General features: G+C 54.4%; 4 protein-coding genes across 4 annotated transcripts; 1 reads left to right on the top strand and 3 right to left on the bottom strand.

The window, feature by feature from the left end:
• The first annotated feature begins 4,389 nt into the window (after positions 1–4,389).
• On the top strand, positions 4,390–8,346 carry DRC12 (dynein regulatory complex subunit 12 homolog). The gene is made up of 7 exons (XM_075547840.1): positions 4,390–4,455; positions 4,946–5,004; positions 5,371–5,441; positions 5,807–5,926; positions 6,330–6,422; positions 7,796–7,926; positions 8,218–8,346. Exons 1-7 carry the CDS (start codon positions 4,390–4,392, stop codon positions 8,344–8,346), a joined length of 669 nt encoding a protein of 222 aa, XP_075403955.1.
• Positions 8,347–8,630: 284 nt separating this feature from the next.
• On the bottom strand, positions 8,631–12,818 carry NHERF4 (NHERF family PDZ scaffold protein 4). Its single transcript, XM_075547839.1, has 10 exons — positions 12,803–12,818; positions 12,172–12,372; positions 11,655–11,866; positions 11,260–11,449; positions 11,005–11,141; positions 10,618–10,822; positions 10,214–10,410; positions 9,875–10,102; positions 9,554–9,754; positions 8,631–9,170 (listed from the first exon to the last, which is right to left on the bottom strand). The coding sequence occupies exons 1-10, from the start codon at positions 12,816–12,818 to the stop codon at positions 9,060–9,062; spliced, it is 1,698 nt and encodes a 565-aa protein (XP_075403954.1). The 3' UTR covers positions 8,631–9,059.
• On the bottom strand, positions 12,305–26,174 carry NLRX1 (NLR family member X1). The gene is made up of 10 exons (XM_075546706.1): positions 25,922–26,174; positions 24,421–24,542; positions 23,629–23,698; positions 23,097–23,185; positions 21,729–22,348; positions 20,551–21,372; positions 16,445–17,040; positions 16,083–16,169; positions 15,156–15,407; positions 12,305–14,720 (listed from the first exon to the last, which is right to left on the bottom strand). The coding sequence occupies exons 2-10, from the start codon at positions 24,488–24,490 to the stop codon at positions 14,399–14,401; spliced, it is 2,928 nt and encodes a 975-aa protein (XP_075402821.1). The 5' UTR covers positions 24,491–24,542; positions 25,922–26,174; the 3' UTR covers positions 12,305–14,398.
• A 16,241-nt stretch (positions 26,175–42,415) lies between these two features.
• On the bottom strand, positions 42,416–56,064 carry ABCG4 (ATP binding cassette subfamily G member 4). The gene is made up of 14 exons (XM_075548790.1): positions 55,827–56,064; positions 50,493–50,610; positions 50,244–50,376; positions 50,113–50,163; positions 49,780–49,925; positions 48,511–48,634; positions 48,270–48,384; positions 47,966–48,111; positions 46,165–46,263; positions 45,810–45,978; positions 45,629–45,729; positions 43,111–43,269; positions 42,830–42,948; positions 42,416–42,641 (listed from the first exon to the last, which is right to left on the bottom strand). The coding sequence occupies exons 1-14, from the start codon at positions 56,062–56,064 to the stop codon at positions 42,416–42,418; spliced, it is 1,944 nt and encodes a 647-aa protein (XP_075404905.1).
• Positions 56,065–60,948: the final 4,884 nt, after the last annotated feature.

The raw sequence follows: 60,948 nt of genomic DNA, 5'->3' as shown, positions 1-60,948 counted from the left end.
AATCACCACTTCTCAGAGCAGCCTCTCCACCAGAAGTAGATTCCTAAAATCCAATCCATGCTTCCAGACTCAGCTCAGATACTACCTTCCTTCCCAGACACCCATTTCTTCTCACATCTACCGAAACAGCCGTGGTCGACTTGATTCCAGCTCCTGGTGACCTTTATGCTCCAGAGTAGAACTGAGCTCTGCGCGATCTGCTCGGTTGTGCATGCGCCTTAAAGGAGTCCACCTGGTGAGCCTGTGGAGGCGCACACGCCTCGGCTCTGGGTTTCCATGTCTAGTCTGTGTCACTTTCCGACAGGCCTCCCTTGAATGGCGTTGTGTAAGGTTGTACTTGGCTTCTGCTGCAGGGGGGCATCTTTCTTTGACTGTACAAATGACCTAGCTCTCACGTAGAACACACGAGAGATGGCTCTTCCTTGTCTCCGTCTCTCTGGTAGCTTGATGGTGATGAGCGGGGCTGCCATCTGCGAGGTCAGCAGTTGGAAACCACCAGCCCCTCCGAGGGAGAAAGACTGGACTTTCTACTCCCATGAAAAGGTACCGCCTGGGAAACCCACAGGGGCAGTTCTACCCTGCCCTCCAGGGTCATTGTGAGTAGGCACTGACTGGGTGGCAAGGAGTTTGGGTTTTGAGCTTATCTTTCTTCAGAACTTCCAGATGGGATCATATTCAAAAGAAGATAAAATTCGGGTGCACTGGTGCTTCCGGTTGTCATTCTCAAATGAGTCTCATAAAAAAAGAAAGGTTGACTTTTGGGGGGGTGGGTAATGATTTTTTATTCAATTCGCATTTTTTTAAGTTCTGAGAGATGAGATTGAATTGTGGATAACAATTAATGCTAGAGCTGGCCTCGCTGCTGTCACATCATGGGACACGTGGCACTTTTCTCACTCCACTTCACCTTCACCCCAAACCACATCCTCAGTCTGCACCTGAAAGTCGGTTGACTGAGCAGGTTCATGAAGCATTGTGTGTGCTCTGTCATCTCTGTCCTCAACACGTCATCCCATGTGTCCGCATAATAGCAATGCTGTTCTGTGTTCAAAACTCAAGAAACGGGCCTCCAGATAAGACGTGCAGGGGAGAATCCTCCACTGCGTTCCTGAGCCCTGGGAGGGGGCTCCAGGGGGAGAACAAGTGAGAAACGTGCTCCAACAGGAAAGGGAGGCCTTCTCCAAACTTGGGAGAAAGCAAGCCCGGCCCTTCTCTTCACTCTGCGGCACGTCAGAAGGTTCCAGAACCCTGCCAGGCAGCCAAGATGACAAACAAACATGTAGGAGCTTCTGCCTGAATCTGCCTGCTCTGAGAGGAAGAGCCTGGCCTTTTCTCATCTGATGGTTATTTCTACAGATCTGCTTCCAGCAAGAGGCAACTGTCCAAAAATCTTTCAGGGGACAGGGATGGAGGGAGGTAACTAAAGAGAGAATCGGCAAGTCCCTTCACCTGTAAGGGGAAACACCCCGAAGTTTTCTGTATCCTCATTCTAGCCAACCGGGTGTGCTGAGATCTAGGTGGCAGAATGGTGGCGCCGGGACTGCACAGAGCTAGAAGGCGGGTGGGGGCTGCAGCCTGGCACGAACAAGCCACCCATCCTACTCCTTCCCCAAGTTTGCTTATCTAACCACTTATAATCCTAGCAAGGTGCACGCTGCCCTAGCCCCACAGCTCCTAAAAATCATCTTACATGAAAAAGAGAGAGAGAGATTGAGATAAGGTCCAGAACCCTGCTGGTACTGTCGGATAGATGTTGGAGTGCTAGACTAGACTGCTAGTCACAAGGTCAGTGGTTCATACCCATCACCTGCTCCAAGAGAGGAAGCTAAAGCTATCTACTCCCAAAAAGATTTACAGCCTCTGAAGTGGCCTATAAGGTTACTATGAGTTGGAATTCAGGAAAGGGAATGGAATGAAGGCTATCTTTGCTGACATCAGATGACTCGTGGCTCAACTCAGAAAACATCAGGAAGATGCTTACTTGTGTTTTCTTGACCATGGCAAGGCATTCGATTGTGTGGATCATCACAGATGCCGGAGAGCATGGAGAAGAATAGGGCTTCCCGAACACTTCATTGTGCTTATTTGGCACCTGAACATGGATCAAGAGGCAGTCCTTGGAAAAGGACAAGGGAGTACTGCATGGCTCAGAATCAGGAAATGTGGGGAAGAGAGGGGATAAAAGGAATATTAAGGAGTTCAAGAAGAAAGAAAATGTTTGGAAACTGATTGTGGTAGCATGCAATTATGCGTGACCTAGTTCGATTATGGGTTATGATATCAGTACGAGCTCCCTATAAAAGGGTTCATTAAAAAAAATCAGGAAAGGTATGCACGAGAATTGTATCCTTTCACTACACTATTCAACCTGAGCAGCCAATAGCCGTAATTAATCATATGCTGAGCAGCTAATACAAGAAGCCGGACTCTCTGAAGAAGAACAGGGCATCAAGAGGAAGGAAGGCTGCTTACCAACCTGCAATGTGCAGATGGCCCAACCTTGCTTGCTTAAAGCAAAGGGGCTTGGAAGCGTGTGCTGATCAAAATCAAGGACTGCCGTTTTCTACGTGAATTACAACTCAGTGTAAAGAAAAACTAAATCTAAAAAAATAAAAAATAAAGAAAAACTAAATCTTCACAACTGGATCAATAGATAACGTCATGAAAAAAGGAAAAAAGATTGAAATGGTCAAGGATTTCTTCTTGCTTGAATCCATAATCAATGCTTATAGTAGCAGTAACCAAGAGATCAAATGATATGTTGCATTAGGAAAATCTGCAGCGCAAGACCTTCTTAAAGTATCGGAAAGCGAGAATGTCCCTTTGAGGGACTAAGGGGCAGCTCCCCCAAGCCATGGTGGCATTTTCCATCACCTCATATGCATGTGAAAGTCGGACATCGATTAAGGCAGAGTGTAAAAAACAATACTTTCGGGGTCTTGGTGCTGTCAAAACCTGAAAGTGCCATGGACTTCCAAAAGAACCAACCAGTCTGTCTGGGAAGAAGTGCAGACCAAGTGCTCCTTGGGAGCGAAGGTGCTGAGACTCTGTCTTAGGTTCTTTGGACATGTCAGGAGAGACCAGGCCCTGGAGAAGGACATCCTGCTTGATAAAATGGAGGGGCAGCGACAAAGAGGAAGACCGTTGACAAGATGAGTTGGCACAGTGACTGCAACACTGGGCTCAAACATAAGGACAGTTGTGAAGATGGAGCAAGACTGGGTGGTGTTTGCGACTTGGTCACAGGAGTTGGAATCCACTGGCTAGCAACGGGCTTGGGTCTGCTTTGAGACCAGTCAAGCAAGTCCACTAGAGGGAGCCCAAGCCAACCCCAAGCTGCGGGGAGCCTTGCAAAAGTAGCTTCTGGGAACCTCCTGTCTGGAAATGATCAGGGGAAGAGACGAAGTCACAGAGAGAGAAGAAGGACAAACAAACACCAAGTCCGTGTGCTGACTCATATCGGCCCCTGCGTGGGTTTCTGAGACGGCCACTATATACAGGAGTGGAAAGCCCAGTCGCTCCCGCGAAGCTGCTGGTGGTTTCTAAACGGTTGACCATGCGAATCCCAGCCTAGCACACTACCAGGGCTCCTTTAAAAAGCAGAGAGGTAATAAATTACATAGTCAAAACCTAGCCCATCAGAAGTTACAAACCAAAGACTTCGAGCCCGGGCTGCACAAAGCTGAATGACACACAAGTTTCCATAATCCAGAGGATGGATCCATCAAGAGTCTCGTGTCTCTAACCAGTGCCCTTTCCTGGATGTCTGCGTCCCTCGAGGTCAGCACCCTAGGGGCCATGGCCAACTCTCCTCTGTTCCTAATTTCTCTGAAATAGAAACTCTCCCCTACTTGTACACCATGGAGAATGGTTTCCAAAACCCAAACCAAGCTCACTGCCATCGAGTCAATGCCAACCCACAGTGACCCAATAGGACAGGGTAGAACTGCCCTATGAGTTTCCAAAACTATCGCTTGATGGGAGCAGAAAGCCCTGTCTTTCTCCTTTGGAGCGGCTGGTGGTTTCAAACTGCCAACCTTCCCGTTAGGAGTTTAATGCAACTACCACACCACAAGGGCGCCACAGAACAGAATGGCCTTATTGAAGGGGATTTTGAGTTTTAAGCCTAATGATGACATTTTTCAGAAGGGACTTAGGTTATCTAAATTGCCCAAAATGCCTGTTGGTGGTTCTTTTTCTGTGCATCAGCACAGTGGTATTATTGTGGATGTGGGCATCTGAAATCTGTAAGTCATCAACTTACAGACAGTATCTACAAGGAAGTGAATCATAGTTAATTAGCCCCAAAGCCCTTTCTTCTCAAACTACACCTTGAATTTGGAACAGAGACGAGGACTTGCTGGAACGTTGGCGGTTTGTTTAAGCTCCATGAGCTGCTACCGCCCAGCCTACCTTCCTTCCAGCTCCATCATGTTTGCCAGTCACCTTGACAACGTGAAGTCCAGGAGCCCAGCCATGCCGTTCTGAGTCCTCCCCCTGACAGCAATTGGCCACTCTGGATTGGTCCCGAGCCCAGCCCTCCTCTGCCTCCTAGCTGGTTGGACCTTGTCTGTGCTCCTCCCAGTGAAGAAGGTCACTCCCCAGGGAGACCCACCAACAGAGGCAAGAGAGGATCTTACTGGTCTGAAGAGGCAGGGTAAGAGAAGAGGAAGGGGGCCAGGTGCCAAAGTTGATTTCCTCAAGAGGGTTGAGAGGGGTAACTTCTGTACACAGAGCCTGGTTGGGAGACCGAGACCGTTCCATCTTCTCCCAGTGACCCCAGGTGTCTGAGGTTCCCAAGAGACCAAGAACGGAAGCTTCTGCAAAGCGGAAGGCACGGACTCGGAGACTAGAGCTCTGACTTAGGACTCCTGGTCAAGTCTAGGGGTCAGGAAGGTATCCCCGTGTCCAGACCTGAGCCCCTGTCTCCTCCCTCTCTCGACAGCAAAGAAATGCCACCAAAGACCAGAGGAAAAGGGGCACAGAAGAAGCCGCCGAGTGCTGGTGAGTCAGGGTAGGAGGCTCACTAGAAGGAATTCAGCCCTCAGGATAACAAGAGGACTCTCTCCTGGCCCTCCCCACCTCCCCAGCCCCCATTCTTCACATCCCGGTTCCATGGATCAGGGATACTGGGGGATCTGACACCAGTACCCTCCCTGGAGCCCCCCCCCCAGTCTGTTGTCTCATATACTCATGTCTGAGTACCTGTTTGCGACTGGCTAGTGAGAACACACACGGGCAGGCTTGCTGCTGCTCTCAGGGACTCGTGTGTGCTGGTCCTCGGGCTTCATGTATGAAGGAAGCCCAGGGTCTTGGGTGAGGACTGGAGAAGCTGGAGTTCTCCAGCCCCACTCAGGGCCACCTTGCCAGGGCAGATGTGGAGGCGGAGTCCAAGCTCAGGCTGGCCGTACTGGAGAAGGAGTTGCTCCGAGACCAGTTGGGTAAGCCGGTGGAGGGTCTGGGGAGTGGCAGAGGCAGGGCAAGGGCCCGTGTCTGGCTCCACCACCCCCTTGGGTGGTTGGAGGGTTGGAGCTGTGGTGGCCGCAGGAAAAGACCTGCAGGAGTTGGGATGGTGGGAGAGGATGGACAGTGGGGATTGATGAGGGAACAAGGGAGCTGCTTCTTAATGCCAGATTGTAGAGGAGGCTTTGCTTCATAGTAATACAGAGAAAGTGAAACCCTGGAGGTTGGTTGGGGTGAGGGATGGACAGAGAGCACTAGAGCCTGGTGGGTGGTCAGAGCCCATCATGGCCCTGGGGGTGGATGGAGTGGCTCCTGTCAGTCCTGAGGGCGGCTCTGTTCGCAGCTCTGCAGAGGGACCAGACCCGCCGAGCCAAGGCCTCGGAAGACCAGCTGAAGCAGAGGCTGCACGGGTTGGAGGCAGAACTGGAGGGGGCCCGCAGTGAGGGGCAGGCCATATACACAGGTGCGTGGCCCAGGAGCAGATGGACAGGAGACAGAGACCAGAAGAGAGGGCAGAGGAAGTCAGGGAGGGACACACAGGAGAGTTTCCACCTGCATCAATGAGGCCCAGTCTCCCACTTTGGGGCTTGGCACAAATCACACCCCAAGGAGCCCCTCACCTCTGGGATCCTAGGCAGGAAACTGGATCTCTGCTGCCCGCCTGTGCTGATGGGTTATAGGTAAAAAGTGGGTTACTGAGCCCACAGCAGGGAGTGGAGACAGGCTAGACTCCCCATCCTGAACTGGGGTGGGGTAGGGGCCTGGTTTCCACCACAACATGCTGGCCACCAGACTAAGCCAAAGTCCCCTGACCCCTCTTCACCCACAACTTCATGCCCACTGCCATCCGGGTTTCCCCACCACAGAAATGAGTCGACGGCAGCGGGCCCTGCAGACGGAGGTGGACACGCGCTGCAGACAGCTGAGGGAAGAAGTGAGGGGCCTTCGGGAGCATCTAGGTGGGCTTCCTTCTTTCAGGCTGCCCTTCCTCCCCCAGGGTCACGGAGAAGAGCTGGCCTCTCAGCACTGCCCAGGGCCACTCCTGTCAGTTAGGACTGGGCCCGAGGGTGCAGGGTGGCAAGGTGCTCTAGATTAACAGGAGCAGGCAGATTATTCCAGAACGTTACATCTCTCCTGCTGTTTCCCTCGCTCACTTGGTCTCTCCAAACCCAGACCTGACTCTCCGCCTGCCACGTGTCTCGTGAGCAGACGCAGCCAGCCCCTTTCTGGTGCCCAGCGGTGGGGTTTCCGCCCTGCAATCCAGGGGGCACGTCAGCCCTCCAAGTGCCCCAGCAGGACGGGTGTTGCCACCGAATCGATTCCAGTTCAGGGTGACTCCCTGGGTGCACGGCAGGCCTGTCACAGCTGCGACTTTTCTCCGACAGATTGCCAGCCCTGTGCTCGGGGTAACTCTGGGTGGGGTCGAGCCACCAACCTTGGTGCCAGTCATGGAGCACTTGAGCACTGTGCCACCCAGGGACCCCTAGCACACATGTCCACAATAACTATTTGCTGAGTAAATGAACAGGAGCGCCCCAAATCAGCAGAGTTAAAACCAAAACAGGAAGTCTTCCCTCTTCCTTCTTGCTTACTGGATAAAGTGGAAACTCCTGAGCAGGCTGGCACGTACGATAGGTCACAATTTGAGCTTTCAATGCGTCTTAAGAAGAAATAGCTTTGCTTGGGTTCACTACAGATACCCAAACCCACTGCCATCCCGTGGATTCTGGCTCCTAGCGACCCCATAACCTAGGGCAGGACGATCCTCGTGCGCTTCCAAGGCTGTCGATCTCTATGGGAGCAGAAAGCCTCCTCATTCTCCCATGGGTGCTAACTGCCAAGCATGTAGTTAACAGCCCCGCGTGTAATGGCCACACTGCAAGGCTGCTGATCCGGCGACCCGGCCCGGGGCTCCTCTCTCAGCCTTTGCCATCTGTCAAGTTCAAATACATGCAACATCTGCTGAGTGCCTCCTGCAGATCATGCACTTTTTTCCGTTGATCGCTTTGGCCTCTGCTAGAAACCAGTGAGCTGAGCCTCATTCTCCCTCTCAAGATGACGAGGCCGAGGCTCAGAGGGAAGTACATCTAAGATTCCACAGGTCGTTAAGTGACACCAGGTTTCTGGCCCATGTCTCCTGTTCCAAGCCTACTGCCGTGTCTCGTGGACCTCTGTGGGCCTGCCTTCAGCCCTTTAAAGCAGGGGCCATGGGGACGCAGGTGGGCCTTGGCGGGTCTGGCCTGCTTCCACTGGAGTTCAGTTTCAGGTACGTTGGGAGGCAATGCAAGGGTGAAGGCTGTCTTCCTGTCCTCTTCCATCCTCCGTCCCCCAGAGACATGCCAGAGGGAGGCTGCGGCTGCCCGGGCAGCCGCCGAGCAGGCCCTCACAGAGCGGGACGGGGCTCTGGCCCAGCTTCGGGCTCACGTAGCAGACATGGAAGCCAAGTATGAGGAGCTCTTACACGTAAGCACCACCCCCTGGAGCCCAGTCAGACTGGTGCCCTGCACTCCACCCCACCCGCAGGCCCCAGCCAATGCAATGACTAACTGCCCACGGAGGGTGGGGGGGAAGAGCCCCTCCCCAGGAAACCTGGGCCCATTTTGAGGATCGAAGGGAAGGCAAGGAGATGCAGAGGTGCCTCCTCCTAGAACAAGAGCAGGAGGAAGACCTGGGCAGAGAGGGCTTCCAGGTTGGCCTGGGGCACCCCCACCGCAGACCTGTCCTCTCCTGGGGGCTGAGGCTTGGTATCTGCAGGACAGCTTGGACCGGCTCTTGGCCAAGCTAAGAGCTGTGAAGCCTCAGTGGGAGGAGACCGCAGGGAGACTCCACGCCAGGCACAAGAAGCAGCTGCACCAGTTTGGGCTCAACCCCCTGGACCTGTGAGCCTGCACGTCTGTGGTCTGGGCTCCCTGAGGCCCAGCAGTAAAGCTGTCTTGATATGGACCTCAACGGGGCTGCTGCCAGGGGCAGAAGAGGGCTTCTTATGGAGACATTTCCTGTCTAAGCCGACCCATTACCCCAAGGACTGAATTATGGGAGAGATGTTTGACAAGATTTCTGTGCTTCTTCCACAAAAAAACGGGGCCCCGTCCCTTGAGCCTGGCCCCTTCAAAGGCCACCTCCCTGTCCCCATGAATACAAAGACAGCCAGCCGGATGTGTGGGGAAAGGTCATTTCTGTAACATCATTTGCTATGGTGACTGAACAACCACACAGTGGCTGTGCTCCCAGAATTCGAAGGTGTCCGGCGAGAGGAAGGGTGACTGGTCCCCAAACTCCTGTAATATGAGGGGGGGGCTTCAAAGGGTTCCAGGTGAAATGGAATCAGATCGAAACCTTTAGAAGCCCTCCTGTGCATGCCCAGGGTGAGTGCCAGACAAAGCCAATCCCAGCCAGGCTGCACCAACTCTTCTCAAACAGGACGTCTTCCTTGGGGCACAGCTCCCCAAAGCCCCAGCGCGACCTCCTCTGGAGCTGCAGAGGAGGGTCAGCTGAGAACAGGCTCCCTCGTGGGTCTTCATGAGGTCTTTGATTGGTGGTGGGTTCCTGGCTGGGGTTACCTGCGATGCAGGTGGCCAGCATCCTTGCACTCCAGCCTATGGCTCACAAAGAGCATCTCGGCTCCCGTCACCTTGGGTTGGAGAGTCGCTGGGGGCCTCTGTGACAAGCAGGGATCCCCAGAGCACATCCGAGACGAGGGCCTGACCCTAAGTAGAGAGAAGAGGGGGCAGGTGATATTGGGGTCAGAGGAGCCCCCTTTCCCTCCCCACAGTAGCTCAGCAGTGGCATTTGTACCCTGGGTCCTTTTGAGCCCCATGTGACCAAAAGCCAGTGGCCATTGAATGGACTCCAGCATTTCAACCAGAGCAGAATCACGCTCCTGAGTTTTCAGATGTAGTTTACCAGGCCTTTCTTCCAGGCACTCTTGGGCAGTCTCGAACCCCCAGCCTTCTGGTTAGCAGCTGAACCTGTTAACAGAAACCACCTCCCACCTGCCACCACCACAAGCTCCACCTTGCAGTCCTCCCTCTGCCTCTCCTGTGCCCTCCTCTGGTCCTCAGCAGGCCCATATCTGTCTCTTCATCCTCACCTGGTCAGCCTTCGAGGGGATCTGGGTTCCTAGGTCCTGCTGAGACCTGGCTGCCAACTTCAGGCAGAGAGGCGGGTCCAGCTCAGGCAGCCGCTGAAGTCTTCCCAGGTCACTTTCTCCACCCACGGGAAGTCCGTTCACCTCCAGAATCACATCCCCCACCCGCAGCCCAGCCAGGGCAGCTGAACCTCCCGGGGTCACCTGGATGGGGATGGGGGAAACACACCACAGGGAATGCTGTGGGAAAGTCTGCTGGGCTCGGCCAGGCTCGGGGCGGGTGTGGGGGGAGAGAGTGGGGGACTCCAAGGATACAAGTCCCACCTGGGAAATGAAGACACTGGGCCCACTGGCTACCCAGCTGATGCGCAAGCCATAGCCGCCACCTGGCTGAGGGTACAGGAAGCAGTGGCGAGAGCCAGGCACGACGCAAGGTGCAGCTGTGCCTTCAGCTGGAGCGTCCCTGGTCTCTATCGGGGGCACCGGGAGGGGGCTCTGGGGAGAGGCAAGAGCCTCCGTGTGCTCCACAAAGAGGAGGGGGGACAGGCGGACCTGGAAGGAGACAGACAGAACCAGCCCAGGGTTCCTCCCTCCACTGCACCCAGCTCCACCACCCCCACCTCCACCCCTGGCACTGGCAGCCTGCCCTCCGCTTGCTGGCACCATGCTGAAGAAGCGGTCGGCCTCAGGGTCCACGACAGTGAGGGAGATGCAGGAGCCCTGGGCCCGGATCCTCGACACCGTGTCCTCATGACTCAGCCCCTCCACGCTGTCCCCAGCCACAGCCACCAGCCGGTCCCCCGATTGCATCCCAGCCTTCTCAGCTGGCAGTCCTGGGTCCACCTCCCGCAGGAACTGTCCTGGGTCAGAGACATCCTCACTGCCCCTTCCCCGCTGTCTCAGGGCCACCCACCTGCCCGGGGCCACTGTTTTACACAGCAGGGGATTAGCCCAGGGAAGGCCCGGGTCAGGGTTCAGAGGGCCCCCTTATTTGCACTGGGGTTGGAGACACTTGTGTGGCCAGCCCAGGTACCCCCTTCCTATCTGCCCCTAAGGCTCCCACTCACCGAGGCGACCCCCAAGGCCCTTCTCCTCTCGAAGCAGGAATCCGAAGCCCTGGGGTCCTTTCTCTAAGTGCAAACACCGGGGTCTGGTGGGCAGGGCCCAGCCCTCTGCCAGGGGAGCAGCCAGCGGCATTCTCAACTGGCGACACTGTTCCTCCACCTCTGGCCCTGCCACCAGCAGGGTCACCTTCTCTTTACTCAGCCAAAGCTACGGGGAGTAGAGGAGGGAAGCAGCAGGCAGCAGCATCAAGCCCCTGGGTTGGGTGGGGTGAGGGTGGCCCTCCTCCCAGGCACAGGAAGGAGGTGCCATGGGCTGTGAAGGCAGAACAGAAAGCACGCCTGCAGGCGGGCAGGAGGTGGGGGGGGGGGGGGATGGATAGCCAGCCATACCCTCCTGCTGAGTTGCTGGTGACTAAAGCTCTCCACGCTGACCCCGTTGATCTCCAGCAGCCGGGCCCCAGGGGGCACCCCTGCGCGCTCTGCTGCTCCCCCGGGCCTCAGCACCACCCAGAAAGGCCCCTGCTTTCCTGTTAGACGAGGCAAAACCCAACAAAGAGCAGGCTTCAAGGCCCCGCCTGCGCAGAGTAGGGCTGCACGCGGGCTCCTGCTTGGCTGCCCCCACCCACTCCCAGCCTGGAAACTCACCAGGGGTGATGCTGAAGCCAAAGCGGCCCTGGTCCTTCACTATGTGGCACAACCGGGGCCTCAGCCCCGGGCCTAGGAGAGGGCAGAAGGGAGCACCAGTGCGCTGCTGAGCCTGGGCCACGTCGTGCAGGTGCTGGGCCCAAATCACCAGCAGCACCCGGGGACCGCTGGCCCTGATGCGCCGCACCACCTGCACACAGGAGGGGGGCAGAGGGGAGTGGCTGGCCCTTCATGCCACCCCCTCTCCGGCACCCGCTTCCTCACCCAGGGAACGAGCTCTCTGGGTGCTGTCATCTCACCCTTCCAACCTGGGCACCCCTGCACTGCAGAGGTGAGGCTGGAGACTGCCCCAATTATCCTGGAGATGTGCCACCGGGAGCCCAGCCCCGCCTCACCGATTCGTAGTCTTCATGCTCCACAACATCGCCGTTCACCCCCAGAATCCGGTCTCCGACTTGAAGACCCTGTCTCTGCGCACAGGTGCCTGGCTCCACCCGGCACACCATCTGCCCGCCATGGCCCGGCACCTGCTGCAGGTGGAAGCCAAAGCTCCCGCCCTCCTCTTTGCTCAGCAGACAGAAGCGAGGCTGCTGCTGGCTCCAGGAATCTGGAGGGAGAGAGGGACGGCAGAAAAGGGGGAAGCAGGGCATGGGCCAAGCAACAGTCATTGGGTGCCAGACAGACCTTGCCCCCTCCCTGCACAGGGCACCAGGCAGACTTCCACCCTGTGAAATAGTGGGTGAGGGCAGAGCGAGTGGCTGGGACGAAGGAAACGCCTGGTCTACCTCCTACCTCGGAGTCATTACTCCCTATCCAGGTTGGTCCCAGAGGGAGACCAAAATGAGTGGTTACCAAGGAGACGGGAAGCTGTGTGGTATGTGAGGGGGAGGAGCAGGTGGGTGAAGGGGTTACCAGAGAAGCTGCTGTCTTCGGCCAGAGAGAGGACAGGATTGTCAATACCCTGGTTTGGGTCAAATTCAAACTTCCTGCAAGGAGGCCGGGGCAGAAAGCTGCTTGGCTGGTCCTGGCACCTGGGATCTGCTTTAGCTGCCAATGGCAGCCAGAGAGTTCTTCCGCCTTCTAGCCCCTCCTCCCCCTGCCCCCGGACCCTTCCTGGCACTTACCAAGTTAATGAGGCTGTGTCCTGCAGATCTGTGGGGTGGGGAGAAGTGATTGGGGTTGGGTGGCAGGGAGCTGGCAGACAGAGTTTTTCTTCCATACTCCTGTCCCCATGGCCAGAAACGGAAAAGACTTAGGGAACCTCTCAAAATCAGGACTTCTCACTGATAGTATGTACACCCAAGGGATCTTACTGGTTCTCATCCCTCCTCCCCCAGAAATCTGGGCATATTAGCACAGGGCGTGAGCCAGGAAAACGGACAGATCCTGCTGTGTGCCTAACGCCAGTCTATTTACTCAGCACTGCCAGCCCCAACCACAAGCTTGTCCTGGTGTCCTTGTGCAAAAGCTTCAGTCTCCAAATCTGTCCCCGGACTGCCCCACTCACCTGTCCCCAAGATTGTCTCTCAGCCTCTCCTCCTACCTGTGGCTGCCTCCATTGCTGCATTAGCAATCTGGGACTGAGGGTGGGGACAAGGTCCAACACACCAGCTGACCCTCCCTCCTGCCCCTCGAGGCCCGCCTCCTTGAAGATGCTGTCGTGAAAGCAACGAGGTAATGGTTAACTGGAATGGAAGTCGCATTCCCTCGGGAAGTCAGTGTGTTCCTTCCGTCCCTATTCCTGGGTCCCAACTAACTCTGGATCCCCTCTGTTGCTGTCTGGGCTCTACCTGAGTACCAGGAAAGGCAGATAGCTGCTCACTGTAATTCTAAGCCTGGGAAGTGGGTGGGTGGGCTATGGAAAAGGCGAATGAATTCTACAGTCCCACACCAACCACCCCCATTCATGGGCTTTTCCCAGCCTCCACAACCTCTGAGCCTCACACCTAAGAAACCCTTCGGTGAAGTTTAAGGTGGTATATAAACTTGGCTGGGCTATAGGTCTCGGTGGTTTGGCAGTTAGGTAATAATGTGGTCATATGGTTTGTTGTGGTCTGATATAATGTATTCATCTCTGAGGCAAGCTCTCATACACAGCCAATTGAGAGGGATTATTTCCTCAGGGGTGTGGCCTGCATCCAATATACGTGGGCACTCTGGCAAAGCTCTCTGGCTTGCTTGCTTCCTCTGGATCCTGCACCTGACTCGTCACTTGTGATGTGACCTCCAGTTCTTGCGACCAACAACCTGCTGCCCTTCGTGTGTATCACCTTCCATAGCTGGGAGCCAGCTACGCCACTGTCTGAGGTCTGTCAACGCTTACGCTCCACAAGTCAGGGGCAGGAGAGCGTGGCGTCTGACCCACGGGCTGGGGACTTTCCAGCCTCTACAAACAACCATGTAAGCCATTTTCTTGGTAGAAATCCCTCATGGTGTTGGAGGAAAGCTCATGGAATTTTCCCATGGGCTTTCTGAAGCTCTGAAGAGATGTGCGCAGCGATACGCAGGAGCCTCACTGGGTTTGCTTCTCCAGAGAATCCACCTAAGGCCACCTGAAACACCACAGGGTCAGTAATTTAACAAGAGTGACCAAGAGTCACAGAGGCAAAGAGGAAGAGGCCGCAGCGGGTGGACGATGCAGCTTTTTAATGGCAGCCGGGGCGGGGGGGTGGGGGAGACAGCACCCACGTGAGAGGAAAGGGGCTTTAGGCGGGGTCTGGGTGGTGGGGTGTTTCAGCCACTAAAGCATCCTCTGCTTGCAGCACCGTTGGCACTGGGGACATGAGACCTATGTCACCCTGGTGGCATGACCAGAGCGGCCCTGGGAGAGGCAAAGTTGGGCACAATACTCTCAGTCTTTGGCCACCACCCTGTCAAGTGCTTCAGCCCTTCCAGTAAATGGGAGAGGAGGTATGCTCCCTCTACTAGCGCTGGGTGCCCCAGCATGGACCCTGGTCTTTGCAGGGTTGGGGGCACTGGTGGGAATGCCCTATGAGGGCAACTGGCACAGCTGTGCCTAGTATTCTGCCTCCAGGCCTCCAAAGATCATTCTAGAAGGAGTGGAGCAAGTCAGGAGGCCACCAGAAGAAAGGGTTCTGAGGGCCAGTGGTCACATAAGCAGGTGGCCGCAGCCACTGTCTCAGTCTCCAGGGCTGCCCAGCTGCTCCAGGAGGGCCTTGACCTCACCCTCCACGCGAAGCATCTGGGCCTTGCGCCAGGGATTGAGGGTGGCACCCTGGCTATCTTCCAAGTCCAGCAGCAGGAGTTCCAGGTGGCGCCGGACCCGGGCCCGGTCCCAGCTGTTGAGGTTCCGCTGGACATCCCCGAGGATCACCGACCAGTACTTAGACACTGCTGTCCCCTCGGTCACTGATGCCACAACCCGGGCACCACGTCCAGCCGTGCCTCCTAAGTCTCGCAGCACCTGGCGGCCTTCCGAGCTCAGCTCGTTGAAGTAGAGGCTGACAAGAGAGACAAGAGCAGAACTGGTCAGCAGAGTTCTGCAAAGGAGGGGCAGAGGCCAGATGGGCAGACTCCAGGTGATAGCGCTGATTGTGGAGTGGGACAGGTGTCTACAATAAACCAGAGGTGGCCACTGGGCGGTGGCCACTGGAGGCAGGGACTGCCACTAGAGCTCCATGGAACCAGGACCACAGGAGAAATGTGGGACGGAATGGTGACAGGCTAAAAGCCAGTCACTCGGTGGGGAGGGGTGGCTCAGACCGGGGTGCAAAGCCAGGAAGAGAAGCTAGGCCCCAGGCGAAGACCCACTGCATCCCCCAGTGGGGAGGAACCGCACAGTGAGACTGAGAAAGGGCTCGGGCTCAAGCTCAGGCCTCGGGGGCTGTCTCAGGAGGCCCGGCGGAGGCAGGGTGAGGGAATGGGGCGGCACTCACTGCAGCAACTCCAGGGAAGGGTGCTCCTTGGCAGCATTGGCCAGAGCCAGGGCGGCCTTGTCACCGGCACCATTGTAGGCCACGTTCAGCTCCTGCAGCTGCTTGTTGTGGCTCAGCTGGGCCGCCAGCAGCTCCAGGCCCTCGTCCCCCAAACCGGTGTGCAGCAGGGACAGGTGTGTCAGTGAGGTGTTTCCAACCAGGCCCTCGGCCAGCAAGGCCACACCTGTGGCCGTCAGCGGGTTGTTGGACAGCCTACAGCCGCAATCACCCCAAGGTTAGGAGACCGCCTGCAGAGGCCTGCTCTGGACATTAGGACTTAGCCCAGGCCGGGAGAGATGAGCCTGACAACCAAACGACACAGCTCTCTGGGAAGAGGCGCAGACACCTCTGGAACTCTGGGGTGCGGTGCCAGAGGGCTATAGGCTGGCCTCCCCTTTTTCCCTCTCCACTCCCATTCCCCTTTCGGCCCCCAACTCAACTCCTTTCTGCCCCCCCTCCCTCCTCCTCTTGACCATTTCCCTCCTTCCCTTTTTGCCTCCTCCCCTGTCCATAGATCTCTGTCCCCTCTGGCTTCCCCAGCCTTCTCTCTCCCTTCCTCCACATCCCCTCTCTTAAAGCAAGAAGCACCCCAGCATGAGGGTTCTCCCTGGAGACTGCAGGGAACATCCTGGAGCTGTTACCAGGCAACAAGGCTGGGTATTACTCCGCCTCCTCATCTCCCCAGCTGACTGGCACACTCTAGCTATCTGAGAGACTTCTCAAGGCCCGTTGCTGGTGGTAATCCTTCCCCACTGCCCTGCTGCTTGTCCTGACCTGGGGCTAGACAAAGCCTAGATTTCCACCACCTTTACAAAGACGGCACCGCAGGTGGGCAGACTAAGTAGGTAAGGGGCAAGGAGCTCCTGGCCAGCCCCTGGGAGCACTTACCGCAGGGTGGAAATCTGACACTGGTCATGCAGCAACAGGTCTCGGAGGTCCCTGCAGGCCTCAGGGCCCAGGCTGTTGAGCTGCAAGCTGGGGCAGGAGACAGTGGCCAGAGGGAGGCAGGAGAAGAGCAAGGAAGAGAAACCAAGGGGGGATTTCAACAGGGGGCCTGCCTCCTTCACCAGTCCGGTCAGCGCCTGCTCTGCCTCTACTGCTGCCCCGCTGCCTCCTTTCACCAACTCTATCCCACCCCCGGGCCTTCCTCTCCACCTTTGGTTTGCCCCACCCCCCTTCTTTTCCCTGTCTCTCTGCCGCCAACCCACTTGGCTCCTCATAGCTGTGTCCAAGGCTGGATGGGTGCTCACCCCAGCTTCCGGGCGCGCAGCAGGACAGGCTGCAGCGTGCGCAGGCCTGCGGGGTCCAGCTGGCAGGACGCCAAGTTCACGTCATCCAGGGCATGCCTTCCGCTGCCCAGCACGGCGGCCACCACGTTGCACTTGAGGGGCGTCATGCGCACGCCTGACAGGTTGAGCTGGCGCAGGGAGCGGAGCACCTCAGCGGAGAAGCGCTGGTTCTGGAACTCATAGTGGAAGAAGAGGTAGTCAAGGAGCTCCGACGGGGGCAGCGCTTGGCGGCCCTGGGTGCCCAGCTTCTTCTTGATGGCCTGGGCATTCTCCAGGACATCCAGGTTTTTGATGGGGCAGCCAAGCTGAGCCAGCACGGCCCGGTTGTGGGCAGAGAGAAGGCCCCCCATGAACATGGGGAAGAGCTCGAAGACTTCATTGTCGGAGGGCTCATCTGGGTGGCGCCGGGGGCCCTCCATGCCCAGGATGCTGGCGCCCATCTGGTCCAGAACATCGTCATTGTTGTAGTCCTCCTCCCGGAACATTTCCAGCACCATGGCCTGGGCCACAGCCTCCCGGCTCTTACCCACCGTGCGGCCAAACACTCGCGGGACCACCTGGGAAAGGAAGCCAGGGAGGGACTCCGCATCAGATGCAAGCAGCCCACTGGCTCCGCCGGCCCTTGGCCCCCTCTGGTTCAACACCCACATGGAAAACTCTAACCAGCCTGGCCCGGTGGATAAAACTTTCCAGAGGTTAGCTCCATGTGGACCTTTCCAGGGTAGCAATGACATAGCAGTTTCAAGTTGGGCTGAGATCCTCCAGGTTGGTAGTTCGAAACTACCAGCCAGTCTGCATGAGAAAGACAGGGCTTTCTACTCCCGTAAAGAGTTACTGTCTCAGGAACCCAGAGCGGCACCAGCGACTCCAGGGCATGGCAGGGACACTCGTCCCCTGAACTCCAGACCTAGAATTCACTTATTTTGTCTCCAACACCCCACTCAAGTCTAGCCTGGAACCCAAAGTCAAACCCTGCCCCTGTGTCCATTGCCCCTCACAGCGACCCTGTACGACAGAGTAGGACTGCTCTGTGGGCTTCCGACGCTGCAGATCTCTATAGCAGCAGACTGCCACATCGCTCTCCCTCGGAGCAGCTGGTATATTTGAACCACCCACTTACCAGTTTGCAGTCCAGTGCTTGAAGCACTGTACCAACCCAGGGTAGAGGAGCAATTAAGCATAGATTAGGGTTTCAACTTAAGAACATGACCATTGTTATCATCTAGACCAGGATGACTATGATTGAATGTGGGTCTTGAAGGTGCCACATCAGTAAACGTTTAGTTACCAACAGGCAGGTGGGTGGTCCAAAGACCCCGGGCAGCTTTGCAAGACCCAGAAGTGGTGATGTTTCCATGCAGATTGCAGCCTAGAAAGCCCTCTGGGGCCGTTCTCCTCTGTCACCGAGGGGCACCGTCAGTAGGAAATCGACTCAGATAGTCGAGGCCTGTGTGCTCTGGCTCCTGTCTCCCACATGGCCTCACCACACCCTTCCCATTACTCCCCTCGTGGTTTTTCCTCATGCTCTTGACAAGGTCAAGGCTTCGCCTCCAGCGACTCTCTGCCCACAGTTGCCCACCTGGCTGGTCCGTGGGGTCAGAGCACCTGTCTTTCAGATGGCTGTTGAAGAAATGCATGCCTGGGGAGGTTTGCTACACCATCTCCCCTCCCGACAGCAGCAATGAACCCTGTTTTGTTCTGGGGCACCTCCCGAAGGCCTGTCTGCCGTGGAGGAAAGGGTCCACTGCCCCTTCTCCCAAGGATAATGTGGTGACAGGAGCAGAAATTGCTGCCCTCTGAAGCTGAAGTCAACAGGCTCTGCAGGAAAGAGGTGAGACAATGCTCGGCGAGGTGAGCTGGGAGGCTGGGGGCATGAGCAATTCTGGCGGGTTCTCAGGATAACCAGGGCTTTCCAAATCCTACCAGGAGACCATCCCCTGGTGGGATTCGGAAATCCAGGTAAGGAGAGCATAGCTCCAGGGCCAGCCCCGGTGTGGTCTCCACTGTGGACATTGCCTACTGTCTAGGGCAATGACGTGCGTAGGCTCGGGTTGCACAAGCCTGTGTTTCTGTTTACCTAACAAACGCTTGGAGATGCCTTACTGCAGGCCAGGCCCTGCGGATACGTTCGTTTAACCTTCTGGTTAGGTCACTGGGAGGCATGTGACTATTATACTCCTCGAACAGCTAGGGAATCTGAGGCGCAGAGAGGCCACGTTCCCGGTTCAATGTCACACCCTGAGCAAATGGCTGGAGTTAGCCCTTGTGGCTGCGTGCCATGGACCCTCGTGCTCTGCTGTTCAGAGAGGAAACGTCTGGGTGTGGCAGTACTGAAGTTGCGCATGAGACGCTGTGCTCTTGTCGACAAAGTCGCTAGTTAAGATGAGGCTGTCTGTTCCAGGAAAGAATTACAGTCGCGGGGACCCCACAGAAGGTTCTCTATGAGTCAGAATTGGCTCAATGGGTTTGGGTTTGGACCAGGACTCTCAAGACCTTCCAGAGTTACGGAGACATTCTTAGTGAAGACAAGGATTGGCTATGCGACGGGGCGCCCCGCCTTGAACACAAGATGAGCCAGTCACGCAAAGAGTGCAGGATTCAGTATGACAAGACCTGTGCCTAAATCCCTGCTATTTCACTTGCTGCCTGAGTGACCCCGGGCAAGTCACTTACTTGTCTATCGTAAGCATCTGCTTCCTCTCAGATGAACTCAAACTCCAAACACATTGCCAATGAGTCAATACCAACTCATGGCAACTCGACAGGACAGGCTAGAACTGCCCCTGTGGGTTTCCAAGACTGCAACTCTTCACAGGGGTAGGAAGTCTCATCTTTCCCCCGAGGAGCGACTGGTGGCTTTGAACTGCTGGCCTTGAGGTTAGCAGCCCATCATGTAAGCACTATGCTACCAGGGCTCCTCTCGCAGATAAAGGGGGTCCTAAGATTTCACCTCCAGGGTTGAAGTAGGAAATGAAAGAGAGAAAGAGCTTCCTGAAGCTCCTGGAAGACAGCGGCAGAGAGTGGCCAAGCCTCCTTGCATTGCCTGCTGGCAGTGCTGCCTTGGGGCCTGTAATTCGGTTCTGGTTGGACCCGCCCCGCATGCAGGAAGGGCTTTCTTAAGCCAATTACCAATGCCATTTATCCTCCCAGTGTAAGTGAATCAAATGGCATCTGCTTTATAAACCCGTCTCTGCTGATTGAGTTAGGGTGAGTCACCACCCCCAAAGCCTGATCACCTCTGGAGAGAGAGATGCAATCAGATTCGGTGGCCTGCAAAGCAGAAGACAGATCCTGAGCTGCAGTGACCCCATGCCACCCAGCACCAAAGACCGGGAAGAAAGCCGTGAAAAGAAAGCCATTGATAGGGCTGCAGGGTTATTTGTAAAGCCCCTGGAACGAAAACTCACCGCCATTGAGTCAACTCTGACTCATAGCAAGCCTAGAGGACAAGAGGAGAACTGCCCCCGGTGGGGGGGGGGTGTCTGAGCTCCCAATACGACAGGAGGCACAGCCTCATCTTCCTCCTGCAGAGCAGCTGGGGGCTTCAACCTTGTGGTTGGCAGCTCAATGTGTAGTCCACCACATCACCAGGGTTCCTGCATCCTCGAAGTCCCCTTGCCCTTTCCACGCCTTCCCCAGCCTTGTGGCTTCTCCCTCCCCCTCCCCCTCCCTCCTCTGAGTCACATCAAACTCCACGCTACGGCCTTCCTTCGAGTGAGTTTGAATTCATACACGCCCAGAGGACAGAGTAGAATGCCCTGGTGGGTTTCCCAGCCTGTAAATCTGTACAGAGGCAGACTGCTACGTCTCTCTCTTAGGACTGGCCAGTGGGTTCAAAGCGCTGACCTTTCTGTGAGCAGTCAAGCACTTGAACCACTGTGCCACCAGGGCCCTTCCAAATGGTCTAAATCTGAGAGAGTCCAGACGAGGACCCACAGCTCTGCAGGAGCTACCCGCTTCCTTCTGGGAGCAGAGTCGGGGTGAAGGGAACACTGGGGGCTGGGAACTGGACACCCGGCGTCCTGGGAAGAGGGGGGAGCAGTGGAGGGGGCAGAGCTGGGACCGACCTTGAGGAGGTTGAAGAGCAGAGGGAGGGCCCGCAGGGGCAGCAGCTTGGCCACAATGCCCAGCACCACGCTGACGTCCTCTCCGACACGCCCCACGAGCTCGGCCACGTCCTTGCCCACCCGCTGCAGGGTCGTCTTATGCAAACCGAGCACGATGTAGAGAGCTGCCAGGTACTCCTGCATGGAGGGCACGGTGAACACGAAGGTGTCCGGGCGCCCTGGCTCCACGCTCGGAGCCAGGAAAAACCGCAGGGCATCGCGGCGGAAGACCTGCAGCAGCTGGACCTCCTCTTCCGTCTGGATGCCGGCCTCCAGGCAGCCCCGGACATCCTCCTCGGAGAAGGAGGTCTTTCGAGAGGTCACCCCCTTGTGGGCCAGTTTGCCCAGGGTCCGTGCTGCGTAGGCCATCAGAGACACCTTGGAGGAGCCCGTGCTGTCCAGCGTCTCCCCGCTGAAGTTGAGGCGCAGGAAGCTTGTGTAGATGCTCGTGAGGGTCTGGCCGGCAGGCGTGGGGCCATGGAGGAAGTGCAAGGTGGCACAGACAAGCCAGCAGTAGGAAGGCAGGAAGCAGGCGGCAGAGATCTGGTGGTGCCCCTCCAGGTTCCGGGACAGCATCTGCACCAGGTTTTCCCGCTGGGCCTGGGTGGCCGCCTCGCCCGCGTCCCCGGCGGCATGCCCACAGTCTGGCTGGTTGAGGCGGAGCTGGAAGTAGAGCTTCTGCAAGTTGGTGTCCGAGAAGCCGCAGATCTCGCCGTAGCGGCCCACGTACTTGCTGGGGATGCAGCCGATGGCCGAGGGCCGCGTGGTCACCAGAATGCTGGCCTGGGGGGACCAGGGGGCAGAGATTACCACAGATCCGCAAGGTCCTGATTGCCTCCCTTCCCAGGCAAGGAGGAGGATGGCGGTGGCATCAATTGCGGAGCACCGACTCTGTGCCGAGGCACCTTGGCAGGTCGATCTCAAAGGCAGGCTCTCGCTGGACCATTGCAACTCAAAGGAAAAGAATCAGAGTTTAGGGAAGTCAGTGACTTATTCAAGGTCCCGGAGTGGGAAGCGGAAGAACCGGGATGTTAACTAACCCAGGGCCAACCCACTCTTGCCCCGTGAACACGTGGACATAGGACACAGCCCTCCAGAGGGCGGCGGTGGAAGAGCAGGGCAGGGGGCTACCCACCCACCTTAGGCAGCATGTACTTGCGCAGCAGGTTGACAATGATGGCAGCCGATGCCTGTGGCGCCTGGGGGTCACTGCAAAGCCCTGTGCCTGACAACCGGAAGTCCAGGTTGAGCCTCTCCAAGCCGTGGAGCACAAAGAGCAGGCGGGGCCCAGCGGCATCCATCAGCGGCAGAACCTCCTTCAGCGGCGTGTAGCGCTGGACCACGAGCTGCCACAGGGAGGCTGGGGTGGGCCCCAGGGACGACAGGTCCTCGCAGGAGAAGGGGATGAGCAGCTCAAACACGGGCAGCTGCCCGTGGCACCAGTCCAGGACCATCTTGCGCACCAGCGTGCTCTTGCCTGTGCCCACGGTACCATAGAGCACCACGGTCTGCACGGGGCGCCCACAGGCATCGGGCCCAAAGAGCTGAGACAGGGCGAGCGGGGCCGGCCCCGGCTGGGGCAGCCTGGGTTCCAAAGCCAGCTCTGCTGAGGGGCGAAGCAGCTCATCAGGGGTGCTCTCGCGGATCACAGGGTCCACGTGGACCGTGTCTAGTGCAAAAGTTGGGCCAAACTGGCGCTCCTCTCGGGGCAGGCGGATGAACCACTCGGCCAGGTTCTGGCGGTGCCGCTTGATCGCTTCTGGATGAGAAAGCGAGGGCCGTGGGTCAGAGGAAGAAGCTGGGGTGTATGAGAGCTCAGGGCAGGAGCGGGGTTCCCTGGGTGATGCAAACGGCTTACAAACAAAAGGTTAACGTCTGAGTCCACCTCAGAGGTCCCTTGGAGGAAATGCCTGGTGACCTACTTCTGCAAAACTGACCACTAGAAACCCAGTGGGACACAGTCCTGACATTAGTGGGGTCGCCAAGACGTGGCGTTATCTTTCAGCACCAGCTGCAGGGCAGGGTAGGGTGGTAGGGTCAGCCTGGAGCTTGCAGACCCCAGGAGCTGCTGAGGCCCAGACGGTGGTGGGACACACAGGACACCCTTCAAAAACAGACTTTTAAACCACTGAATTGTCGGGTACATGAACTATATGTCCATAGGAAACAAATAAGAAGTGAGATAGAAAAAAAAAAGAGAGAAAAGGCCTGTCTGGAATGTTTGGAACTCCTTGGGCAGGACATGAGAGCCACCAAGCACGTGATGCGGGTGCCAGCTGACCGGCTCCAGGGCCTCTGTGTGCAGTTTAAGCTGGCTGCTGAACCCAAGATTGAAGGTCGGGCTGGTACAGCTCCGCCCAGCTCTGGACACGGTGAGTGTGCTTTGCACAAGATCCGTGGACGGAAGGGCAATGGGCCAAGGGCGGGAGTGAAGCCACCACCGATGGCCAAGGCCAGCACACCCTCTGCACCCCTCATCCTAAGACCCCTTCCAGCAGTCCCTTTACCAGTCGCAGCGATGCCCCGGAACAGCAGCCCATGACTCCCTGGTGGGGAAGCATTATCCGCTGCATTTCCGTGGTGGCGTATGACAGCCCTGCGACAGGAAGAGGGGGCAAGTTGGGACTTGGAGACAAGGCTCGCAGCCCCATCCAGGCTCTGGGCTCTGCTTATCTAGACCAGTGGGTTTCTGGCGTGCTGAGATCTGGACCCAACACTGGTCACCAAGCTGAGAGCCCTGCCTGAACTCTGATGCCCTTCCAAAGATGGAGGGTTCACCCCATGCCCTCCAGCCCCCTCTTCTGGCTGCCTGCCTGGAACGCTTGCTAGTCACTGCCAGGCTCCACCCCCTCCCTCAGGCTGACCACTATTTCTTCTGTAGACCTAACTCAACTTCCTCTCAGGTCTGGGTACTGACTCCATACCCCCTCCATCCCAGCACGCCAACCCACCCCTTCCCCACTCCCAGCTGTCAAGCTAGTGAAAGTCCTGACCCTCCTGTGCCCAGAAGTGTCTTAAGGTACAATAACAAAGCCTCACCTACAGGGCCCAAGGGAACATTCTCCCTTAAGAGGCCAACTCCAGTAGGCCAGAAAGGGGGCGCGTTCATCTACAGAGAGAAAGGAGAAGGGGGGAAATAGCACGGATAGGCCCTGCTCACACTTCCCCACCAAGACAGGTCCAACCTCCCATTCGTTGCTCTCTGTGTAAGCACACAGCTCCCTCTTTTCTGGGGTGAGTATGTGGTTAGCATTTATCTCCCCTCACACCTGTGCACACGGACCAGGAAGGCAATAAGAGCAGGATCAATCTGGTTTTGCTTACAGATCTATAGATATCTTAAAAGGAGGCCTGGGGGGACTGGGGGTTAAGAATTAGACTGCTAAAAAAAACCCAGTTGAACTGCAAATCGTAAGGTCAATGGTTCAAACCCACTAACTGCTCCCTGAGAGAAAGAGAGGCTCTCATTAAGATTTACAGGCTCGGAAAGGCCAACATAGGGTGGCCGTGAGTCAGAATCAGTTAGATGGCAGAGGGGTTTAGATACCCAAAACGTAGCCCAGGGCCGCGTATGGAACAGGCACGGTGACTGTGTTTAACACAAGATGAAATCCCACAGGGACACCAGGAGGCCCCTCGAAGATGATCTCCTTTTCAGAGGAGCTGAGGGAAGCTCCCAGCGGTGAAGTGTCTTGCCCAAGGTCAACAGCTAGTGAATGACAGGGCTGGGCCTAGTACACCCAGTGTCTGGAACCCTGCTCTCTTGATGGGACCATCTGGACTCTGACGAGGCAGGGAGAGATAGGTTCGGACAGCGCCGATCCTGCTTACCTGGAAGCCGGGGGCCTCTTCCCAGACCAGAGGCCCAAGAGGCCCTGGGCAGTCGGCAACCCCACCTCATGGCAGAAGAGAAAGTCAGAGTCCAGGAGACAGCACCACTTCTGTCCTGCTCCCTGTAAGAAGGCCGGGTGAAAGGCGTCCAGAGCCCCTGAGAGCCCAAGAGGGACTCCTCCTCGGGAGAGGGCCGTCTTCCCCAATGTCAGCTCTGCTGAAGCCCCACCCGGCTCTACCACCACCCGGATGATCCTATGTCACCTCCTGTCACCGCTGCCTTTCTCCTGAGTCCCGCTGCTTCATTTGTTTACTTCCCTGTTGTCTGGGTGGTGGCTGACCAGCTCAGCTAGGAATCCTGAGCTCACTGGGTTTCCAGTGGCTCTTTTGGAGCCTAGAATTTCCAGGAATGTTGGCTTCCCCCCTCTGCCTTTGTCGTCCCTCCTTTTGCTGAGTGTTAGTGGTCTTATCATTTCATCTTCTCTGTGACCTTCCTATAAGCTCCCAGAGGGTAACATCAATAACGACATAAACAAATGGGTGTACTTCCGGCTTCACATTGCCGTGAGAAACTCAGCTTGCAGGGGCCGCCCTTTCCGTTCAGTTCCAGACTACAAGTCTTCTGCCACACAATGCACACCAGAGAGACACCTGGCCTTGCTATCTTCAGATCTTTCTTCTCCCTGCCCTTCCCTCCTCCTCTGACGTGGCCTGCTGGGCTTGATGGTGTCATCACAGGGCCCCAACACTCCAGTGATTCAGCTCTTCTGGCACTTACTGGGAACCCCATGTCCTCCCTGGTCTCTGCCTCCCCAGCTCACCTGCTCCTAGCCACGTCACCTCCTTAAGATCCTAGGCTACTTACAGAGTCGGAGATGAGCCCCGCCCGGCCTCATTCTCCAGCCCCACCTGACCTTGCTCATAGGTCCCTGACATGGTCACTATATGTTTCCTCAGCTGGGAATGACTTCTCCTCTGTGTGATTCTACCCAATCTTTTCAGATTTTGCCTAAAAGTCTCCTCTTCTAGGGAGTTTTTCCCAATCCCTCCGAATTCTTCTTACAGATGGGGTGAGGTCCTACTGAGTCTCCAGGGCAAACTTACAGAGAACTGGGTGCACCGGGCCCACGGGACTGGGTGAGGCCCACCCGGTAGAGGGTGCTGCCTAGGACCTAGATCAGATCCCAGGGCTCGGAAAGGGTTAAGAGGGAGCTCTCTGGAGAGCTGGAGACACTGGATTAAAAACAAACAAAACACAGCGGCAGAACCTTAACCAGGGCCACTGAGTCAAGATGGGGCTTGCAGAGGGGGCTGGGCACTTCTGACTTTCAGGGCAGCGAGGGCGCGTGGCCCAGTGTAACAAGTAGAGGGACGGGGTCCCCCGACCCCGCTCCAGAGCCCCCTTCAAACTGGCTCTGGAGCGGGCAGGAAAAGCGGCCAGAACGCCCACCTTCAGGGCGCCGGCCCCGCCCGCCTCGCCCGGCCTGGGGGTTCAGCCCACCTGCGCAGCCCCGCCGGCCCGCGGGCCGAGCTCGGACGCCCAGACCTTTACCCGCGCGGCCCGCACCCGGGACCCGTTAGCCGGCGCCCAGGGGTCGCCCGGTCGGAGCGAGCGCGTCCCCGCGGCTCCCAGAGTCCTCGGCGCGGCCCGGCGCGGAGCTTCCTGCTGGCCCGGCCCTGCCCGCCTGGCATCCGGCCCCGGCAGCAGGCGCGGGGAGGGCAAGCCGGTTTCGGCCCCGCGGGGCCCTGGGAGGAAGGGGACGGCCGGGTGGGGGTGGGGCGGGGCGGGCTTCCCGGGGAGCAGGCCTGGAGCTGGGGCCCTCTCCCTTCGCCCCTCTGCCCGGGGCCCAGCACCTACTGCCCGCTGCAGTTACCCAGGTGCGGCCAGCTTCCGCTCCACCCGCCTCCCAAGCCGGGCCTGGGCTTCCCCATTTTACACATGCAGAGACCGGAGCTCTGGGAGGGGAAGGACTGGCCCGTGTTGACCCAATTAGGAAGTAGAAGAGCCCCAACGAAATGCTAGCTCCTTTCTTCCTCCACCTCCACCCTGGGTCTCCCCGAGCGCCTGGTGGTTGGTCACCCCAACCACCACCACCACCAACTGGACCGCCCAGCTGCAATTTTGCTCCCAGCCCCCAATTTCATTAAGAACGTCGCCTCCTCTCGCTGCCCTGGTCAGGCGACTTTGTTTACTGGTGACCCTTTCAGGTGGTGCCCATCCTTGCCAGACCTTAGACAGCTCAGTTCCTGAGGCACAGCCCCCAGGGCATCCTTCCTCTGCCCCTGTTACCTTCACAGCCTACTTCTCTGCAGGAATCCCGGGGCAGGCTCTTCTCTTCGCTTCTTTCTGCCCTTGGCCCACTGAAGCCCCTGGCCCTCTGTGTGTGGCCCCTGGTCACTTTGGGCAGTAGAGGAGGAAGAGGGGGGGATACCCAGGGCACTTTCCACCCCAACCTGCTCTTCCTGCCTGGCATCCAGTCATGGCCTAGCCTCAGGGTTTCCTGGTCCTCAAGGCCCCCACCCTCACCCCTGTGCTTCCAGTATGGGCACACCCAAGGCCACGTAGGCCAGATACAGGAGCCACCCACCACCCCCAGTCGAGCACTCCTCCTCATGCAAGCATAGGATTGTAATATGCACCCAGCAGGGGTGCCCAATGGGGAGCTCCCGGGCAGGCCTGGGAAGACAGCCTTGTGATTTTGCTTCCCCCCCACCCCCCGAAGTCAGTGCTAATAGTACATGTGTCCCTCTGAACGTGCATTCAGTGCACAGGGCCTACTTAGTTCTGAGCACCCCACACTCATGTACCACGCCCAACACTAAGCTCTGCAGCTGCCAGCCCCAAGCGGCGCTCAGGAACCAGACCACAGCGGCCCCAGATTTTGATGACAGGTGAAATTTGAACTGGAACCTAAAAAATAAGTCAAGAGGTGGGAAAAAAAAAAACTTAAGGGAGGGAAGGAAGAACAGCATGGAAAACAGGCAGATTTATATTTTAAGAGACATTATTAAAGTGGAAGAGCCTTGGGGTGATAAAGGAATGCTCTGGGATCTCAGGGTGACATCTCAGGCCCAGGGGACTCCTGCAGCTTCCTTCCCCTTACCAAGCCAGCCAAACCCTGGTCTGCCTTGTTTTTTAATGTTGTTTTTCTTATCATTTACTTTATTTTGTTGTTGAGACTATGCACAACACAATAAAAAGTTTTTGTTTTAAGAACATCTGGATTCCATAAGAATTTGAAATTCTGTTCTGAATTTTCTCCCTTCTTTAATTTAAATTTTATTTTATTGGGGGCTCTTACAATTCTTATTGTAATCCATACTTATATGCATTTTGTACATATGTTGTCATCTTTTTCAAAACATTTTCTTTCCGGAATCCAGGACAGATAAACCCCTCAGGACCAATGACGAGAGTGGTGATACCAGGAGAGGAAGGGGAAGGGGGAGAAGGGGGAAACTGATCATAAGGATCTACATATAACCCCCTCCCTGGGGGACGGACAACAGAAAAGTGGGTGAGGGGAGATGTCAGACAGTGTAAGGCATGACAAAGTAATAATAATTTGTAAAGTATCAAGGGTTCGTGAGGAAGGGGGAGAAATATTTTGAGAATGATGATGGCAACAAATGTACAAATGTGCTTGACATAATAGATGTATGCATGGAATGTGATAAGAGTTGTATGAGCCCCCAATAAAATGATTTAAAACAAAAGCCATTTTCTTTTAAATGACATCAGCTGCTCATTTCCCCCCTCCCTCCCTCACCTTGCCTTTCTCATGACCTCTTGACAATGTATAAATTATTCTCTTTTTTGGGGGGATGTTCTCCTTTTTGATCAGGATACTTCTTGGGAATCTTTGATCAAAGCATTCGGTGCTGGTGGCTGGGTACCACCCAGTTTTTCTGGTCTCATGGCAAAGGAAGCAGTCCTTTTTTTTTTTTTCAAACAATTTTATTGGGAGCTAATACAGGTATAATTTGATTTTGTACTTTCTTTCATCTCAATTATTCTTGCACTCCGATCCGCATTGTCAGACAGTTGGAAACCAGCCCTGGTGCCTCTGCGGGGAGAAAACCCGGGCTTTCACAAACCCTTTCAGTGTGGGAAATCCACACGGGGTCCCGATGAATCAGCATGGACACTTTGGCAGGGAGGTTGGTTTGGGGTTCTTCTTGATTGAGAACAGATATGTATTCCCCCTCAGCAGGGGGAGGGGGGGGGTCTGAGGGAAAAATAAATCTAGAGCATCTGGGTGAAAGAAGGACCCAGCTGAGGGCTGGGGGGCGTGGGGTCCAGCCCCACAGTCGAGCTGTCCTGCCGAGGAACTTGCGCAATTACAGAAGAACAAGAAGACAGACAGCGGAGCACGGGGGACTGATCTCCATCTCCAGAGGGAGGCGGGAAGGGGAAGAGCCCAGAGTTTATTCAACAATAGGGTTCTATAGGCCTGCAAGCCTCCTGCCATACGGACACATTAAAGTGGGCAGTGTGTCCGTCCTGACTATCCCAAGCCCTCCAGGGGGATGCCTCAAAGGGAGCACCAGGTCATGCAAGTGAGAACAGGGCAAATCATTCTTTAGACTTAGGGACAGAAAAAAAGTTAAAGAAAGCGACTAAGGGACCGAGGAAGTGGATGGTGGAAGCTCCGGCAGGCATGCCGAGCCCTGTGGTCACGAGTGCGGGAAGCAGCCCTTTATTCCATTGCTTTAAAAACTGTTGTGCTGTCTCGGCCCTTTGTTGCAGCCACTGTGTCAAGCATCTTGTCCAAGGGCTTCCTCCAAGCACGATGTCCTCCTCTGGGGACTGGTCTCTCCTGACAGCATGTTCAAGTGCGCGCGTGAGATGGAGTCTCGCCTCCTTGCCTCCAAGGAGCGTCCTGGCTGTCCTTCTTCCAAGACAGTTGGGTTTGTTCTTTGGGCAGTCCATGGTACTCTCAATGTTTTCCACAAGCACCATACTTAAAATGCATCAATCCTGCTGTTTTCCTTCTTATTCAGTGTACCACCTTCCCGTGCACATGAGGTGACAGGAAATAGCATGGCTTGTTGGGTCAGGTGCACCTTAGTGCTCAAAGTCCTCAAATCCTTGCCTGTCAACGCTTTAAAGAGGCCTGGTGCAGCAGACTGACCCAGTGCAATGGGTCCTTTGATCTCTTGACTGCTGCCGCCATGAGCATTGACTGTGGCTCCAAGCAAGGTGCAAGCCTGGACAACCTCAGTCTATCTCCTTTTATCACACTGTCGCCTCCAGGTCCAGTTGTGGGGATTTGGGTTTTCTGTACACTGAGCTGTAATCTGTTCTGAAGGTTGCAGTCCTGGATCTTCATCAGCAGGTGCTTCAAGGCGGCCTCATGTTCATCAAGCAAGGGTGTGTCGTCTGCACATTGGAGGTTGCTCATAAGCTTCCTCCAGTCCTGACGCCACATTCTTCTTCATATAAGGCGTCTTCTGGGATGTTCTGCTCGGCATACAGACTGGCTAAGAAGGATGAAGGAGTACAACCCTGGCCCGCCCCTTTTCCGGATTTTCGGCCATGCACTGTTCCCTTGCACTGTTCTCTTGATCCATGTGGGTTGCCCGTGAGCACACTGAAGTGTTCGGGAACTCCCGTTCTTTTTACGTCTCGCCAGTCTTGCATCGTCAACGAAACGCAAGCAAACGGGCTTCCGGTGTTCTCTACTTTCAGCCAAGACCCATCGAAAGTCAACAATGATATCCCTTGTTCCAAGTCCTCGGCTGAGTCCGTCCTGAATTTCTGGCGGCTCTCTGTCGATGGACTGCGACCACTGTTGATTGAATGATCTTTAGCAAGATTTCACTAGCGTGTGATGGTGACTGTGTTGCTCCATCATTTTTGTGGGGTTCATCTTGGTTTGGAATGGGTACAAGTATGGGACTCTTCCAGTCAGTTGGCCCGGGAGCTATCTCTCCGATTTCTTGGCATAGATTAATGAGCGCTGCCAGTGCTGCATCGGCTTGTTGAAACATTCCATGTTCCACCAAATCCTGGAGCCGTGTTTTGGCTCATGCCTTCCGCGCAGCTTGAGCATCTTCCTTCAGCACCCTTGGTTTCTAGGTCAGATGTGCTGCCTCTTACAATGGTTGAACGTGGACTAGTTCTTTGTGGGACAGCGACTCTGTGTATTCCTTCCGTCTTTTGATGCTCCCCACGCCACCGTTCAATATTCTCCCCGCTGCAACTCGAGGTGTGAACTTCACCTTCCGGTCTTTCCGTTTGCGATGGACTGCTTGTCTTGTCCAGCTGCTCTTTGGAGCTTGCTCTTCAGCTCGTTGGCGTCCTCGGTGCTTCCATTTGCCTCAGCCGCTCTACAATTAAGAGCAGATTTCCGAGTCTCTTCTGACATCTGCCTTCATCTCTGCTTCCTTTCCTGTCTCCGCTGGCCGTTTGCTTTCTCCCTGGAAGGCCTGGATGTCCCACAGCTCCTTGGGCTCTACCATTGGTGTCCAGAGCCCTCTTCCTCCACGTCCTGCTTCGACTCTCGTGGACTCGGTCCCAGTCTCTTCAGCTTCAACCTGAACTTACGTGGGAGCAGTTAATGGGTCTGCTCCATAGTCAGCCCCTGGCCTCGTCTCATCTACTGATGTTGATCTCTCCACGAGCCTGTTTGATTTCTGTGTACCCCATCTGAAGAAGTCCATGTGTATAGTCACCACTTGTGTTGTTGCCAACAGGTATTTGCAAGACGTTGTTTATCTTGAAAATCCTGTCATGCGCTTTCCAGCTTTATTTCTGTCACCAGGACCATGTTTTCCAACTACTACTCCTTCCTCTTTCTTCCCAACTTTTGAATTCTAATCACCAATAATTATCAGTACATCTTGATTGCATATTTGATTCATTTCAGATTAAAAACATCGGGGAAATTCTTCACTTTCTTCATGTATAGCTGTAGTAGTTGGTGCATAAATTTGAATAATCATTGTATTTATTGGATTTCCTTTTATGTGGATAGATATTATCCTGTCACAGGTAGTGTGGCAGTTACATAATCTCCTGTCAACTTGAGTGAATGGGGTGGAGTCTAACCTGTCAACTAGAGCCACTGATGCTACTGTGTGGGCATAGCCTTCTCCTGAGGATTCTGGGAACTCCTGTCTTCCTCCCTGGAGGCAGGACGCACACTCTCCCTACAAGATCTTCCTGTTGACAAGACACTTGGAGAAATACTGATAGAGCCAGAGCCCTGGAACTGGGGGAGACATGTGGAGACCCATGCCAGTGTAGAGATGCTTCCATTGCCACTGGATCCACAGGACCTTTATCCATTGGCCTGTGATCTTCCTGTATTCAGCATCATGGCATGTGCTGCGTGAACCTAAAGAAGAATTTATGCACTAGTATCAGACATAAGGGCTAATAGCGGACTTGTGGACTTGATCTGACCTGGGCTGGGATGTTTTCTCAATATATAATTACTCTTTGATATAAGTTCTTTCCTAGACATAGGTGAGTCTCCCTCGATTTGTTTCTCTCGTCTCCCCAGGCTAACCCAGGTAGCATTGTCTCTCGAGGCAGATCCTGAAATGTCCTTTTGGATAATGAATTCGACCCCTGTTCCTCTACGTTTTCTCATTCCCAGTGAAATAAACCATATGATTGTCTGGTTCCAAAATGGCCAATGCCAGTTCATTTCAGCTCACTAACATCTAATAGATTCATCTTTCTGCTATCCATTGCATTTTGATGACTTCCTAGATCACTTGTTCGTACTTCGTAGATGCCAAGTTCCAGTTATGAGCAGATGCCGGTGGCTGTTTGTTTTTTCTCATTTGAGTTACGGCCCTCAGCAAAGGAAGGAAGCTCACCCCCAATGGAACTGATGAGGAGCTGGACTGTGATGAATTAAGAACCCGTCCTTCCCCTACAAAGGCTTGCATTTAAATTTGTCTTAGGACACAAATTTAACTGTTTGCCAGCTTTAGAAGAGTTGTCAGGAAATGGTGGTGTCTGTGTCTAGGCCAATAAGCACACACTGTACTCCCTCAGGAATTTTCATTTTTCTCTCAAAAAAAGCCCAAGTCAAAAGCAAAAGGAGGAACTGGAAAACCAGGCTTGACCTGAGCCATAGTATTTTCAGTTCCCTCCTCTGCCTGTGAACGCTGGGCGGTGAGTAAGGGAGACCACAGACGACCCGTTGGCTTTGAATGATGGCGAGGAACACAGAAAAGGTACCATGGCTACCAAACGCCGAACACATTGGTCCTGGAAGAAGTACAGCCAGAGTGTGCCTGAGGGGCGAGAGTGAGTGGTGAGACTTGATATCAGGAGCGCCCAGTCTCTGGACAAGGACCTCGTGGTTGGGAAAGCAGAACGTGAGTCACAAAGAGGAGCGCTCTCACGGAGATGTGCTGACACAGGGACCCCCACAAATAGCACCAGGGATTTAAAATGCCAACACTGGCGAGGCTGCTGCGTGCGGGACCGGGCAGGGTTTCATCCTGTTTGTACACAGGGTTGCTATGAGTCGGACCCCACTGGAAGCTATTCAACAACAAGCCAGGGGGAACCAGAGTCAGAAAGTGGGCGCGTCAGAAATCACAGGGAGGGGGTTTCACGTTCACGAGAAAATGCCACTACCTTTCCATTCTATTTTTCCACGAGTCTTTTGATGTCCCTTCGTAACGTTGGCCATGCCTATCACACACATGCCACCCGACAAACACACCATGACACTCCTGGGTGGGGGCATGTGGGGCAGACGGGCCCTGGCTACAGCTGCTGGACACAGCTTTCAGCAACCTCTTCCCCTAAGTGCCTCGACTTCCCTGCAGGTTTCCCGGTCAGGCCAGCTATCATTTGACTGCACTCTCACCGATCAAAGTGACCATGGCCTTTGGTGTCTGATGCTTTGGCGCTGTCGCGTGCAGAACTTTTGGGCCACCTCTGCCTTCCAGCGTTTACACGTGCTCGGACACATCAGAGGCAGGGGAGTTACAGATAGTAACCGCTGAGTCCAAGGGACCGGCCCAGGTCTCGGCAGTCTTGGATGGCAGAGGGCATGCAGGGCCCCGCTCAGCAGGCCACGGCGACTGGTGGGAGAGGATTACGAGGCCGAAGCGAGTGGGCGGTGTGTGGTTGCAGGACCATAGGACAGAATCTTTAGAGTTTGCGCTAATCATTCTCCAACCCTCCGGTTCTTTGTTCTGTAAAAGGAAGAAGGTTCCTAACCCTAGCAGCCCTGGAAAGTTGTGAGGCTCAAAGGGGCTTTATTCCCAAATAGGTGAGCCTCTCTGTGACTGTTCTCTGAGCCTGGAGGCCCCTGCTGCCTCCACTAACCCTTTCAACCCTCTAGGGAACTGAGTCGAGGCTGAGATTGCTACTGGGGCTCCTAGTTCAGAGGGGCACAATTTCTTCCAAACAAAATGTCTTTGAACGTTTTTTGGTGGATGTCTGCAAACGAGTTCTTTCTTATCTAAATCTCATTTAAAATAAAAATAAAAACAACCCACTGCCATCAAGTTGATTCTGACTCATGGAGACACCATATAGGGTTTCTAAGACTGTCAATCGCTCTACAAGCTGATAGCGTCACCCGTCACCCACAGAGGAGCCCTGGCAGCATAGGTGACATGCTGGCCTGCTAGCAGAAAGGTCATTCGTTCAAAGCCACCAGCCATTCCAAGGGCGAAAGATGAAGCTTTCTACTTCCATAAAGAGTGACTGTCTCAGAAACCCACCTATAGGATCACTAAGCGTCAGAATGGGACTCAGTGGCCATGAGTTTGTAGTCTTGGGGTTTATTTTAAATCTCCTTTGGAGTGGCTGGTGGTTTTGAACTGCCAACCTTGACAGCACTGCCAGGGCTCCTTGAGTCTCATTCAACACAAATCCAAACCCACCGTCCAAGAGCCGGTACTTCTCTAGAACAAACTAACCTGGACATGTCTTGGTTTTACCAGTAGGACTCGGGGAAGAAGGGGTAATCGTGTGAGGCCACGCGCTTGGCCTGTTAGATTCTAGGCAGAGTGGTCTGTTCAGAAGGTCCTGGGAACTATTTTTGTTGTTGTTTGTTTAAACGAAAGGTGATCTTTTTTTCTTTGTGCCTCTTTACCCTCCCTTTGCTTTTCCGCCCCTGACAGTGATCAAAGAAGGTTAATTTATAGCGTGTGAAAACTTCCCCATGACTTTTCACAACAATGGTCTCATGTAGTATTTGTCCTCTGGTCATTGGATTTTTTTTCTCTTTTTTCTGAACACAAAGTTCCTTTTATTGCGGAGTACAATGGAATGGTTTCGTAAGTCTTTGTGGTCTTATACTCTGTCTCTCTCTTTTGGACTTTTCATTGTGAGTTGGGTAAGTGTGCAGAGAAGATCAGTTCCCCATCAGCCACTCACAGACACTTTGATCCATCACCCTGGGATCCCTGCAGCGTGATGTCACTCCTCCCACTTCTTCCTTATGCTTTCTGTGTCCCTTCCGCCTCCTTTCCCTGCCCTTCTGAACTTTGTCTGAACTGAACTTGGGTCAATGCTGCCCTTTGGATCTCAAATGGTTGATGGTTCAGAGGTGCGCCTACCTCACCAGTGCTGTTGCTCTCACAGGCCTGCCTCTGGTTGGGCTGGAAATTGAGCCATGGAGTTGAGTTCCTTTCCAGACCAGAAGAGGGACTGAGGGCCAGAGTCTTGGGACTTCCACCACTGTCTTTCTGCTCAGTCAGCCTGATCGTTTTTTATTATGGTTTTGAGTTTGGGTCCACATTTTTCTCCCACGCTATCCAAGACCCTCTAAGGCAGCGGTTCTCAACCTGTGGGTCGCGACCCCTTTTGGTGGCCGAATGACCCTTTCACAGGGGTCACCCAATTCATAACAGTAACAAAATGACAGTTATGAAGTAGCAACTAAAATAAGTTTATGGTTGGGGGGGGGGTCACCACAACCTGAGGACCTGTATGAAAGGGTCACACATGCGGAAGGTTGGGAACCACTGCTCTACGGTGGGAGCAGGGCACCATCTACCTACTCTGGTCTCAGGTGGAGAGAGACTGACTGTTCTCATGGTTTCCATGTGTCTTGGGTTTTCTTTCTTTTTTTTAAATTCACAGAGCAGTTTGGTTTTCCATTCAACAATTTATACACATTGTTTCATGATATTGGTTACAATCCCCTCAATGTAACAGCACTCTTCCCCCCTCCTCCTGGTGCCTGGTTTCCATCTGTCCTTCCCCGTGATTTTGGTCGCTCTCACAAAGGGAGAGACCGATAGTCGCACCTTAATAGTGTAGTTTCCATACCCCGGTCACCCTCACCCCAGTAGGATGTAAAGCATTGTGCTTGTGAACGCTCTTATGCCAAATGGCCTTGGTGTCCCCAGAGACAATGATCTTGAGCCCCCAGACCCATTGACTGCTTCCCTCAAAGGGTTAAGTTGTATTTAAGAACGCTTCTTAGCGTGCCCCACCCCCTCCCCATGCTCTACCACCTTCACGAGCATATGTGCAGCCAAAGTAAATACCGCTGTATAAATATTTTCTGTCAAGCTTATATGTGGAGATTTATATCCCCACCCACCCTCCCAGCACCTTTCCTGCCTCCATGATTTCTATGCCAATCTCTTTCCTAGTTTGCATTGCTTCTCTCTCATTGGGTGCACAGACACTCTGCTTGTGTCCTTTGGCTCCGTGGACCCTCTGAGCCTCACACAATGCTCTTCTTTGCCTCGTGCTGGATTTGCCTTGAAGTGGTTTTTTAATATAACAGTGTTATTGGCATGTAATTCACAAATCATACAGTGCAATAGCTCAATCATCTTAAGAAGAGTTCTACAATCAATTTTAGAGCATTGTCTTCCTGCTGGTGCTCATTGTGATTCCTTCTTCTCCACTGCCCCCCAACTTCCCCTGCCACACCTTCGAGAAATCATGCATCCAGTTACGGTCTCTATACAATGATCTATCCTGCATTTAATATACAGAAAAACACCTTTTAACTAACAATAATAACAGTAAAACAGGAAAACTTCCATTGGGGTGAAAGCAGAAAATATTAAAAACTAGAACAAATTTAAAATAGATAAAAAAGAGAGAGAGAACGATAAGGTGCTAGATTTTTACCTACCTGCATCTGCAGCAATTCACTTTCCAGGGCATCCTGCGTGACAGCAAAGCCATTCCTGTGCCCGGTCTGTGGTCAGAGAGGACTCACCAGCAGCAGAATCCACATGTATTTCTCCTCCATCTTTTAACGTAAACAACTTTGGAATGGGTGGAGGAGATTAAATTATTTTAACCTAACCACTGCTGCCATAATGGACTTGGCAATGCTTTCTGTCTGACAACATGGCTATTCCCATCCCTCAGCTATGGTCTACCAGGAGTCACCAGGGCTTCATCAACGCGGGGACCCTGCAAACGGATTCTGGGCTTCCAATGTCATCCGTCGCCTTCTGAAAACCAGGTGTTCACAATTTAAGCGTTGGTACCATTCCCTCCTTAAGATTTGGATTTACAATCCTTGGAGCACACAGGCTGGTGAGCTTCTTCCATGTGGACTTAGTTGACTCACACAGACAAGGTTACAGGAGAAAAGGGGGTGTCTGGGCCATGTGGGCGTGGCTGCCTTCTGGTGCCTAGCCACTCATGTGAGTCAGATCAATGTCTGTCAGGTCAATGTCTCAACTGAACATTACTTGCAAAGTTTGAGACGTCCATCCCACACCAGTCTAGCTGATAATTCACCTGCTCCATCGGTCTCCCCTGTCACTACTTTCGTTTAGACTCTTCTTCTAATTGGTCTTTAACCTGCTTCTTTATTCTTTCCTCTGAAGCTCACGGCTCCAGGATCAGCACCCATAGCGGGTTCACTTGGTCTCTCGTGTCTTTATGGTAGAGGGAATGCTAGCCTGTCTGCCTGTCTGCCCTTTTCCTGGAAGCCTTGAAGTGCAGCCCGTCCAAGCCAGTCCTCCACTTTCCAGCAAAGAGGCTGGAGGCCCAGCAGGAAACACATCCTTCTTCCCGCTCTTGAGATGAGTGTTGAGCCGAGATCTGATTCTAGATCCAAAGGGGTGATCTTGACAGATGTCCTCAAAGGAGGCTTATTATGAAGGCCTTGCAACGGACAGGAGAGCTGCACGGAGGACCCTGCCCCTTCGCGGTAGGTCCTGCTTGAGTCTGTCCTTGGCTGGCCTTTCCTCACCATGCAGCCCTGCTCTTACCCCTTCAGACTCCCTGCACTTCCCCAAACACAAACAGCATGTCAAAGGAGCCTGGTTTGAGACCTGACTGGTGCTGTTGTGACAAGGTGCCACCTGGAGAGCACAGCACTCTTTGGGGAAGGGTTATACGGAGAGAAACGTGTTCTTCAACCGTGTACAGACCTAGATGAAGGGTATATTAAGAGACAATAGTTTTGTACTTGCTGTTTTTTGTTAAACAAAGGTTTCTATGATTTCTGTAGCAATACCTTTTCTTACTTACCCTCAACAATTGATAATAAATCATCCTTACAGGAATATGTTCATTTTAAAAGGGGAAGATGAAACTGGAAGTAGCTTCAGAGAAATGGTGGAATCATGGGGTTTCATGTTCTTGTATTTAGGAGGAGCCATTCGCTGGCAGCACCCCAGGGTGAAGGTGGCACCCAGAATGCCCCCTAACAGGAACTACAATTTCAGAACCCAGAGCTGGGACTTCTTCCCACACAGCCCTCTCCCCATAAGGAGCAAAGTTGGTCCATTCCAGGCAAGTCTCCAGCAGGTCATAGATTGGAACCTCGTCAATAGGAGGCACTCAGCTCAGCAATGTTCCAGGCAAGATTGACAGCAGCTCAGTACACACTCCTGGCAGGGTGGAGGCCAGGCCCTTCTGCAGCCCCCAAGCTTCAAGCCCGGAAGGGAAGAATGGGTGACAATGGGCGCATCTCGAGTCATTCTGCCACCAGCTCCCAAGCACCTATGAACACTTGCCTGTTCAAAATCTCTGCCCCCCACCCCCCAGACCCATCTACAGAAAATAGGGCCTGTGGCAAACATTAGTCGTCATTTGTAGTGGTTGCACGGTGGGCTGCGATCCTCATGGTCGGCAGTTGGAAACCACCAGCAGCTCCTGGGGAGAAAGACTGGGCTTTCTACTCCCGTAAACACTGACAGTCTCGGAAACCCGCAGGGGTCGCTGTGAGTCGATCTTGGCTCTGTCAGTGAGTTTCTGAGTCTTTTAAGCTTCGCCCCTGTCAAAATGTATCCGATGCCCATCTCTTAGATAACGTTTCCCTAACAGCTGCTCGAAAATATCAATCAAGCTCGTCAATCTTTTAACGCAGGGTGGCTCGTCAATCTTTTAACGACAGCCGCCTCTCCTTGCTTTCGCTGATGAGACTTGCTCTCTGGTGAGCAAGTTCAAGTTCTTTCTTGCTCGGTTTCTCCTCTCTCTACCCAGCAGAGCAAGATCACACGGTCTGTCTTCACTCTCACTGCAGAAGGATTAGTCTTCAAAGGGTCTCTCAGTAGCCGCCAATGGAAACTGCTCATTGGCATCCACTTCAAGTGGCCTCCACGGGACATGACATACCTGCCATGCCTTAGTCACCTTTGTGGGAGCTGGCGGCTCAGCTCTGGTTAATGTGATCAGAAGAGAAAGAAGGGAAAAACTGAAGTGAGCTCAATGAGGCCCCAACCACTCCCTTACACTGCCCTCTACAACCAGTAACACCCAACACCACCCCACCCCCCACGCCCACTCAGTGCCATGGGCATACCCAATGACTCAGTCCTTAAGAGGGAGTCATGTACAAATGAACAGGCCCTTCCACAGGAAGGAGAGAGCATCTACAGTCCAGAGGTCTTAATCTGATAGGTAAGGCTCTGCGCTGGTAGGTAATGACACAGGAAAAGTTCCCCTGGCACTGACCCCATGCCCAGTATAAGCAGAGCTCAATCATTTAAGAAATCAATCTGTATGAAACTCATGAATTGCTGTTCGCAGCTGGACTACGCTCACACAAACTCCTTAAGTGTTATGCCATTGCGTAAATTATTCATGTTTTCAATGCAGTTGCCTTATATTCCGGAGGGATTGTTGACAATGTTCTTCTTTTTTGTTTGGGAGATTGTGGTTTCTTTTTTATTTTGTTATTTTGTTTTTGTTGTTGTTTGTCTTGGGATTCCCCCCCCCCCATAAAATGATAAAGTAAACCAGCGTTATTCATAACCTGGGGACAAGCAGCTGGATTCTGGGCTCCCACGTAATTCTAGCCCCAATTCAAGAACAGTTCGTTCTTATAACAGAGCCCTGATCGACTCTCGCCCTCATGAAGAGATCACTGAAGATAAGGGTGCTACAGCAAAATCTGGTGAAGAGCGCAGAGGGTGCCGGTCTATCAATCAGAATAGTGTCTGGGCTAATTAAGTCTTGTCTTCAAACAAGCAGCCACCTAAGTGAGGTGTCAACTAAGCCCACGTGGAAGAAGCACACCAGCCTGTGTGATCCAAGGATGACAATAACCAATTAAGTCGAAGGAAAGATTTTCAGAACTTAAATTGTGAACGCCCGCTTTATGGAAGGCTACAGAGGACAGTGGGAGCTGTCCATCTGCAGAGGATCTCGGCAGATTAAGCCACTGTCAGATCCCCTCTGGTCACAGGCCTCGAACAGCTTTCCTGTCAGACAGAGATTGCTGTAAACTTGATCATGGTGGATCGAACCATGGCAGAATGTGATACTTGGTCAGTTGACCTTCCTCTCGACCCAGCCTGAATTTGCTCTGGGCTTAACTATTTCTCCCTTGTCCCACAACAGAAGCTTCTTCTCTGGCTCTTGAGTGTTGCTGGCGGTCTTTCTTCCTTACTCTTTGGTTTTATTTTTATCTTCACGTCACTCTTTCCCCCCCTATTTTGTTTTGTGTTTGTTTTGTTTCTGTTGGCTTTCCCAGTTTATGAAGCACCGAACGAGTGGATGCACAGAGATGATAACTGATGCGTTGGTTTATCGGGGACGGAGGGTGGGATGAGGGGAATTGGGAAGCAAATAATCAATGTGGGAGGGGGGCGGGGAGCATTAAAACGGATTATGATGATGTATATACAACTCTTTTTAAAAGCTATTTGACTATGGAAGTGTATGGCATGTGAATTTTGTATCAATAAGACTATTTTTTTAAAGAGGGAGTCACGTATCACTGGGGCGTCAGACACCCAGCATACGTACCAGAGGGAGCGCCCCGAGCCCATGCCAAGATGACGCATGCGGAGGCAGAAGACCTGCTGCCCAGGCCGATTGTTGCTCTGCTCACAGAAGGTCCTTGGGAAAGCCTTTAACCGTGCCTGTTCTCCCAGGGGAAAGGGGGTTGTCATGTTACCCCTTCACATAAGGAACATGAAGCATTTCTAAGATGCAAAGTCTGATAAGCATATTTCAAAAGATCCCCATTGGCTAGCTCGGTGTGCTCCCAGGATGGGCCATCCATCCCCGGCCGCTGCTTGCTGAAAGCTGACAGACATCTTCCGGAGGTCTCTGAAGACCCCCTCCCAGCTCATGACACCCGGTGAGACCCACAGGGAGCAACACACTGCATACTGTATAAATAGAGGTTTTATTAATAATGGGCGAAATCCCACAAATCCAACAGGCATCTGTTGGAGGAAAGAGTCTGGGGTGGGGTACATGTATAGGAGTAGTCCTGGGAGGAGGGAAAATCAGCAGTCGAATGAGCCTGGACTCCACCAGGACAGACAGACATGCACCGGAGTGTCTGCCACCTTGGTGGGCAAAGCGTGCTGCTCCCGTGCTCTGGGCCCCCTTACCTTGGCTGAGGAGGGTGGAGAGGGGTGGAGGGAGTTGTAAGGAGCAGCAAAGAGGCTGGGGGAAAGAGTGAGGGAGTGGGGATGCCAACCTGGCACTCACGAGGAGGCCGCGGGTTGGCAGTGGCTTGGCCAACTTTTGCCCGTGCCTGTGCTTGCACTGGGTCCTGAGTTCCAGGAGCTAGTGCCCTGTGGCACCCCTGGCTGGGCGTGGAGGGCGGGGTGGGAGGAGAGCAGAAAGCGGGCACCTGCAGATCCTGGAGACATCTGAGCAGCACCATCTTCTCCAGCCTCCCAAGTGAGCCCCCCTTCCAGGAAGAGGCTGGCACTGTTTTCCCCACGGGAGCCCCACTCTCCCATTGCCACTCTGGCTTTGAGCTGCAGGGGTGGCGATTGTGCGGGGCTGAGCCTGCCTGTTAGCACGTTTGTGCCTGTCACCCTGCAGAAGGAAGGGCCAGTTGCAAGACATTGCTTCCGGAGCAGCGAGGAGGGAGGGAGGGCCGGCTCTCCCCACGCCGCCTCCCCTCAGAATAAAGTGCAGTCACCAGTTCCAGTGACAGGTGGGAGAGACAGACAGATGTTATTGCAGCGGGGCCAGCAGGCCCTCCCTCCCACCAAAGGTGATGGTGAGCGGGGGCTGGGGCAGTCCTGGGTCCCAGGCCTGCCCGATCCCCAAGGCTGAGAGGGGCTACTAAGACAGAAAATCCAGCTTCTGTCCCAGGGTCTGGGCCTGGGGACAAGGAGGTGGGAGGAAGAGGCTTCCCGAGTCCTTCTCTGCTTGACTGATTCCCGTGTCCTTAATGGGACTTCCCGGAGACTTCACCAGGGCCCAACCCCGGCCCCCGCCTCACAGCAGCCTGTTCACAACACTTGTGGGGTGCAGGCCCCCAGAAGGGACCACTTTGGTCAATTGCAAGTGGGGCCTGGAGCTGCCAGGCAGACAAAGAGGAGGTTGCCAAGGGCAGGAAACAGGGAGGCAGCCTCCTTTTGCATGCAGGTGTCTGAGAGAAGGGGAGGAAGCTATAAATCCCGCGCATCCACTTGGGGGAAACCCCAGGCGTGGTAAGAGAGGCTGAAGGCCGACTCTGGGCCAGGGCTGGGAGTGCAGTCTGTTAGCCAGCCAGAGGAGGAGCCAGGGAGGGCGGGCGGCTGCACCAGCAGCCTTGCCCAAGTCTACAAGGTTAAAACAGCCCCAAAGGCTGGGGCTGGGGCTGGGGTGCAGGCCAGGCCCGAGGCTCTATCTTTCGGACTTGACCCGGTAGCGGAGCACGAGGTATGCCAGCAGCCGCAGGGCCAGGAAGAAGATGCCCAAAACCATGAAGTCCGTGTAGAGCTTGGCATCTTCCACATCCAGCGCTCGGAGGATGTTCTGAGGCTCCCGGAGCGGGCAGCGTTCCTCTGAGCACGTCAGGTTCCCCCGCTCCATGCCGTAGATGGTCAGGATCACCCCCTCAAAGCCGTACCTGGGGAAGCAGGGACATCAGAGCCGGGGGGCTAGCCACAGGGACCCCTTCAGGGCACATTGGTGAGAGGCCAGCTACAAGGCTCCTGTTCCTGACATCTGGCCAGAGTGCCCTGGTAGAGCAGGACCAGACTTGGCACAGGGCACTTGCCCTGGCCCTGGCCTGCTGGGGAGGGAAGGGGCACCGACCTGACATAGGAGAGGTAGGAGCTCCATTGCAGGTACGTGGGGATGGTCTTGAAGGTGACAAAGAAACCAGAGAACAAGAGAACCGGGATGGCTGTAACTGGGCCCACAAAGGTGGCCACCTGGCGGGGAGTGGAGAGGTCCAACTGTCACCAGGTTGGCCAGGCCAGGCCAGGCCCAACACGGGGCTGGGACCAGGGTTTCCCCCACAGGCCCCGCCTCTTCTCGTGGCCAGCCCCGGCTTCCTACCATCAGGCCCCCTCCTCTCTTGCGGCCCCTCCCACCTGCAGGGAATTAGAGGCCACGCTGATCAGCAGCCCCAGAGACTGAGCCACCAAGGCCGTGGCGGTGGCCAGGGCTGAGAAGAGCAGGAAGCGGCTGGTTTCGGCTGGCTGGCCTGTCATCCAGTACACGATGCTGCAGTACACCAGAGGGCACAGCACCTGGGGAGCAGGCACAGGGTTGGTTGTGTCCTGGTCAAGGCCAGACCTAGACAAGGGCACCGGGACCTAGATCCTTCACCCTACCCACCCAACAAGAACCTCAGGAACACGGACTCCCGGAGTGAACCTGCCTTATGCTGTCACCCTAGACTAGCACACGTCCCCTTCCTCCCTGGCTATATGAACCTCCGTCATCTCCCAGTCCCACCTGTCCCTCTAGGCCCACTCTGGCCAGTTCATCCCCTCCCTCCAAGTTCCTTTACTTCTGTTCCTGACTTGATACTGTTGATCACCTCTACCTGTGAAGGTGTTCACTTGTCGATGACAGAGACTCACTGAGTCCCAGACACACGGCTCTCTGAGCTGTGACCCAACCAAAAGAGAGCCAGTCTGTGCCGGGTTCGCAAAGCCACACGCTGGCCCGTGCAGCAGCCACCTTGAGGAAGGAGCACTTTGCTGTAATTTGCACAAACGGACCCTGTGGAACAGGGGGAGCCCTGGGGGTTAGAAGAGGTAGTGGTGGTGATAACACAAAGTAGGTCCTGTTCAAAGATATAACTCTTGGCCTCTAGTCATCAGGATCTTAAAAAAAGAATTCGACAAGGAAGGAGTTGGCGAGACTGACTGTCTTCACGAGGCGTAGCCTCCTGCACCTTGAGGTCGGAAGGACTCGATGGTGCTCCGCTACCACTATTGATCCTTATGACCAAGGTCACGATCAAGGTCTTCTAACAGGAAGACGATAGCCATGTGGAACATAGCTTCAAATTCTCAAAGACTCTGCACTGACTGGCCTCTGAGACCATTGCCCCGAGACAGCAGTTCTCAATCTGTGGGGCTCGACCCCTTTGGGGCTCAAACAACCCTTTCCCAGGGGTCGCCCGATTCATCACAGTAGAAAAATGACAGTGATGAAGTAGCAAGGAAAATAATTTTATGGTTGGGGGTCACCACATGAGGAACTGGATGAAAGGGTCACGGCATGAAGAAGGTTGAAACCACGGCCCTGAGATATTCTTTACACCTGAACCAAAACTACCCCTGACATTACCTCGTAACTGACTAGCAGCTGAGCTCAAAAATGAGTGAAGGCCACCCTTGAGGACTGTACTCCTTGACAGTCGATGACAGCTGCTCGACGGAGAAGGCTGGGGATGCAAGCTCGGGTTCATAGAACAACCGGGGGGGGGGGGGGGAAATCACAGGAATGCTGACCCAACTGAGGCAGCCTTTCAACAGCGTGGGCAGCAATGGAACATCGTGGGACCCTGGTTTGCTGTGCATACTTTCACCAAGAGGATAAGACAATCGTTTAAAACAAAAACAGCTAATAATTAGCAGGCACTTAATCTCTCCAGGAGTCCCTTGATGGTACGAATGGTTAGGCGCACACTGTGGAAGTTCAAATCCGTCTCAAAGTGCCGTGGAAGAAAGGACTGCCAGTCTACTTCTGAAAATTCGCCCCGGGAACCCTGGGTGGCCCAGTTTTACCCTGGCGCATGCAGGGCCCCTATGAGGAAATCACCTGACAGCAATTGGGTTTTGGCTCGTAGGTGCCAAGCAGTACTCTAAGCCCTGGCTATGTGGGGATGCCGTTCATTCTTGCAGACAGCCCTGCAGCAGGCACTGCCATCCTATTTTACAGATGGGCACACGGAAGCAAAGAGAGGAGACTTACAACCCACAAGTAGCAATAAGGTGCCAGAGCCTATATCATTACTGCCTCCATGAGGGTTACAGTCTATGTTGTGAGGTGTGGAGCCGGGTCCAACCCATGCAAAGCAGAAGGAAATATTGCTGGGACCTTAGCCAGCCTCAGGCTGTTCATGTGTCTGAGCGCCTGTCAGTCGATCTCTCTGAGGCCCCTCCTCTTTGCCACGCATGATGGCCTTTTCCAGGAACTGGTCTCTGCTGACAACACGTGCAGAGTGTCTCAGACAAAGTCTCGCCATCCTTGCCTCTCAGGAGCACTCTGGCCGTATCTCTTCCAAGACAGATGGGTCTGTCCTTTTAGCCATCCGTGGCACTCTCAGTATTCTTCTCCAGCACCACCACACCGAGGCATCGATTTAAGGAAGACCGAAGAGGAATCGACATGTCTGAACAGAATCATATGTGGGGTGACTGTTTCCCCTGGACCAGAAGTTCTACACGTGAAGACTATGTCGGTCTGGCTCATTGCTTTATCCTCAGTGCCTGGCGCAGGGCTGGGGGCACGGTAGGCACCCACCACTGTGGGACTGGCTAAGGAATTGGAAGGGAAGGGAAGGATAGAAGATGACAGCGTGGAGGGAGGAAAGTGAGGGGAGGGAGAGTAAGACCGGCTGGAAGCAGTGGGCGATGGAGCAAGGAGGCTCACCTGAAAGGGCACATCGGCCATGGTCTTGGCCAGGTAGTAGGCTTTGAGGCTGTACCAGTAGTTGAGGTGCTCTCTCAAGAAGACTGCCATCTCTAGGGGGACTGAGGAGACACAGATTTAGGCCGGGCTGCCTAACGCCTTGGCCCAGCCCCGTGCCCCATGCGCGGGTGGCCCCGCTCACAGGTGAGCACGGTGGGCATGAGGGCGGCGAACATCAGGAAGAGCATGGAGAAGAAGAGGCAGCCGGTGTTGTTGAAGACTTTGCTGGCATCGTCGCCGATGTGCAGGTAGAGGAGGCCGATGAGCACCCCGATCACCACGTGGGAGATGAACCGCAGGTGGGTCAGGACCTGCAGGAGGAGGGTGCCATGGTGGGGTTGGGGTGGGGAGAGGCGGGATGAGCCACGGGCCAGGGGTGGGCAGGAAGTCACAGACGACACCATAACCAGTGGAAGAGGGGCCCCGGTCCCAGCCCAGCTGCTAGAACCCCAGACCCCCCAAGAGCAGGCCTGCTCTCCCCACACTTGATGCCTCACCGTGTCCCTGAGGATGGACAAGAAGGTCCTTCTGAAGAGAATGCAGAACTGCGTGAGGGTGCTGGTAGCAAACGTGTGGCTTTCGATGGGATCCACTTCCTGGGAGAGAGGACATCGGGTCAGGTGAGCCTCCTTGAATCGCCCACCCCCACCCCGCAGCCCATCCAGTTCCAGGAGTGGGGAACCCCGGAGCAGGGGTGGAAGAAGGCCCTCCACCATGGAGCTGGGGGCCTGGAAGCTGGGCTCGGGGGTCGGAGTCAGGGTGAGAGTGGAGAGACAGCTGTGGAGCAGGAGGAACGGGAGTCAAGGGCAACTCTGGTGACACTCCTTTATCCTTTAATCCCCTGCCGAGGAGTTACCCTAAAGCCACCATCCTTACTTCATGCCTCCTGTTCACAATAGCAGTATTTCATAATGATGACAGCAACAAGAGTAGCCACGGCGGACCCTCCCCGCTCTCCAGGGTCGCAGCGTCTCGTCTCAGGACACAGATTGGAACTGAACCAACAAGCCCTTGCTACACCAAGTACAGTGCCGAGAGCTTGGCGTGATGCTCCAACTCGTCCTCCTGGACCCTGTGAGGTAAGTGTGCTGCTCTCCAGGTTGGAGAGGTCGTTGCCCCAAGACCAGAGAGAAGGTCTGGCTTGCTGACCCGATAGTGGGCCCTGGACCGGCATTCAGAGCACACTGTGGCTGCCCAGTCAGAATGCGCTGAATGAATGAACTCGAAGGCTCACGAGGTCAAGTGACTTCCCCAAGACAGCACAGCTGTTGACAGGAGGGCTCGTCCAAGTCCTGGCAGCACAGCGATTAAGCGCTCAGCTGCTAAGCAGGAGACGGCCCCTGGGAACCCACCCCGGTGCTCAGCGGGGACCCGCGGTCCTTTGCTCCCGTGGACAGTGTCCCCATTGCTGGGAAGTGCTGTCGGGTTGGCCGCCCTGCAGACAACAGAATGAAACCCTGCCGGGTTGGGTTGGGTTTTGTCCTCGCGGGAAGCTGTCCCAGACATGAGTCCAAGGTGGCAGCCGCTGGGTCACGTGCTCTCCGCCCTCTCCTGAACCGAGCATGATGGCCTTTTCCAGGGACCGGTCTTTCTAGGTCCTGTGTCCGTACTGGCTTCCACAGAGTGCTCTCGCTTCACTCCCGAGGCAGACGCGTTTGTCCTTCTACGGCACGTCCGTCATTCTTAGCCGACACCAGAATTTAGATGTGCAAACTCTTCTCTCGTCTTCCACGTCTATTGTGAGCCCTTGTCCTCACATAAGACAAGTGACCCTACCGGGCCACCTTCGCTCGTTTAACCCTTGAAAGAAGAGGTCTGTGCAGCAGATCTGCCCAGTGCAATACGTCCACTGACTCCTAACTGCTTCCATCAACATTAAGACCCTAAGCAACCTCCATCTTCGCGTCTGTTTCTCCGCTGCAGGTTGTGAGGAGCCTTTCGCTGGCCCTAATTCCTCATTCCTCTCCCTCGAGTCTCGCTTCTCCCACAGTTGAATCCTATCCTGTTGGATGCCTGTGAGTCTGAATGACGGCCCCCAACACCGACGACAACATCCCAAGTGGTGCTCCTCGCAACTCCATAGTGGTGAAGACGGCCTAACGGCAAGGTGCACAGTTTGAACCCAGCAGCTGCTCTGTGCAGGAAAGATGAGGCATTCCACGTCCTGTAGAGACCCGCAGCCTCACAGACCCACAGGGGTGGTTCTACTCTGGCCTAAAAGGTCTCTCTGAATCGAAGGGACTTGATCGCCCTGAATTTCTGGGTGTCCTTCCCTTTGCCCTCTCCACTCCGACGCACCTGAGAGCAGGTAGGAGGGCAGGTCGTGGGGACATCCTTCTTCTCGGGGCCACTCTTCTTCTCGGCCATGGCACAGAGCCCATTCTGCACAGCCCTGAACAGCATGGGGTTCAGGTCTCCATACTCGCCAGAGGCCACCTCAATGACTGGGGACACGAGAGGAGAGTGCTCAGCTGAAGCCCACCCTCACTTCCCAGATGCGTGGGGAAGGCAAGGAACAGGGAGTCCTCTGCACCCCACCCCACCCCACCCAGGCTTGGCCCACCGCTGCCGCAGCCCCTCCCTCGCCCAAGTCCCCACTCACTAAAGTCAGCCGGGTTGTGGTAGGTGGGGCAGTGCAAGCCCTGCCCCTTCAGGTAGGGCACCAGGTTGGTGACACGGCCCTTGAAGATGCACTGACCCTGGCTCAGGATGTAGAGCTGAGGCAGAGGGTGCAGGTTCAGGAAATCACGCCCAGCATGCCAGTGGGGTCCCACCAGTCCTACTTCGACTCCCGTCCCCTCCGCACCTCGGGCCCATCTCCTCTGAGGCCTGCAGCCGTTTACCTTGTCGAACATCTCAAAGAGCTTGGCACTGGGCTGGTGGATGGTGCAGATGATGGTCCGGCCCCCCTGGGCTAGGGACTTCATGAGGGATACCACTTGGAAGCAGGAGGCGCTGTCCAGACCACTGTCCAGAAAGAGGCCACCAGGGAGCCTGGTAAGGGGGTGGGGGTAGGGTGGGGGTCCCCACTGCTATCAAGGGAATGGAGCCGACAGGAAGGGATCACTCTGGTCCCCCTCATATCCTGTTCACCCTGTCAGGTTCAGGAACTTGGAGACTACGAGTGACAGAGCACTGTCTCCTCTGGCAAGCATCAGCGGGGCACCTGTGGTCTGCTGGCCACTAGGCTTCCCATGAGATATAAAGAAGACACAGGCTCTGGTCTAGACGGGCAACAGACAAGTGCACCACATGTTTCAGATCATGTGGCCACAGGGGGCGGGTGAGGGAGGCAGCACAGGGAGAGCAGAGGGTGGTCAGAGGTTTCCCGAGGGAGCTGGAAGGAGCGAAAGTTAAATCAGATGATCAGGGTGACAGTGGAGAGGCACGATGATCCTAAGGAACCAGACACGTGGAGATCGTTGGAAAGCCAAGTGTCCGTCACATACACGTTTACCCTCGTGAACAAAGAAACAACAGGCACAAACTGGGGTAAAAAGCCAGGGGAACGGGGCAGAGGTGCCAGGGTGGAGGGCATGGCTGGCAGAAGACAGCGTGTGTACAGAGCTGGGAGGCATGAGCACGTGGCTTGAGAATGGGATCAGAAGCAACTCGGTGCTATTAGAGCAGAAACTGCAAGCAAGGTGAAGGTGGACCTGGGGCTGGAGGAGTAGGTTGGGACCAAGACCTCCCATGTCATCTGTCTCATGCTTTCCAACAGCAGAATATAGGCCCCGAATAGTCTTGTAGAAAGATCACTCTGGAAGGGCCGGGGTGGAGTGGGGAGGCAGGAAGAGGAGGGAGGGCCTAGGAGTCTGTTGCGGAAAGGCAGGCAGGAGCTGAAGCATGGGGTCCGAGGCCAGCAGCAGGGCCGGCCCAAAAGCGGCCTACAGGAGGTGGTATTGAGGAAGCTGGGTGCAGAGAGGGAGGAAGGGAAGGCACCGGGAAAATTGGGGTTCTGCCTGCGTGAAGGGTGGGGCGATTCCCAGCAACAGGTTTGCCCATGGGACAGGACTGGTAGGGGAGAGGTGAGGGGGAGGCTCTGAGTTCTAGCAGCAAAGGTGCCGCCTCAGCCAGCCCGGCCTCAAGGTGGCGCCGAGGGGTAGAACTACCTGGTGGGCTCATCAAAGAACATGACCGGTGGGTTGTTGACCAGCTCCAGGGCGATGGCCAGGCGCTTCCTCTGCCCGCCGGAGAGCAGGGCTGTCCTCGTGTGGGAGCAGGACATCAGGCCCAGTGCCGTCAGGATCTCTGTCACCTGGCCAGCCCCCCCACCACCCCCCACGTCAGCTTCACGGTCACTACTTCCTTGGGTCATCGCCCGACTGGAAGCAGCACCTCCTTCAAGTCCACTGTCCCAGCCTCGGCCATCGCGCTCCCACCCTTCCACGCGTCCGTAGACCCCCCAGGGGGAAGCCGTCCCCTCCCCTCCCCTTCCCACTCACCAGTTCCTTCTTCACCTCCTGCTTCTCGCTGAGCTTCAGGTTCGCAGAGACCTGCAACGGGAGAGTAGCTTACTCAGGTGTGTATAGGCAGGGGGTCGGGGGCAATGAGAAGACGGGCCTCTCACTCTCACCATCATGGCTTCCAACACCGTGAGATGCGGCAGCAGCATGTCGTCCTGCATGATGTAACAGGACATCTTTCGGAAGGTTCTCAGCTCCCTCGGCCTCCCATTGACCAGGATCTGCCCCTTCATGCCAGACTCCCTAGGGGACCGTTGGGTGACCGTGAGCATGGGCCACGCCCACTTCAGAACTCACCTGCCCCTCAAGGGCTCCTTCTCGCTGGGCCCTACTCCCCACCCCGTCCTCCTTCTCCTCACCTGTATCCTGCCAAGATGTTCATGAACGTGGACTTGCCAGCCCCCGAGGGGCCCATGATGCCGATCAGCTCCCAGTGGCAGAATTTGCCTGACAGGCACTTAAGTAGAGTCTTATAACCTGCAACGAGTGAGGGAAGAAAGTCCCCCAAGGGCTAGTCAACAGGGTCACCTCGAGACTCTTAGGAGCCGCTCTGCTGCAGGTGACACAGGCCCCCCACTCCGTGTGACTGGGTTGGGATGGCGAACTCTCCCACATCCTCTCCTACGCTCCTCCTAAAAGTGACCATCACGTATGTCAGAGTCCCAGAGGCCACAGAGTGACCCACACGTCTCACTGCAGGTCAAGGATGTAGACGCTTCTGCTTCTTTTCCAGAAGCACAGCAGCCACTCCTGGGCCCCCTTCAGGAAGACTGACCGGGCTAACTCTCCTTTGTGCTCAGACGCCAAGGGGATTGTGTCTGTTACTCGATATACCTGTTGCTCACTTCCCTTCCTGAGCCTCTCGCCAGTGAAGTTCTTGGGAGCAGGGTCTGGGCCTTACTCATCTTTGTGACCTCACCAGCCTGAGTAGCATGTAGTAAGTAGGTGCTCAGTAAGTATTTGTTCGATATGGGCGTATCTGCAGAGCTTCCGTCTCATTCTGGAAAAGCCTCTGACTTTGTGCTCACCTGCCCACCAGGCCGGTCTTCTAGCCCTTAACAGGGCCAGGAAAATGGCACCTTTCGTTCATTCATTCACTCACGGGGAGGCAGCATATGCATTGCGAGTACTGATTTGAAGACAGGTGGATCTGGGTTCAAACCCTGGCTCCACACTTACCAGCTGTGTGACCTCAGGCAAGTTGCTTAACCTCTCTGAGCTTCAGGCCCCTCCTCTGTCAAATGAGGGTGATGGTTCCTGTCTCTCAGGGTTGTTGCCAAGATGTGATGAGATCGCATGTATGTAAAGCATATGACACAGAGCTTGCCACATTGTAAGTGACGGTTTGCCTCAGGAGCCACGTGGGCCGACAGGCATCACATAGTTCACCAAGACAATGAGCTACATCCTGCCTGATGAGTAGCGACCAGAGTCCTAAAAACACTCATGAGCAGCTACCTAAGGGTGACGATTGATCCCGTCCCATCCGGTGGAAAGGAGGATGATGAAGATGGAAACATACAAGGAAAGATTTAGTCCAATGGGCTGATGAATCACTCCAGTGCCAGCCTCCACGATCCTGAGTCCAAAGAAACTAGATGGTGCCCAGCTACCACTGCCAGGGGCTCTGAAAAGGCCTGCCTTAGACGGTCCCGGAGAGAGTGCAAGGAAACTGTCGAACAGAGCCTAAAGTCATGAAAGAGATGGAGATTGGTAGAACCCTCGACACCCTGGCCCTGACTCACCCTTCAGGTGTGGAACTGAACTCATCCCTGTGAGAACAAGCAACCACTTAAGATCCAAAGGACAGCGTTTCCCCAAGGACAGCATTCTGAGGGGTAGGAAAGGAGGAGGGAAGGACACAGGAATCCCAGGTTGGAAGTGGGAGAAGGGATGGAGGGGATTACAGTGGACAAGTTGGAACAAAACACTGAACTGTTGGAGGTAAAACTGATGGTCTGCTCGGGAAGCCTCTGCCTAATTCAAATCTAAGAGTGTGACTTTTAAGTGGTATTGATTACCAATTACCCTTGGCAGATGTTTATCGATACCTGCTCTATGTCACGCTCTATAGCAGACAGACACACTGGACAAAAAAGGAAGAGATTGAAGAAAACATTGTTCCTAAACCCGGAAGGCCATGGTCTAGGCCAGAAAGATGGCCAAGCAAATATCTACAGTCAGAGGAAAAAGAATATATACCGTATATACTCGTGTATAAGCCCCGGGGTCAGCTTATCCACGGGTCAGTGGTACCCTAGCGAGGTGTAACATCTCGAGGGTGATTGCCGTTCTTCTGCTGTTTATTCAAAGCCCCGCTGACACCGCAAGACTTTGAATGTTTGTTTACTCACACCTAACCAATCAGAGCCGTCCTATGACGTGGCCGGCTCCAATTCACAGAAGCACCCGTAGTGATTCACTTATGCCGGCAGCTGAACTGGTAAGGATGTGTCTGTGGCTGTGTTAATTCACATCCTGCATTTCCCACCCTAGGCTTATACTCGAGTCAGTCAGTTTTTCTGGTTTCCCAGGTAATAATTAGGTACCTCGGCTTATACTCGGGTTGGCTTATATTCGAGTATATACGGTAGGTTATAATAGAAGTATGAATGGTCTGCTTTGAGAAGGCAGAGTCAAAGGGAAAGTCACCATCGAGGAAGCATTTCAGTTCAGTCTTGAAAGATGAGCAGGATTTCAAAAGAGAGGTCGTCCAGGGTTGAGGGGCCACTGGGCCGCTGTACAAGGGTATGAGGGCATGCTAGGGGACAGAAGGCGAGACAAACCGGAGCTACCTGGGGAAATGGCAAGGGTTACAAAATCAGCAAGGAGGGCCTTGAGCGCCTCAGACAAGGAAGAAATGCCAATTTCCCATTCTAGAACCTTCTTCACTGCCATCTTCCTCTGACCGCACAGAACTCAGTTCCTCTACCTTGGCCGGCCTCCCTGCAGAGCACCCAGGACTGGGCACTGGACCCAACTGTCCATCTGGATTAGGAATAGAATGTATCTAGATTGGCTGTGTGCTATAGGTCTGAGGTTCACTGCTGTGTCCGATCACACCAAATGCCCGGATAGTGTGCTACGGTTTACAATAGTGCATCATCTCATCTGTTCCTTTAGCAGCATAGGTGAGGCCAGTAGGGCCCAGGGACATCCAGTGACTCACCCAAGGTCACACAGCGAGTTCTCCACAGGGAGAGAGGAAGCATAGATTCCAAGACTCTGCCTCAGTATTCGTCCCTGTCAACCAGAGACAGGTCTGATGGTCAACTCCAGCATATGCCTCTCAGAGACACAGGAAGTGACTGATTTGTTTTTTATTCTTTTGCAGGGAGAGAAATTGGCAATGAAAAAGCTTCCCCTTGTTTAATCACAGCCAACCCCTTGATTGAACAGGATGCATAATACAAATATCATCTTCCACAAGACATTTGGAGATATTATCTCAGCTGAGCTTTGAAACAAGCCTGGACAGTGGATTTTCTGATCAGCCCTTGTTACAGATAAGGCAAGTGAGGTCAACAGAGGATGAAGCAGGTTGCCCCTAACACATTCCACAAGCTCTCAGCCTGGAAGGGGCCCATGGAGCCTTCGTGCTAGGGAGAAACCACCCCAGACACAGCAAGTTACAGTCTCTCCTTCTCTAAAGCAAAGACTCTTAACCAAAGGTCCACGGCCCCATAGGCTATCGGCAGGTCCCGAAGCTCCGGAAGTGATGTGCAAAATGTTGAGTGTGGCGTGCAATCTTCAGGGCAGGAGGCTGGGGCTTTGGGCAGATTCCCAGATGAGACCCTGAGTCCAAAAATGTTTAAGAGTCATCGCTGTAAAGTAAAAGCTGGTCTCCAACAAGAGGACGAGAAGCAACACTCCCCTCACTGAGCATCAACTCCAACATCGCAGGATCCCAGGATCCAAGGTCTAGCTCTGCCTCCGTCTGTAGGAACTCTGCCATCTTTCATGGCCTCAATCTCCTCGCCTGCCAAATAAGGATAGAAACATCTTCCCCGAGGGGCGTAACGGCCTTACTATAATTATTAATTTCAATCACAATAATTAATCAGGCAGTTTTTTGAGAAATTATAAAGGCCATATGTCAAAGGTCAGAATTAACTCAACAGCAGTGAGTTTGGCATGATAAATCCTTACCCAAAGATATATATATATATATATCTCTCTCTCTCTCCACACGTCTGGTCCTATGAACTCTCTGCTTACCCCTAATTGCCTTCTTGGAGTGCTGGTGGTGCAGTGGCTACACATTGGGCTGCTAACCTCAAGGTCAGTAGTTTGAAACCACCAGCTGCTCCTCAAGAGAAAGACAGGGCTTTCTACTCCCCAAGGAGTTACAGTGTCGGAAACCACAGGGGCAGTGCCACCCTGCCATACAGGGCTGGTAGGGGGTGGCATTGACTCGATGGCATACGTTTGAGTTGTTCAGCTCCTTCTCTAGAAAAGAGGAGAGCAACCCCAGGGGAAAGAGATGTCAGAGAGGTGAGGGTGCGGAGCAGTGAAAAGGGCAAGGGGCGGAAGAGATGGCCAAGGGACAGTAGAGAGCAATGGGATGAATAAGGTCGACATGAGGGAAAGACCAGGTTGGGAAAGAAGCCAGAGAGCAGACCCCCCTATCCACATTGCTGTTTTCATTGTCATTTCTCCTTTACAATGTGTGCAGATGTGAGAAGGCTACGGAGATGCAAAGGTCCCCATCAATTTGCCCAGAACCCATCATGAGGCTGGTGGGTATATATCTAGCTTCGCGCTCTAAGCACCGGACAGAGAGCCCGATGCCTCATTTCCATTGGCACAGGCTCCGGCCCCTCTTAACCCCTCATTGGACTGGAAGGAGGGGTCTGGTTCTGAAGCACCCCAGATCTTGTCCTTCAGCCTCAGAGCACTGTCACAGCGCCACCCTGGGCCCACACCCAGCCTCTAGGAAGCAAGCCTGACTTCTCCATTCCCCGCCTCCCCCCAGCCCCGGCTCAGGTTGCCTCAGCCCAGGGATGCAGGAGATGGTCCCGGTTCTGTGGGAACGCAGAGTCCCAGGCCTAGCCACACCTGTCAAGTTTAGGGTGGGGGTGGGGAAAGGAGTTGGAAATGCTCTTGCACTATCCTTTTTTCTTCTCATTTTTATGGAAAACAAATTTGTGGGGTTGAAAACGGGAATCTATCACCATTCTTAATTAAGCGAGAAGTAAAACAGCAACAAGAGTAGCATGTAGAGAACCATGAAACCTGGCTTCTGGTCTACCTTTTTTTTTTTCTTAAGCTGTGGGACATTGCTCAAGTCACTCAACTTCCCAGGGCCTCAGTTTCCTTATTAGTAACACAGGATGACATGTCTCTGGCCAGAAACCTCCACCCTGCCTGCCTCAGACGACTGTAGCAAGAAGGGAGTCAGATGACACCTTTCCATAAATCAGTGCTGTCCCACAGGTAATCCAGAACACCCAGTCCCTCGGACACAAGCCCCTGCCCCACACCTGCTCGCCGGGCCGTCTAAGACCATTGAACCTGTCCCGCACATGTGGGCCCTTCAGCAGGGGCAGCCCCCTGTGTCCACAGTGAGGGTCTGAGGCACACATGTCAGCGTTGCCACAGGGCCCACTGCGGTGGGACTAGCAGAAAAGGAGGCTCCTCCTGCCTCGAGTTCCAGGAGAGGGTGGGCAGCGCCCCTTCGGGGAGTTCCCTACCGCGTTTGCGCCAGCAAGGCCCCTCCCGCACGGAATAGGACAGCTCCAGGAACTCGATGTCCACCGCCGAGCGCTTGGGGAGGTGGGAGAAGCGCTGGGCTTCGGTGATGTGATTCTCCACTTTCTTCAGGTGCGTGGTCAGCACGGGGGGCTCCGCCCCGTCCTCCAGCGCCACGGCCATGGTCACAGCCCCGGGTCCTAGTCCACAGCCCACGGCCTCCAGAGCTTTATCCGCCATCATACCGCCGCCTCCGTCCGGCCTGCTGGGGAGGGCCTGCTCACTTGGGGGCAGACACTGCGCCCCGACTCGACTCAACGCTCCTTTGCTTTCTAATACTGCCCCCGCCCCCACCCGTTCCCCGCCTCCTTCTCAGGGTAGAACCGCCACTGTCAGCACCCCACTTCCCGGGGCCTGGACAGCACCCCCCCACCCAAGTCCCACTCCCGGGGCAGCCACCCTCAGTCCCGACCTGTCCATGGTCCTGGGCCGTCCCAGCCCCGGGCCCTTGAAGTGCACCCCCACCCCCCTCCTCCCAGCGCTAAGCTCCTTACCCTGCAGGCCGGCAGACCCTGGGGACTCGCTGGTGGAGGGGGTGGGTGAGCTGGGGCAGCCACTGCCCGCTAGGAGGGCAGGATAGCAGGGTGAGCTCAGGGTGGACCAGGGGAAGGGAGAAGGCTCGGAGGCTCGGGGCCTCCCGCGGCGTTCCCCTGCCCATCCTCGGGCGCGCCATCCCAGCCCCGTTCGTCCGGCAGGCACCCCGGGGCCCGCGCGCGCACCCTGGGCTCTCCCCCAAGACGAGAGCATGCTAACCCCACTGCCAGCGAAGCCCCCCAATGGCCGGCGGGCCCCCTGTCTCCCGCATGCCTAGTCACCTTGAAGCGCCCCGGGGCCCCGGAGCAGCCTGAGCGGGCGGAGCTGCAGAGCGCGGTGGCCACGGGCTGGGGACGGAGACGCCCGGCTCCTCACCTGCTGGGGCTGCGGCACCCGATCCAGCGCCGGGTCCCGGTGGCCCCGGCCGGGGCGGAGCCGGGGCGGGGCGGGCAGCGGGGAGGACCGCGCGGAGGGTCAGAAAGGATGACACGTTGGGGAGGGCCGGTTGGGGGCGCGCCTGGAGACAGCCGGGCTGCGCACACTCGGCTCGCGGGGCCCGGGCGGCGGGGCGCTGCGTCCTCCCGAGCCCGCCGGGCGATCGCGCTCTCCCCCCGGCCGCACCGCCTCGCCCGCGGACCCGCAGCTCTTAAAGGGTCCGCGGCGCCGCGCCGCGCCGCGGGGGGCGGGGGGCTGCCAGATGCCCAGGAGGAAACCCGAGCTCAGCCGTGGTGCCCGCATGGGTGTTGGCGAAGGGCGGGCTTGGGGAGCGCAGTGAGCAAAGGAGCCGGAGTGTGTGCGGACGGACCCGTGGATCCCACACGAGACAATGGTGGGGCGTGGGGGGCGTATTCCATCACTCTCAGAAGATCGCCCTGTCTCGCAGCCCGGCTGCGCCCCCAACCACGTTATCTCAGTTCTGGCCCTTGAGCCCAAGCCTCCTCCCGGGTATCCACAAGCTATCTTAACAAAAGAAAAAAGCTTTGAAAGCGAAGTCTTGAGACATCCCTCCTTCCTTCCTGTGTACTACTGAACCCCACTTTCCATAGGTCTTTAAGGGCCGAGGGGGCTCAGCAGGGGACAAAGGTTAAGCCGTATCCAGACCTCAGTCTGATCTGATGTGGAAATGGTGACTCTCCCAGCCGAGGGTGGGCCTTCCAGACAGGTTTCCCTTCCTCCTTTCTCTTTCTTTAAAAAATAGTTTTATCGGGACACAATCCACACGTCATGCAATTCAATAGTTCCTTCCTATCGAGAAGAGTTGTACATTCATGACTACAATCAATTTCTTTCTTGTCCTTCTTGTGATTATTTCCCCCACTGTGTCCACCATCCCCCCTGGAAACCATTGATGCCATTATTATCTCCCGAGATTCATCCATCCTGGACTTCATATACGGAAAACAAAACAAACAAAAACAAAGGGACAAAAAAGCTAACAACAATATCAAAATAAAACAGAGAAAACCCTCAATCAAAAAGGAAGCAGAAAATATTCAACACCAAAACAATTTTAAAATGGGTCAAAGGCGAGATCAAATGATAAGGTGCCAAATTTTAACTACACCTGCCTTAGTCCACAATGCACTGTGTGACAGCAGGCTGTGCACATCCCTAGTCTATGTTCACAGGGGATTGACTGGAGGCTTGAGCCACCTGGATTTCCCCTTCACTGTTGTTGCTGTTGTTAACTGATATAATTTTAAAACGGATCAAAAGGGGGCTCAAATCAGATGTTATGTTGTAACCTCGCTATATCTACTATGATGTCTCTGTAGCACTCTGCGATAACAAGAAATTCCCACCCCTCAACTGTGGTCAGAGGGGATTCGCTGGAGGCTAAGTCTATGCGTGACCCCTGCATGTGGATTGGGCTTCCCCTGTCATCCATAGCCGTCTGCAAACAGGGGGTTCACAATTTAAACTCTGATAGCATTCCTTCCTTTGGATCAGAATTATATCATGTACAACCCTTACATCACACAGAATGGTGTGCTTCCGTCTATGTGGACTTAGTACATGGCTCCTTGTTTGAAGACAAGTCTTCAGTCTTTTCTGAGAGCTGGGCACTCTCTGGTTTCGTCAGCACCCTCTGCTGTAGCACCCACACCTGCAGTGATCTCTTCATGAGGCCAGGTATCAAGCAGGGCCATGTCAGAAGAGAACAAATTGTTCTTACATGGGGGCTAGAATTAAGTATGCGCCCAAGATCCACTCATACATCTATGGTTTATATATGTCTCTGGTGCACCGTACAGACACCATTGTCATTTTCTGTTAGAGGACATTATGAATCAGCTCCCCAGAGCATAAGGTAATTCTACTGAGCGTGTTGTTAATTTAGCAAGTGGTATAGGATTTAAAACACAGTTGAGAAAAGGAGGTTATACAGGCGTAAGCTGGCTACGAACCACACTACACGAATTATTGACTTGTACAGATTTAACTCTTAAGTGATTGGACCCTATTTACATAATGAGAGTTGGTCATATGGCAAAACTTTCAATAATATTCATTGAGCGTGGCAGATCCAGGCCTGCCAGATTCAGATTTATCTTAACAACGCAAAGAGGGCATTAAAATAGTAAGTATATGTTAGTCCCGGGCCACCACTCATTGGGTACCCTTAAGGAAAGAGATCCAAGCCCAGGTCTGAGGACCGTCAGTTCTATGCCATCTGCTTCTCCTCACACTATGAAGATTCTGCCTTCAGACTGAGGGCTAAAAACACCCAGAACAAAGCAAAACAAAAGACTGAGGCCTACAGGTGAGTCTGAGACAGAGCCCCAGTTCACTTAGTGAGACTTTCATGGCGAGTCCTTCTGGTGTGGCCTATGAAGGATGTTGTGTATCTTGGGGAAACAGGATCTAAAGTGCCAGTGATCTGTAACACACAGCCTGGGCCAACCAGGGATGTACAGAAACTAGGTCGCAAGTGTCTACTTTTCTCCCTTTTGTGAAATGACAAGAATAGGGGAATGTACACACACAAAATAGAGGAGAATGTATTGAGATTAATGCTCCTTGGTGGTTACCATGGATAGGAGATAGGGGTCACTTTGTAAACACAAAGTGTTATAATGATGGGAAAAGAGGCACCAGAAATGGGTTTGCACTGTTTGAGTAAAGTAAGTTATGTCAAGTAATCTGTACATATGGAAAACAAAAACAGGATGAATTGGAAAATGTTATGTGCTGTGGATTGAATTGTGTCCCCCCGAAGTATGTTATAATTCTGTCACCGGAGCAAGCTTCCAAGTTAAGGTCCTGTTCCCTGCATGGCTTACCATGCACAGCAGGTTTACCCAGGGAAGGGCCTTGCAAGGGGAAACGTGTACAAGGTTTATTGGACAGAGACATTTTGCAAGGGGAGATGTGAAGGGACCCTAAGGCAATATAGACCATAGCTCAGTGAACAAGGGAAGGGGGGAGGTTTTGTAAAGAAAGTTAGGAGGGAAGGGAATGGCACTTATTCATGAAAATTGGTGGGAAATTCCAGGAATTGAACCCACAAGTGGAATTATGGTAATTGGGTGCTCGCACAGCAGGTGGTCAGAAGGAGCCTGCAGTAAAGGCCTCTGGGCATGATGTCACCCCTTATTATGGGACGTTGCACATGCTCTGGGCAACTGGTTCCTCAAGTTCAAGTCCTCTGCCTGGTGTTCTTTGTGCTTAGGTTCAAGGCGAGGTCATGAGTGGTTGGTCTGCTCCTGATCCTATGGCGAGGCTAAGCTGGTCAAGTGTGGGTGAATGCTGCCGAACAGGGAAGTGGAATCAGAGCTCATTATCCTTGTAAGGCAAGAAGGTAGATGAAAATAAGCTGGGTTAACTTTTCTCAATGTCGCAGCTTTAATAAACACCGACCAGGTACAGGGTGTGGCAAGATCCAGAGATGTGGGCCTGGGCAAGTTCCTCAAAGTCCCCCAAACTTGAAATCGAGGGGTGGGAAAATCCAGCCTCCTACCTAAGTTGTCTCAGTTCCTAACCTCTCTGCCTGCGATGAAGGAGTCCTAGTGGCACAATGGTAAAAGTACTCTTCCTTGGAAACTGTCAGAAAGCAGTTCTCCCTTGTCCTATAGCCCTCCATTCATCTGGAGATAGAGAGAAAGAAACCCAAGAACCAGAGAAGGAACTGGACTGCAAGTCTGTCTCCTCCACCTGAGGATGAGAAGACCTAGAAGTTCCTCAGCTCCCACGCCTGAACATGCTGTTCCAGGGACAGGATAGATGGATCCTGACCAAAAGGAAGAGAGATGAGGGACATAACTTCAAACTCTTTAGGAATCCAGACTTTCTGGATCCATTGAGGCTGGAAGTGTTCCTGAGTTAGTCATCAAACCTTGAATTGAAACTCTCCCCTGAAGTCACCTTTAAAACTATGTGTGTGAAATAAAGAAATTTCATCTTATGCAGAGAGTTCTCTTACCCTTGACACAAAAGGTCATCTTACTAAGTGTCAAAATCTACGTACTAAAACAAAACAAAAAAACCTATCTACAGTAATAAATGAATCCTCAATGCCTGTCATTGTGC

Source organism: Tenrec ecaudatus, chromosome 4, assembly GCF_050624435.1.
Source record: "Tenrec ecaudatus isolate mTenEca1 chromosome 4, mTenEca1.hap1, whole genome shotgun sequence".
Taxonomy (NCBI): Eukaryota; Metazoa; Chordata; class Mammalia; order Afrosoricida; family Tenrecidae; genus Tenrec; species Tenrec ecaudatus.
Note: the sequence above shows the minus strand (reverse complement) of the source record. Positions and strands in the feature narration are given on the sequence as shown.

What these genes read in the sequence shown, in the direction of transcription:
- DRC12 (XM_075547840.1), top strand. Translation starts at nt 4,390, where the DNA reads ATGAGCTGCTACCGCCCAGCCTACCTTCCTTCCAGCTCCATCATGTTT. An exon ending in GTTGCTCCGAGACCAGTTGG is followed by an intron (nt 5,442 to 5,806) that starts GTAAGCCGGTGG and finishes CTCTGTTCGCAG; the next exon opens with CTCTGCAGAGGGACCAGACC. An exon ending in GGGGCAGGCCATATACACAG is followed by an intron (nt 5,927 to 6,329) that starts GTGCGTGGCCCA and finishes TCCCCACCACAG; the next exon opens with AAATGAGTCGACGGCAGCGG.
- NHERF4 (XM_075547839.1), bottom strand. An exon ending in TGGCTTCAGCATCACCCCTG is followed by an intron (nt 11,142 to 11,259) that starts GTGAGTTTCCAG and finishes CTCGTCTAACAG; the next exon opens with GAAAGCAGGGGCCTTTCTGG. An exon ending in CCAGTGTCTTCATTTCCCAG is followed by an intron (nt 9,755 to 9,874) that starts GTGGGACTTGTA and finishes ATCCCCATCCAG; the next exon opens with GTGACCCCGGGAGGTTCAGC.
- NLRX1 (XM_075546706.1), bottom strand. Translation starts at nt 24,490, where the DNA reads ATGAGGTGGGGTTGCCGACTGCCCAGGGCCTCTTGGGCCTCTGGTCTG. An exon ending in CTGCGCGCCCGGAAGCTGGG is followed by an intron (nt 16,170 to 16,444) that starts GTGAGCACCCAT and finishes CTCCTGCCCCAG; the next exon opens with CTTGCAGCTCAACAGCCTGG. An exon ending in CCTTCCCTGGAGTTGCTGCA is followed by an intron (nt 14,721 to 15,155) that starts GTGAGTGCCGCC and finishes CTCTCTTGTCAG; the next exon opens with CCTCTACTTCAACGAGCTGA.
- ABCG4 (XM_075548790.1), bottom strand. Translation starts at nt 56,064, where the DNA reads ATGGCGGATAAAGCTCTGGAGGCCGTGGGCTGTGGACTAGGACCCGGG. An exon ending in AGGAGGTGAAGAAGGAACTG is followed by an intron (nt 49,926 to 50,112) that starts GTGAGTGGGAAG and finishes GGGGCTGGCCAG; the next exon opens with GTGACAGAGATCCTGACGGC. An exon ending in TTCTTTGATGAGCCCACCAG is followed by an intron (nt 48,635 to 49,779) that starts GTAGTTCTACCC and finishes CTTTCTGGACAG; the next exon opens with TGGTCTGGACAGCGCCTCCT.